This window comes from Lagopus muta, chromosome 1 (assembly GCF_023343835.1).
Source record: "Lagopus muta isolate bLagMut1 chromosome 1, bLagMut1 primary, whole genome shotgun sequence".
Taxonomy (NCBI): domain Eukaryota; kingdom Metazoa; phylum Chordata; class Aves; order Galliformes; family Phasianidae; genus Lagopus; species Lagopus muta.
The window spans coordinates 72,303,454-72,363,437 of record NC_064433.1 but is presented as its reverse complement, the minus strand read 5'-3'; the positions used below and the strand labels follow the sequence as shown (position 1 = coordinate 72,363,437).

General features: G+C 37.3%; 2 long non-coding RNA genes across 2 annotated transcripts; both read left to right on the top strand.

Moving 5' to 3' along the window:
* Nucleotides 1-32,507: 32,507 nt before the first annotated feature.
* LOC125688382 (uncharacterized) lies at nucleotides 32,508-35,771 on the top strand. The gene is made up of 3 exons (XR_007374701.1): nucleotides 32,508-32,625; nucleotides 32,847-32,949; nucleotides 34,112-35,771. It is a non-coding gene; the product is annotated as an uncharacterized LOC125688382 (long non-coding RNA).
* Nucleotides 35,772-43,630: 7,859 nt separating this feature from the next.
* LOC125688381 (uncharacterized) lies at nucleotides 43,631-59,702 on the top strand. The gene is made up of 3 exons (XR_007374700.1): nucleotides 43,631-43,723; nucleotides 57,004-57,090; nucleotides 59,424-59,702. It is a non-coding gene; the product is annotated as an uncharacterized LOC125688381 (long non-coding RNA).
* The last annotated feature ends 282 nt before the right edge of the window (nucleotides 59,703-59,984 follow it).

Sequence of the window (59,984 nt, the reverse complement as noted above, 5' to 3'; positions counted from 1 at the left end):
TAAATTTGTTCAATATCGGAAGGGCTGAACAGGCAGTTAAGGTCAGTAAAGTTTTTTTAAGTATTATGGCAGATACAAGATAGACAGAGGAGGTTTGTGCAAGAAAGCCCTGGAATGAATCTGACATTTAGTGTAATTTCATTCTCCATTCCATAAATGTTTGCCAGAGAATGGGATAGCATACCAAAGGAAAGATTATGCTTGGAAGAAATATGCATCTGTTTTGTCAACTGTTTTTGTAAGCAGATACTATTGTCCACTACCAAAGACAAGATACTAAGTCTAACATTTTAATGTTAAAACTACAGAGTTGTGTGGAATATGATGTTTTCTTTGTCTTTTTTTTTTTTTTTTTTCTGTTTTCCAGCTAACTGTAACAAAGTTTCTTCCCTTCCCTTCCCTTCCCTTCCCTTCCCTTCCCTTCCCTTCCCTTCCCTTCCCTTCCCTTCCCTTCCCTTCCCTTCCCTTCCCTTCCCTTCCCTTCCCTTCCCTTCCCTTCCCTTCCCTTCCCTTCCCTTCCCTTCCCTTCCCTTCCCTTCCCTTCCCTTCCCTTCCCTTCCCTTCCCTTCCCTTCCCTTCCCTTCCCTTCCTTTTTTTTTTTTCCCCAAAATTTTGCAAATTAACAAAAAAACTCAATAAAGGTACTTTTCATCTTCTATCCTGTCTTTGCTGAGCATTTTTTTTTTACCACCTTCAGGAAAGGCCTACACTGGAGATTGATTTTTGAACAATTAAACCATAAAAGTAAATTTTCAAGTCAGATTGACACAGCTTCAATTAAAGGAGCAGGAATGAAAACTGAGAATTATATACAATGCAATATGCTTCCTTTTCAAAAATTTTTTTGATGCTAGCTATTCTTTCCAGACTTCCAGTAAAAAATACAACATTCTTTTATTTCAGATTTACACTTGACCAAAGTTAAGATTAAACAGGTTATGACAGGATGCCAAATCAATCAGAAATCTGAGGAAGACTTGTCTGTATATTGTCCTTAAAGAAAGAATTCCCAGAAAACACTAGAAGGAATTTAAAAATTCAAGCAGGAATTTCTGAGAACCTAAATATGTAGGGATCTTCTTTCAGTGTAGGGAAAAAAGATCTTCAGGTTAAAATGAATAAAAATAAAGGATTTTGACAGGAATTTTTCCCAACTACTGTGCAAGGTGACGATTACTGTAGGCTTACTCACACCACAGCATCATTTTGATGAGCCGGCACCTATTTCTTGGTATGCAGCAACTCTTCACAGATTTCTCTGGGTCCCTCTCTCTCCATTGACTCAGAGGCCTGATTCTATGTCTGTTTATGCAGTCTATTTTCTTCTCAACAGAGTTCCTGCTGGCAGTTCTCTGCCAAATCTCCATGCTTGTATCTTTTTGAATGCACTCGGGGAAGACTAATCTTCCCCTTTCTCACTTGTTCAGCAGCCAAATCAAGGCAAAGAAGCAATTCTCCTTTCTATTGCCCAAACTTTCCACTTTACAGTTGACTTCCCTGCAGTTAGAAATAATAAGTAGCCAAAAAAATGAAACAGAAACTATATCAGGATAGAAAAATCATCCTTATTTGTTATTTTTTCAAAATAGTAGGCTCTATATATAGTCCACTTTTGTGACCCCCCATTACATCCTTCATCTTCTGACCAGTGTATGATGTTTCAAATATTCCAGTATTTTCATGATATCTCCTGGTAGCTATTTTATATAATGGGAAATTCTTCAAGTGAGGAAACTATACTAGCGTCCATGACACCTTTCAAATGACAGACAAAAACCTGCAATGGCATGTCATAGCATATTACTTTCCTGCATCTAAGCCCTAAAGCCCACCTCATTCTCTTTTAAGAGTGAATCATCAGAGATCTAATCTTCAGGTTTTAAAATATACTGTTATGCTATGTGACTGTTTTTCTTCTTCTGTGCATAAGAGAAATATAACATTGCACAAAGAGCTGTTGATCACTCAGTTGGGAAGGAACAGTAATTGCCTTTGATCACCATGGCTGGGGCTCCTTACTCTTGGAGAGTGAACGTTGCCAGATGTGCTTGACCTGGACAATAAATAGAAAAATTGAGGAGGGGCTCCTGAATGTAAACCAGTTAGTACAGCAAAGGAGGAAGCAGTTAGCCTGGCCTCTATTTTAAGCCAACTGTGTGTGATTTCAGGGCTACCAAGAGATTTAGCTTAAGTGCTGTCTTCCGTACATCAAAGATGTGAACCCTGCCTGGATGATATAGAGAGCAATTGCCTGCAATATGATACATGCATCCACTTCAGACATGCCAGGAAACCCATCTGTTTACTTAACTTTTAACGAAAACAGTTGGGAGAAAGAGCTTCTATTTGACTGAGGTGGTATTTTATTTATTTATTTGCTCATATTTATAAAATTAAATACAAATGATGTGAAGAATAACACTCTTCTGGTAATAGAAGTTATCAAAATAGAAGTTTTTCAAAGAGCTGTGCATAGCAAGAGTAACAAGAGTGACACCAACAAGAACTCACAGCAATTCATGACCCACCTCTATTTCTCCTTAGAAATGAACTGCAAATGAACTGCAAACAAATCTTTAAAAACCAGAATTTCTCCTTCTTCTGTACCCTTCTTTCTCTGAAGATGTCTTTTTCCTGGAGTCACAGGCTAAACTTTCCAGAGCGGCCAGAATGCTCATAAACATGTTACTGGAAGACTAGAAGCAGGAACACACAACACCTCTCCAAGCAGAGGACAACATATGAGAGAACTGTTTGCCACAGGCTGTATCTGATCTCAAGTCATTTGGTAGTTCAGAAGATGGAGGGGATGTGCAGGGTACTGTGGATGCAGAATACATTTCTGCCAGGGCTTCCTTCAGTACAGAGCACTTGCTAGAGAAGTGTGTACATGCAGTGCTGTTTTATCTCACACTTTCTTTCTCAATATTCTATGTGCCACAGCCTCTCGTTGTGGCTTTAGTCAATTAATGCTGCATCTCATCTGTCTTTGGACATTGACAGAAAAACCCTCTGGAAGTAAGCTACAACAATTTGTGATGATACTTCTCCCATGTATGATCCTTCCCAGTATGTTGCTGCCGCATATTACCTCAATTAGCAATCCATTATACTACAGAAGAAGGGAGGTTTGCAACAATTTTTTTGAACCATAAAATGGATAGTGTGAGTCACTGGATTTAATGATCTATCCCACCATTCCATCTACTTGGCTGCAGACTCTACTGGTTCACCAGAGTGTGCTAAAGCCATCAGTGTTTATAAGTCTGTGCCTTGAATAGTCAAGTGGTGGCAGCTGGCTATTGCTCTGAATGGAAAACAACAATAATACAAACTTCAATGGAACAACCTACATTTTTCTAATCAGAACAGTTTTGAGTACTTTGAGAGGAGACTATTTTCAAATAGAAGCTTTCAGAAATTCATAGGAAGTACCCTTCCTTTCATTTATGTAAAGTGTTATTATTTTTATGTATTAAAGAAATCAACTTAGATACTTCTACTTTTCTTCTACTAGATTCTATGTCAAGAAAGAAGGTTTAGTGAGGAGAAAAAAATCTGGGCTTAGCTAATTCAGAAACAAGGCTCAAGGCAGCCCAGAAGTTGAATGTCCTTTCTAAAAACCCTGATCTTAAGGACAGTGGCATCCTCTGAGACTGCCTGGTCTACTGCTTGTGTTGTGGCAGAAGAAACAAACAGAGTAAAGATGAGATGGCCCTCTGAGATTTGGGTTTCTTGCTGTCTCTTTCATGAGCAATGAATGGGATGACCACACAGACTTGGAATATCTTGTGATGCTTGAATCCACTGCTGACTTTCAAGTAGGCAGAACTCAGGATTATATGGGATTCACTGGTGATGTTAGGGAGTCAGTTACTGAGGCTTCAAGGTAAACTAGGAGTTTTTATTGCTTACACAGAGGGGAAAAAAATTAACAGCTGCTCTTTACTCTCACTGGTGGCACATACAAGAGTCCTAAGAAACTCCTGGAAAAGCTTGGGTGTCCAGATCTGCTGTGTTGAGACCCTTTAAGTATGAGTTTAATTTTCCGGAACAGTAGTGAAACTCCTGTTCAACACGCACACCTGAGATGAACATATACCCCAAGGTAATTTCGCATTGACCTGGGTGGCCTCAACTACCTGAAAGGAAAAATCTACTGAGAGAAGACATACAAAGTTGAATCAATGGATGTTAGCTGATATAATAATATAATGTCTCCAAATACAAATATGCTATGTTCCAGAGTTTGTGGCTTTCTGTTCTGTTTACTCCTTGAGTTTTTTGAACCTAACTCTCAGAACTCTATAACTAAGGCTTTAAGGATTTATTGAAACTTAAAAAAAATAAAAATAAAAATAAAAATAAAAATAAAAATAAAAATAAAAATAAAAATAAAAATAAAGATAAAAATAAAAATAAAAATAAAAATAAAAATAAAAAAAAGGGGCTTTCTTCCGCACTACACAAGGAGTAATGGGAACAGATATTTACTATGCAAAGGGCATTTGTTCCTGTCTTCTGTGCCTACCATGTGAATCACTGAAGCTGTACGTCTTTTCTGTGATGGAAGAAGCAAACGAGTATCCCCAAAGACAAAGTCTAGCTGCTTCTCCTACTGAAGTGTACTGCCAAATCAAAATCAAAATTTAGAGATTTAGAGTCTGAGATTTAGCGAGGAGAGGAGAGGAGAGGAGAGGAGAGGAGAGGAGAGGAGAGGAGAGGAGAGGAGAGGAGAGGAGAGGAGAGGAGGGGAGGGGAGAGGAGGAGAGGGGAGGGGATGGGAGGGGAGGGGAGGGGATGGGAGGGGAGGGGAAAATGACTACTGCAGATTCAGAAAGGATGAAGCAACCTTAATTCTGTGAAAGAAATATGATCCTAAGGTGGAATAGTGATGTTGTTCTATGTTTCCTCTTGTGATTGCTCTGGCTGTTCCTCATATATGATGACATTAACACCATACGAGAGATAGTTTTCATTTTTTTTCTGACAACTCCAGTATTGTTGAGAACTGGTGAAAAGTACTTTATAGTAGAAGAATTAAGTTCTTTATTTCCATACACCAAAACTAAAGATAAAACAAATCTTTATAATTTCATTTTGTGGCTATGGTGCTGTTTTCCACTTTGCTGCCTTGGACAAATTACTTGGATATTGCCTCTGTTTCCCTACTATAAGTTCCTTTTTGTCTGCTTCATTGCCTCCCCTGAGAGGGTATCAGCAACACTCTGAAGATCACATATGGACTTCAAATGACTGAGTAATCAATGAAGACCTTCACACCATCCTTCCATGAAAGTAGAAGATATTATCCTTTTCTCAGCACAGAGAGAATTATGAAGTATTTGATGTAGTTGTGAAGATGGAAGACTTCATTGAATTGCTTTGTCCTGTATAATTATAATAGGTACTCTAAGGGAAGTGGGAAGGGAAGATTTCTGTCTCCACTGCTGTCATGGTCTGGTACCTTTCATTAGCAGCAAATAACATTTTTCAACCACTATAAAGAGTAAAAGTCAAAGTTGATAAACATTACAAAATATATTATGAAAGAAAGCCAGCTTTTGAAACAAAGTACAAAAGAAATCCAACTCCCTTTGAAGAAGACATCGTCATAAAGAGAAAAAAGAATAAGAAAAATGGAGAAAACTACATCAAATAATTAATGACTAAAAGAAAATACAACCCTAGATCTGAGTCAAAAGGAACCTGCATGCTGAAAACTATACATATTAAAAGGAGAACTACAACAAAATCAAACAATAATTTTGCAGTCTTCTCCACAGGCACAGAGCTTGTTCTGACCACAGTGCTCTGTGCCTGGTGAGAATGCAGAGTGTGTTAGAACAATGAAGGTCTTTGAAGATTAATAGTTTATAAAGTCAGAAGGGATTTGTTGAACTTTCCACTGAAAACAAGTTTTGGATCCTCAGCCAATATCAGACCACAAAATGTCACTCAATATCAAGCCTAAAGTATGAAGACATAGTTTTATAAATTTTTAGTTTTGTCCTTATTTTAATGAACTATAGCTTTCTCAAAGGAAAATAGATATCTAACTATAAGAAATTTGCAATAACGAGGACTACTACTTATGGAGTAAATCATAACGTTTAATAAAGGAATTGCAAGGCTAGCCTTATTCTTCTTTTCCCAAATGTAAATGGAAAGGACGATTTATTTATTTATTTTTAATCAGAAATATTAGACACTCAGAAGAAAATCGAAGTTGCAGATAGCCATAATATTTGCAGACCAGATTTATTGTATTGAAGAGCACATTATATTGGAAGACAGTTATTTAAAGAGCTTCTTTTCCCCAAAGCAGATTCACCTCAGTAACTAAAGAGCTTAGTGTAATATTGACTGAATCTCTGGATAGCTTAGAGATAGCTAAGAATTAATGTCTGCAGTGAGAGTAACAAGAAATAGTGAATCTTTGCATTACTCTTTCATGTTGCCATGAGGAACCTCCTAATACCCCAGAACAAAGTGATGGAATTACATACTTGTTCTAAGCTCGCAAGGTCTTAGAAGAAAGTTTGCTCAGCATAAATCTCATGGAATCATGGAGTTGTTTGAGCTTGAAAAGGTTGCCTAGTCCAGCTCCCCTGCAATGAACAGCGACATTCACAGCTAGATCAAGTTTCTCACGCCCTCCTCCAACCTGACCTTGAATTTCTCCAAGAAAGGGGCATCAATCAAATCTCTAGGAAACTTGTTCCAGTGCTCAACTATCCTTATTGTAAAAATAAAAAATTCCTTATATCCAATCTAAATCTCTCCTCTTTTAGTTTGAAACCATTTTCCCCGTCATATCAGAACAGACCCTACTAAAGAGTCTGTCCCCTTCTTTCTTACAGCCCTTCTTTAGAAACTGAAAGGCCACAAGCAGGTCCTACTGGAGTCTTCTCCATGGTGAACAGTCCCAGTTCTCTCAATCTGTTCTCATAGGGGAAGTGTTCCAGGTCTCTGATTATCTTCATGGCCCTTCTCTGGATGCACTCCAACAAGTCTATGTCTTTCCTGTGCTGAGAAGTCCACGTCTAGACACAGTACTCTGTATGAGATCTCATCAGCACAAAGTAGAGAGTCAGGATCATCTCCCTTTAACGTCTGACCATTATTTTTTTCATGCAGATCAAGATAAGATTGGCTTTCTGGGCTGCAAGGACTGGCTTATGTTATCATTCACCAGTAAGCCCAAGTCCTAAGACAGGAAAAAACCGAACAGCTTATTTAGCATGACCAATCACTGTTTCCCCGGGGAAGACCAGCAGAAGTCTGTCACAATATGCTGAGAAAAATAATCAACATAGACATAATGCATATTTGAGCAACAGTTCCTCCCATTTATGCACTTCCCTTGTCCCACTAGAGGCATGGGCTTTAGGGTACTAACAATACTGAATAATGGGTGGAGATGGTCATGGTTAAACTGTGCAGGGATTTACAGATTGGTAGGTTACATAATGGCTGAAAACAAGACATAATTGAAAGTTGGGTACTCTGGATGATGAGCAGAATGTATGAGTGTGGCAGACTCCCTTCTTTGAGTGAGATGCTGACATTCAGAATTAGTAAGAGTCCCTAGTGCTCTCACCTTTGTCACCAGTGAAAGGCACACAGTGGAGTCACTTTTTCTGCAGTGTTTCTGTGACTTCCTGTTCTCTGAACCACCTGAATTCAGAAACAGAATTTTTTGTTATCTGGCACACGTATTGTTATTTCCGAGCTTTCATTTCTAAGAACTTTCTGACTGCTGCAGCATCTTGACGTGTTCCACACAGCCTCTACACTGTGCACAGATCCCTGAGTAACCTGACATGCTGTCACAATTGAAAATAAGAAATTTTGCTTTAATTAAAACACTGGAGTGAATTTGTTCGATAATTAGCAGTTAGATTTGTCAGAAAGGTGGTATATTCTACTATATATGTTCAGAAAGGGACCACAAGCTAAAAGCTAATGCTATCCACTTTGTGAGTATGAAATAAATTGATTGAGCATTGACATAGATCATGCTAGAATTTATATTTGAGGCTTCTTACATATTTTTTTACTTAAGAAGTAATACCCGTATGGTTTTTACTTCAAAAATGGTTGGCAAACTCCCTATATAACTGCACACATAAGCCAACGTGATGGGAAGTGCTAGGAGGATACTTTATTTTAAGGTACTAAAATCTGGGATTAAGCAAAGATTTATGGCTTTCTTTAAACTTAGAACTGAGGGTTTTTTTTAATAGGAGTATTTTTGGATAGGCTAATTGAAGTTAAAATTGACCGATTTAATTTGCAAAATCTTTTGCCACGCCTTTCATGATGAAACATACTTTTTCTTTTTCCCACTGAGGTATATTTTCCATTACTGTTATGCTAGTATAACATTAGAAAAGGAGTTGCTGTCTCAAACATCACTGAAAGGCTATTTCTTTTTGGGTAGCTATTGCAATTATATAATTAAAATGCTCTTCCTTCACCTTTTTCTCTGTCCAAACAGTAAAGAAAAAAATTCCAAGAAAATCTCAAAAGCTTGCCTTTCTTCCAGTCTCCATAGGTAAATTAAGAAAAGAGCTACATTTCAAGCCGTACTGTTTTAGGACAATTTTGCTTATCAGTATTGTGTTTATCTTATAATCTTTCTTGAAGATACCTATGAGCCTGTGGTTAAAACAGATAGAGATTTCTTTATAGAGTTTCACATATCCTTACGTTACTGACTCAGATTTTTATTTTCTTTTTCTGGGGGTTTGGTTCCTACTTGCATTTTTGAAAACAGTGTGCATAAATGTTGTGAAACAGATGTAGGATGAAGGAAAAATCAGACAGGCAGTCACACAACAGCAAAGTATTTCTATCTATTTGCAAGCAAGAGAAATCTGTCTGAAGGCTTCTTTGCAGGTAGCTCATTTGAAAAAGATGACTTTCTAGTTATTCAGGGGAGAATTAATTCAACACTTCCATGTTTTTTCTGGTTTTGATAATTTTCTTGAAATCTAGAACCTACTTTGGACATTTTAGCTGAATACCGTTTATATAATGGTTTTCCTGCTGAGAAAGCTCAAAGATCTTCTCCCTATTGATTTGTTAATATTATTAACAGTTCTGAGGAACTGTAGCAAGTCAACCAGGTTCATACGAAGCAACTTAGTAATCTTGGAATTTTAATATGCTATAACTCGTACAAGGTCTATTGGTTAGGGAAACAAATGGTCTGAGGTGAACCTGGTCTTGTAGTTAAACAGGAAAAGCGATCTTCCCTTCTCTAAACAGATGGGAGGATGGTCTTTGGAACAGACAAGAGATCAAACAGAGAATGGCTCAATTTAAAGACTTCTAAATAAAACAGAAAGTATGGTCGTGGTGAGAAATGCTTTCTGGTTCCACGGGTACATCTTCACAAGAAATTCCCTGTGTTTTGCTTAGCAAAACATCCATTCAAAGAAAATAAAATTAAAATTCAGTGGTGGCTTCACTGTGCTAAGAATTATTCCCACAGCTGAAGAGGTGAGAAACTTTTAGAACATAACAAAATGGCATACTTTTATAGAGTTAAAGTAATCCATGATCATCTTGACATGCCAGATAACGCTCTTGCTAAAATCCCAACTCCATATCAGGTAATTATAAGAAGCTGCTCTCTTTTGATTCAAGCCTCAGTGAGCTGTCTCAGCTGCTAGGCATTTGTATGACTTCCATTTATACAATGTATTAATGCCTTGCCAATTTTTCTGTCATCACTCTGAAGAAAGAATTTATCATTCCTATTCTGTAGCCAGGAGAAAGGGAAAACCTCTTAAAAGAGAACTGGACCAAACTTTGGGTAGGAACTTTCAGAAGTATCTAGCTTTGAAAATTAGATAGATAGTCGGGCCCTCTTGGAACTGGTTCTAGAATTGTATGAGAATGATCGATATTAGAAACTATGCTTGAAATAAAATTACTACAGTTGTAGAGGAAGTTTTTAACATGACAAAGCAAAGAAGACAAGAACTCTTCCATGACCCTACTCACTTAGGCCATTATTCTCTGATGACATTATATCTAACAGAAAAGCAGAGCATTTAGATAGATAGTGCATCTGCCTATCTACATCTGCCCATGTCTGTAACCTGGATTTATAATATCTCATTCAGAAACCCATGAATCTAATACATCACTGCCATACCTTATGAATCTGACATTGTTTGACAAGGAGTTAATAAAACCCAATAAACTCCAATAAATTTGCTTTTGTTATTGTTTCAAGTTTTCTTCTCCAGATTTTAATGCAATCTGGAGATATGTCAGCCTCTTTTATTCGTTCCACTTAAAGACTAAAAAATATCTAGGATTAGTGGGACACTCCCAGCTAGGTCAGAGCATGTTATTATGCGTCAAAGTCTGAAGCAGCAAGAAGTAATTGCTGAGCTTTGACAGCATCTTCTCTGTGCTCTGGGCGGTTGAGGGTGTGTATACATGTATTTTTTTTTTGTGCATGTCTGTCGTAACTTGCTTCAGGGATTCAACCAACCATTTGTCTGCAGCCTAACTTAATAATAACTAAAACAGCTGAAGAAGGGGGCTGAAGCATAAAGGTAAGGCTGTACAGAGCCTGGAAAGTATAAAACTAGAAGAGAGTGATAGTATTCAATTCAGAAGGGAAAACTGGTGAGGAATTACAGTATTCCTGTCACTAAAGGGACATTTGCAGACTGCTGTAGAAGGAAGTATTGGAATATGAAGTGTATGAAGTCAGTTTAAACAAGTAGCTTGATTCTTTGTATAGCTTTATTATAATTATGGAGAGCTGTATTGAAACTTCTTTCTCATGGTCAAGCTATTCTGTTGCAGTTGTGCAATTGCTACATCATCCATCATTTTGTTTCATCATCCAGCCTTTACCCATGGCATATTTGCCAGTCAGTCCACGCTATGGAAAAACATGGGTTAGCATGCAACTCTTACCCTGCACAAAAAAGGCTCTGTGGTTTAGATGTTTTCAAACATACATGAGACATGGATTAAGTATCTTTTGTTATTGCTGTTGCACTTGTCTGAGTCTCACACAAGAGCCTTGTAATTCCTCTATCTGTGTTGCAGGCCTTTTTCCATTGAGCAGCAATGCTGCTCTTGGCCCTTTTATAGCTGTTCTGACAAAACCCAGTAACAGTTCCAGGGGACAAGCAGGAAGCATGTGCTTCCTATTTCATGAACATATCCCAGTGAGTATCTTCATGGTCTGTGTGTCCTACATATTTGTTGATTACTGTCTACAGCGTCAAAATAAACCAGGATTTTCTGGGAAAGCTTAAAAATCTCTGTGAATACAAAAGTGTAGTTCAGTGGATCTGACCTAGTATTTTGTCTTGACCAGTAGCCAAATTGCATGGCAAAGAATGGATGTAGCACAAATTCAGTCACACTTTCTCAGAACACTTTCCTTGTCTATCTGATTTGTGATGCAGGATCTTCCTTAGGCTAGAGGCAGAGGGGAATGCAGAAGCTCACAGCTGCCAGAAGTGGCAGTGGCACACCACAGCTCCTCAGGCACTCCAATGGAGGTAAGAGAAAACAGATGTCTTCCACTACAGCATGCAAAATAATTAAAATCTGGGGAAGTAAATGAAGGTAAAAGATGTGAGAAATGGTTGAGACTATTTGCGTATCTTATTTTCACCACTAAATATTTAAAATTTTAGCGTAATCATAAGCATAATAAATTCTTTTTTTCCTGTAGCTATTCTGGATTTGATATCTTTCCTGCATCTTCACACATGAGAGCAAATGTACTCAGATATTTTAATCATACAGATATTATGTGTCATTCTTCCTGCCTAAACGGTGCTTTATCTGCATCATATTTTTCCCTCAATTTGTCGATGTTACAGAAAAGTAAGAAGTTTCTACTAAGTCTTTTGCAAATAACACAGTGTTTCGGATCAAAAGCAAAACAGAGTTACTCAGTGGAATTACAAAATGAAACCTTGCACAGGTTCAAGACTTCTCTAACTGTAAACACTTGACTTCGGAAGTAAAAAATGCAGTTATGAAAAAATTCAAATTTAGGTGCTATCAAGATTTCTTGAATGACCCAAGGCAAAACTTTAGCTCTGACTGATGATTTATGTGAGAAAAGCCTTTTGTGTCCAAAGCTGCATTTATCGCATGTTTATATTCATATAGAGAAAAAGTTAAAGTATGAAGCAAAGCTCTCATAAATTAATGGAAATATCCACACAAACCTTTTTCCATCTAACATAGATCTGTAGAATTGTTTCCTTTCTGTGCTAGTTGACTGCATCTTGAGCTCAGAATTTCAGCCACCTGTGGCTAGAAAAAAGCAGAAGAAACTGGGAAATTCTTAACTGCCCCTTAATATTGTCTAGTCTACAGTTTGTTTAGGCAGTTTGTTCTAGTTGTCAGATATCTGCAGCAACTTAAATTAAGACTGTGTAGAGACTTTATTTTTCTGTGCTCATGTATTTGTCATTTTGAGAAGTGGCAGGTGAGTACTGGTGAGAAGAACTAGGTATTCTACGGATATGCTTGATGAGGGGAAATTCTCCTTAGAAGTGTATTGCAGCAACCTGAAACTGAGAATACTTGAGTTGAAACCAGGACTAAGATGATGGTAATCCATCCTAGTTCAGCAGTCAGTAGTTTTCAGGATCTGGCTGATGCAAAACATGGGGCAAAAGTTTTGTCAAAGTGGGCAGCAGAAAAACTAGTCTAGAGTGCTGAGTCAGATTTAATTTAATTTAATTTAACCCACTACTTTTCTTAAAACACTTTAATATTGCAATAGCTGAAATCAGTAAAAGTAAAAATCAAACTTATTATTTGTTTCTATCTATATTGGCTCATTCAACCTCCCTTCATACTCAGTCACTTCCTAGGTACTTTACAACAGCCACAAATAGATGCAGATGGCAGGTTTAAAGAGAGCAAGGAGAATGACTTCCTATTTCTACTGTTACAAGAACACTTTGAGTCCTACCATTCAGTAAGTAAAATAATATCTAGCAGGATCTTATGTTTCCCAACAAGCAGTCGCAGAAACTTGGATATACATAAACAATCACTCCTGCTCTATATGGCGTGGCTTAACTTGATAGAACACTTCAAGATTAGACTGTCTGCCCGGCCAAACTCTCTGTGAGCATCTGGTGGCTGGCTCTCTCCCCAGCTCTTAAGGTTGCAAAGCTCAATAACAGTCAGTCATCACCTTGCACATCTTTTTTTCTGTCTTGCAATTCATGGACATAAATATCAAGATAAAATAATGGCTGCATCAGTCTCACTGAATAGTACTCACTGAAAAGGAGTTTTTGTTTACTTAACTTTTTTCTCAGAAAGAAAAAATAAGGAATTAGGAAACATTACATTGAGTAACTGAGGTTTCTTCATCTGCTGTCTTGGCCAGAAATTATGCCCTAAAGCTGCATTTACAATCTATTCAGCCCTTCAATTAAAGCTATGTAAGGACTTTATTTTTCTCTGCTCATGTCAGCTTGAGAAGAGGCAGGTGAGTACTGGTGAGAAGGAGAAATAGATATTCTCCTTTTGTTTAATTTAGAAATTGAACACAACACTACCTTGCAGTGTGTTTTATTTCCATAAAATGGTTTGCTGAGACACAGAAAATACAGAGACAATATTATTAAAGTATTCTGTATTATAGACAAAGAATTATTAACTATTATTTCTAAGCTGGGATACATGCAGTTAATCTTCCGTAGTGCAGGTGATTTATTGGTTCCTCCCTCATTCCTAGCTGAATGAGTAAACTATTTTGCTATTAAAATGTAAGGGAAAGCCCTCCAAATCTCCTGCACTATTAAAAGCTCTCACTCAGTGATACTGAAAATACCTCGGATTCCTCTTTATACATATAGAGCTCTTTAAATCAAAACTCAGATATTCAGTAATGGGTTCTTCATTACAAACACTAAATCATTTTGTCTGCACTGCATCATTTCTTACATTGTACTAATTAAACTCTAAGAGTCATAGAATCACAGAATCACCAAGGTTGGAAAAGACCTTCAAGATCATCCAGTCCAACCGTTCACCTATCACCCATAGTTCTCACTACACCATGTCCCTCAACACAAAATCCAAACGTTCCTTGAACACCTCCAGGGTCGGTGACTCCACCACCTCCCTGGGCAGCCCATGCCAGTGCTTGACCACTCTTTCAGAAAAGCAGTATTTCCTAACATCCAGCCTGAATCTCTCCTGGCGCAGCTTGAAGCCATTCCCTCTAGCTCTATCACCAGTTACATGAGAGAAGAGGCCGACCCCCAGCTCACTACAACCTCCCTTCAGGTAATTACAGAGAGCAGTAAGGTCTCTCCTGAGTCTCCTCTTCTCCAGACTGAACATTCCCAGCTCCTTCAGCCGCTCCTCATAAGCCCTATTCTCCAGACCCCTCACCAGCTTTGTCGCCCTTCTTTGAACCCACTCCAGGGCCTCAGTGTCTTTCTTGCAGTGAGGGGCCCAAAACTGGACACAGTACTCGAGATACGGCCTCACCAGAGCTGAGTACAGGGGGACAATCACTGCCCTGTTCCTGCTGGCAACACCATTCATGATGCAAGCCAGGATGCCATTGGCCTTGTTGGCTACCCAGGCACACTGCTGGCTCATGTTCAGCCAAGCATCAGTCAATACCCCCAGGTCCATTTCCTCTATGTGGTCTTCCAGATACTCTGCCCCAGGCCTGTAGTGTTGCCTGGGGTTGTTGTAGCCAAAGTGCAGGACCCGGCATTTGGCCTTGTTGAAACTCATCCCATTGGCTTCAGCCCATCCTGTCCAGATCCCTCTGTAGGACCTTGCTACCCCCAGGCAGATCGACACTTCCAGCCAACTTGGTGTCATCCACAAACTTACTGAGGGAGCATTCAATGCCCTCATCCAGGTCATCAGTAAAGATATTGAAGAGGACAGGCCCCAGCACCAACCCCTGGGGAACGCGACAGGTCGCCAGCTGGATTTAACTCCATTCACTACCACTCTCTGGGTCTGGCCTTCCAGCCAGTCCCTTATCCAGCCAAGAGCATAGCTGTCTTGCTTAAGCATTCTTTGAACTTAACTAGCAGAAAATGGGAGGAATTGTCTTGATGGGCAATCATTTGTTTGACACATTCAAAGTCACACTCAGGGATTAAAGAGATACTGTGAACCTTACACTTCAAATAGGAAATAACCATGTAATACCAGTTGGAAACATATCTCTGAGACACAACTGTGCTGTGTGAATGGGGAAACAGCAAATAAGTGTATTACCTTCATCATCCCAGCAGCAGTGTCACATGACACGGCTCTCTGGGGATTCAGTACACTAGAACAATTTGCAAAGACCTCTTTAGAGGTAGTCATTGATTTTGCTTCTTTTATTTCTGTGACAGGGAATCAAGGAAGGAGAATAAGGAGGTGGAAATAGCCATAAAATGTGATTTATCATAGAATTTTAGAATTATAAAATATCCTGAGTTGGAAGGGACCCACAAGGATCACTGGGTCCAACAACTGTTTAAGTAAAATTAAATTATTCTTTAGGAAAATGCCTAATTTATTATAAGTTCTGTGATATACTAATGCATCTTTTTATAATTCAAGGGTCATGACACACTGCACAGCACAATGTAATCTTTTAAGACTGCTTCCACAATTTAGCAACTCAAAAAATAAATTACTATACATCCTACTGGTAAAACCTTTGTCTCTGTGTATGTTAAAATGTCTGATCTGCCACTGGCACAGATGAAGAGGGTTTGATAGCATCCGCAGAAAGGAGAACACTAATTTTTTCATGCATATCACCACAGGTATTTTTGCCTATCTGTGTGTCCTGTGCTTAAACTCATAGTATTGCATACATTTGTAGCTGGAGATGCTGTTGCTGTAGCAATGGTTCTCCAACCTTCAGCTCACTGTCAAATTCAGAAACAGAGCATCAGCATGAGGTTCTATAGAGCTACTGTATATCAGAAAAACAGTCTTGAGACACCCCAAAGGGCAGTTTTATAGAGGAACATGGATAATTACTTAGGATATTTAAGTGTAACTTCAAATATTTACTTCTCTTGAGAAAACATTTAAAGTGGCAGTACTTTATACAATTCCTGCAAATGCAAACACACACACAGCTTAAAGTTGTTTGCCAAATTTCTGTGAGTTTGGGAGAGTTTTGCTTCTGATCCACATGACAAGATTTTCTTTCCATTTTAGATGGAAATGAGTGTACCCTATAGCTATCTTTGTTCAATTGATTTTGATTCACTTCACTGATTTTACCTTGTCTTATCATGAGAGGGCATGTGATAAAGTCATAAAGATCACTCCAAATAAATGTGATGCATCTGTAATTCTGAGTATGTGTACATGTGCACACAGCCCTTTGCTCCAGACAAAACTCACTGCTCCTTACAAGCCAAACCAGTACTCATTGCACTGTCTTCTCACACATTCCAAGAACTCAGTTTGACATGTTATCAATTCAGTTTCAGTTTTGAAAAACAACAACAACAAAAAACAAACTCAAAACCATTGTATTACACACTTTAGTGATGAGTGTCTGCTGAGACAGGGCAGCTGATGAGGAAGAATATCACAACCCTTCTATTATGCTCCTTCCTCCCTAGGAAGATCTATTTTTTTCTGTGACTTGGTCTATGAGGAAAGATTTAGGGAGTGTGAGACATGGAAAGTTACATCTCTAATTATCCAGAGGTCAGCCAAATTGTGTGCTTCCATTCCCACCTCTACACCCACTATGCTGTCCTACTGCTGACCTTGAAATGGAAAGACCACCCTCCTTCGAAATGAGATTAAATCCTCAAAACTTGCTCATCCTGGGGCCTCTCCCAAGTGCTCATGCTGCCAAACACGCCTAATTCAGCAGTAGCTTCATAACTTGGTGAGCTTCTACTCTCTTGTGATCTCGATTGAGGTCATTGCATTCATTTCCATTTACTAAGTTGTCTTGCATTTAAATCCATGTTGTCCCAGAGGCAAATGTACGTCTGGGTTTTTCCCACTATGTATGTGCTGCCCTCCTTGCACAGATGAGGGTTCTCTGGAAGCCTTCTCTCATGTTGTTATGCTTTGAATTACAACTTTTTACAAATTTCTCCAGTCTAAAGTTCACTTTTTTCCATTCTCTCATGCTCTCCCCCCATCTGTGTTTTTTTACTCCATTGCCATCCTCTACCCCTCCAATCTATCTCTGTGTTATTTTTGGCTTGTTCAAGTGCTGCTTAGGAGCTAAGTTAATTTAGGTGCTTGTCAGCTTGCCTGTCAAGTTCTATCAAGTGTAAAAAGAATGGCAAATTAATAAACTCAAAATTACATCTGGCACAAAGCAGACTTTTATTCTATGTTGTTTATCTGGCAGCAAGTGAAAAAAATACCAATAAAAAGGAAGAAGTACAATCTTTCACACACGCACATGCATACATGCATGTATACATACTTTAAAAGGAAAGCAAATGGCTCAGGTTTACTGTCAGGTAGCCAGCACAGAATTAACTGGTGGTCTCAGGCCAGACCACATGGGGCAGATGTCCACATTACAGAAACCACAAGTAACATTTGCAGGCTTCTTGACAACTGCAGTACAAGGACTCTCTTCCACTCAGGAAGGACAGTTGTTGAGAATTTGAGAACAGGATAGAAAGGAGAATTGAACAAGCGTGTCCAGCTGCGAATAAACTACTAATAAAAGACACATCCTTCACAGAAAGCAGACTGACCAGGACAGTGAATTGGCCATGTCCTCACAAAAGTATGTTATAGATTCATGAAATCTGGAGTGAGTGCTATTGTACTAGAAAGAAAAACATCAACGAAGCTATAAAATAGAGCTGCTAGTATCCTGGGAATTTTGTTGAGCTTCCTTCCAAAAGTTAAGCTTCACCAATATATTTAGGTAGCTCAGAAGAACAGAATATATTGGACCTAAATGTAGGAAAGTTCTGTTCCTAGTTCCGTTTGAAATTTAGAATTTGTTAGGAATAAGTTAGCTTTGGAAAAGTCAAGAAATTTATCATTTCTTGAAGGAAAAAAACACAATTATGTGAATAAGAGAAGGGGAAAACCTTTTATTTTTTATCATTATTATTATTATTTTTATTTTGTAATTTCACTGTGTTTCACAGCACATCCCTTTCTTTCCACTCTAAGAAAACCTAAGTCTTGCCACTCAGGCTTCTTCAGGGCATGGTACTTTTCAGGCTTGAAGAAGCTTTTCCTCAACAAAGGTGATATCAATCTTTCTTTGTTAGCACCTTGTTTTCCTACTTTTGCTCCTGGAATTGAATGGAAAGTTGTATCTTCCCTTACAGCTTTCAACCAAGTCCCCAAAATTACCTTAGCTGAATGTATCCCTCCATCCTAAGGAAAAAACCTATGCATTCAGATGAACAAAAAACTTCATTATATTTTTATTGCTGCATTTTGTCTCCCTTTCAGCATCTTTCTAGTTATCTGCAGTAATCCTAGGCAAATTAGTTAAAAGTCATGCTGTTGTGGTTTAAGCCAGGGTGTGACTCAGCACCACGTACTCTTTTGCTCACTCCCTGATTCCCAGTGGGATGGAGAAGGAAACAATAATAAAAAAAGAAGTAGAACTTGTGGATTGATATAAAACCATTTACTAAAATAGAGAAAAAGGATAATAATTATGACCAATATATATCTCTATATTTAAAGAAATACATATATACTCTTTATATAAAGAAATATAGGTATATAACAAGTATTGCACAAGGAATGTCTCACTGCCCCCTGACCAATGCCCATCTAGACCCTAAGCAGTGGGAGAAAGAGAGATGAACTCCCCCCCCTTTCATTACTCCAAATTCTTGATGGCATAAGGTATGGAATATTCCTTTTACCAGTTTAAGTCAATGGTCCTAATTCTGTTCCCTTCCAGTCCTTTGGGCCCTTTGCTGTGAATGGCCTTGGCTCTATACAACACTGATTAAAAGGCAATTATAAAAATTGGTGTGTTATCAACATTGTTTTTCTCTAAACAAACAAAAAAAATAGCATCATACCAGACACTCTGAAGAAAACAATTCCATCCCAGCTGAAACTAAGACACACAGACTTGCAAATAAGTGAGAACATCTTAGTGATATCACATCTGATGCATTCAGCTTTTAAGGACTAAACTGCTGAACTGGATCCAAATTCTCAATGTCTGGTGGACTTGAATCCAAGACCAGCATTTAACACTGAGTAGTTACTGAAAAATTAAGATCCTGGTGTGAGACAGGAGTATATCTCAAAAGTATGATATTAGTAGAGGGTGGCAAAACATATACAATTAATTCAAAAATCAAACATGTCTTTTAGCACTGTTGAATAACATGTTTGATTATGTATTTTATTTGTGTATTTGAGTATTTATAACTACATAAATCAAGTATATATAATTATTATATAATTACATATTTTGTTTACTAATGTGACTGGGAATTTCCCATAAATTCAGTGCTATGCTTCTGAAGTCACAAGTTTGATAAACATGTGAAAATTTCAACTCCCTCTGGAAGTTTATACATAATGTGCTTGATTTAGACACCAGAGAGACTCACTGGAAATATTACCATTGCATTTAGTGGCAATGGACAGTTGAATACAAAACAGAAAGAATACATTTTAGGTCTGTGTATATCAAGCTCTTACTTCTTATTAATATAATCATCAATATCTAGAATCTATCAAGAGCAAAGTGGCCAGCAGTAATCCCAACAGTAAACCACAATCTAAGAAAAACTATATTTAAGAAAAGGTAGTATATTTATGCTTTTATTTTTGTTATTTGTTTATTATGTGATTATTTTTGTCTAATAGGGTTAAGCAGGAGCTGAAAAGGCCTAAAAATGTCATGGGAGTAATAAGGAGTAGGCCAGGTGGAAGAAATTATTGTCACATTTGAGCAAAAAAATCAAGATAGTGGGGATGTTTAATGTGAGAATGTAGAGCATGAAGAATATTCATGAGAAACTAGACTTCATCAGTCTTGCAGTTCATGGACCAACACTTATTGTCAAGCTGTTGGGCCCCAGTTCATCACTGTTTTATGGTGGGTTCTTGGCTTTATGCAACTGAATGACAGTAGTGGAATTGATGGGACTACTTCACTGCTTAAAAACTTGTAACTTTCAAAACTTATAACTTGTAACTTATAACTTTCAAAAGAACATTGTTAGATTATGGCCATAAATTACCACAGCAATGAGATGCAACCTATTCTACAGATAAAAGATAGTAGTTCAACATGTGTAAACAGGAACAGTATGTTGCTTTGAATTCCACTCTGATTCATTTTCAGAAGCAAACCTCATCCCTGTGGAGCAATTTAGTTTCCAGTTGGCCTGCTTCTAATTAGTGTAAGAGAATGATGTACAGAAATGACACTGTAATAAAGATGATGGATGATCAATTAAGCGGCTGCAGAAAAGAAAGCTGACTTTTGAAGTTTGACTTAGTAGAAAACAAAGCAAAACAAACAGTAACAACTCACAAATAAACAAGAAAATAAAAATAAAATTCTGTGAATTCTGCACATAAAGTTTGGGGGACTAGATGTCTTCTAGAGCTGGTGTTTAGGTCAAAGGCTTAGCTTGAAATGTCTTCATCTTCTCTGGAATTTACATTTTGTAAGAGAACAGGGAAAAGGATGAAGACATTTTGAAAGAAGAAAATGACATTTTCTTTAGATAAAGCTTTAGACTGGAGTATTAGTAAGTCTGCAGCTTGTTTATGCTTATACGTGGATTTTACAGACCAAGCTGAGTCAGTCTAGTGTGAAAATGACTGGATGACTTTATATACCTACTTCACTTTTGTTTCAATTGCTATTTTCCTTCCGATTGCAACTGATAAAAAGCTTGCAAGTGTTTGCAACACTTTCCAAGCAAATAAGATCAACTAAACAACTGTAACCTGGAATATTTAACACAGCTTTCAGCTCTGCAGTGATCTTGAAAATAATTGCTTCATTTTAATCAGAGTTAGACTTTTGTTTAGAAGGTGGTCCAGTATGCTACTTCAAAAATTGGAGAGTGAAGTAGGAGAGAGGAAGAGATTGAAGTAGATAAGGACAAAAATATTTCTTAATCAGTCAAATAATAAATGTTTCCCTAAATGGGAAACGAGCTACCACAGAAAAGAATAGATTGTTCCATAGTTTTCCATAATATAACCCAAAAAAACAATGGATCCCCTGCCCTGTGCTGTATCTATTCTCTGGCTACAGTATACTATAATACTTTAAGGACTTCACTGAGGTTCAAGGATTTTATATATGTTCATATATGGGCTTGATATTTTGTTCTGCAGTTGAACTGAAGATGAGGATAACCCTCTCTCCTGTTCTGTTGCTCTTTTTAAACCTTATCATTTTACTGAAATAACACAAGATCAATGTCATTACAAGCTCAGGATGCATTTAAGAAGCAAATCTTAATGCAAATCTCCCCACAGTCAAAGAGAGGACATACAATATGGACAAGAATTATAAAATTGTATTAATTATATCTCTGTCAAGAAAATGTTTTAGTCTTTGGTAATCATCAAAGCATAATCATTAAAAAAAAAAAAAATTTAAAAAAAAAACTTTGAATGACTCCATGCATCATTAATGAAAGTTTGGAGCCAAGATATCACAAGCATTTCATCATATCTAGAGATTGCTCTGGAATACAGAAATCAAAAAGAAGCAACTGATTGTTTAGTCTTTCAGTATGCAATTGCTTAGTGTTTGTTGTTGTCTTCTATGTCTTCTAATAAGACACGGAAACATGGACATTTCAACAAATAGGTCTGTCAGGAGTGGACTTTGCTATTAAACAACTTCATATGAAAATCACTGTAGGTGTGTATTTTCACCAACCAGCTTTAGGAGTATATGTGTTATGTTGCTAATTACCAATAAATCTGAAGAAGCTTGTATTTCATCAATGTAAGTTAATTTTGTAATTTTTACTTTTAGCCAGTTTCCTGTGCTGAGATGGAAGAAATGCTCTTTGATAATTCAAAAAAATATTCCTAGAACATTTCTTTTTCTTGAAAGAGACATTTTTGTCAAAAAAGTAAATTTAAACTGAAATTCTTTAATTTTGTAGACACTCATTACTAACTGTCACAACAGTGGACGAAGAATGGTGAAGAAATATACCTACTTTTTTAGGAAGGTTTTTTTTACACCCTTTTACAACTGCCTTGTTCTTCTGTCCAGTCTACTTTGAAGAAGACAATTGAAGTATTTTCCAGGGTAGCTATACAAAATTTGACTCTGCCCTCCTGAGAAAGTTTATTCCAGTAAACCCTCCAACCCAGTTCTGCGGAACCAAAAGGTATGAAAGCATCAGATAAACTCAAAAGCTGTTGAAACAAATATTTCAGTGATTCTTTAAGCTGTATCTTTAAATCTTTGTTGGGTTGTTAATTGTTGATACTTGCATGCGCTTGAGAACAGAATGGAACAAATTCCAATGGTTCAGTAAAATGTTTCTAATCCTAGGTTTCAACTCATTTTCCTTCAAAATATATTGCATGTGTCACTGGATAAGCTGTAGGCACACCATGACTTTGGAAAGCAAATAAGAGTTCCACGTTTTCTCATTATCATAAGAACATAAACTCTGCATCTCCTGTAATGTCAAAATAATGCAAGATTGTTTGTAACTATTAACAGCGCTCTTAAAGAAGTATTCCTATACTGCTACTATTAAAAATATAGTCTACTTGTTAAAATGTAAAGATTTCCACTCTAGTATAGAAAAACTGAAGGCAGGGGTAAAGCCACTGGTTTTCAGAGAGAAAAAATCTGACAATGGAGAGCTCAGCATGTATCAAATTCCTAACTGCCTGTCATGTGGTATTTAAGGTGTCAAGATCACTAGCAGCTGTTTAGGAATTGAACTACTTAGTAGCATGGAAAATGTTTAAGTATTTAAAGTATAATTATTTGGTTCACATTTTTTAAAGCCTTGATTGATGACTACTGGTAAAAATGTTATGCTCTCAAGAAGGGAGGTGGAAAGGGTCGTAACTTGGTCATCAACCTTTGATGCATCCCAAAAGAGGACATAAAATGGTCTCACACTAGGAATGATCTGTTGTTGTTGGCTATCCTAGTTCCCAGATGTGATTGAAATTGATTCATGCTTTTAGGAGTGAGAATAAAAACATAAATTATAAGTTCCCTAACTATTTGGTGTTTGCTTTTAAAAATTATGAACTATCATGATTTTTTAGTTTGAGATGACACTATTTAGTCTATTTGATAACTTTAAATATTTGTTCTCTCAGTGAGAAAAAATACCATGGAAAATATATTATTTTACATAGTTATACTTAAATACAAAGCAAAGTAAGACACAACTCTGTCATTCCAGACTCTCTGACACTCCCCATCTACAAGTAATCTGTGGGCAGCAGAGCAGCCAACAATCTAAAGCAGCAAAATATAATCCATCTTTTCCACTAAACCCCAAACTTCCCTAAAGTACTTTACTTTTCCTGTATCTACTATGGATAACAGAGAACCTTGTTTTTCACTACTATCTGGTTTCCTTTGGTGTCTTTAAAATTTAAAAAAAAAAAAAAATTAAAGTTCTGTATTAATATGTTATTGACAAAAGATACGAAATTGAGAGTGATAAATGGTTTCACCTGTCTACAGAATAGATGTGATCTTGACTTCTCTAGCAAGCTCAATTTTAGTTTTTGCATTTCAAAGTGATCATCTTAAATATCCTGAGTGTACCCTCCTTCTCTCATGATCTTCCACAATAACTCTTTTTACCGTTTCAATCTCTTTAGCAGATTTGTCCTGTAAAGGCAAAAACAGCTTTGTCACCATTGAGCCTAATACTCACATTATGACCTTGCTGCGCACATCGCAGAAGATAGTTTTAAATAAGAAGTTTGGTCATTCTTCTGATTCCTCTAGTCAAAGCCATCCATGATGGTGGGTAGAAAGACACTATTCATCTATCTATTCAGATGGAACCAGCTAGAAGCTGCTAATTAACTTATCAGAAACCAAACAAACCAGTCTTCAGACTGTCAGTAGCTTTTGACCAGTCTAAGTAGGTCAAGATTTAAAGCTGAAAAAGTTTCTTCTACTCCCATATGGAAGTCTTGCTTCACCATCTAGTCTATTTCTAAGCAATAGGATGGCTGTGGCTCTGTGGACTAGTGAAGTGACAGGGGTGAGAGTTTACCTGGGAGAAAAAACTGATTTATCTCAATAGAAGTTTTCAATAGAACTGATTTATCTCAATTAGAAGCTACTACAGACTAGAAGTCTTGTACCCAGTATCTCAGAAACCAGACGAATGAAAGAAGAAGCAAGAGTCTTCTTAGGGGTAACTACAAGACTAAAAGATGATGTATGTATTTTTCAGAAGGATGCTTACTCCCTGAAACATCCAGTTGTCTTTGTTGTCTCTGACAATAATTTATCTTTGGGTGGGGAACTAGAAGGAGTAAATAAAATGGTAAAAACCCCAATTCTAGATCTCACTGTCTTTTACGTGTCACCTTGCCTTTTGAGAGATCCTGCAGTACTCTGTGTTGCATAACTTCTGATGAAGTCACTTTGTCCAGTCTATATGATGAACTGCAGCAGTAATCCATTTCTGGATAGATCAATTTTAATATTAGATACATTGACATTAATATGGAGGAAACCATCAAATTTTCAAAGACCTCTTTCTATTTATTTATCAGTATTTGAGAACTGAGCTCAGTGTGACTATCTACACTACATAATACTAGTTCAGAATATTCAAAACGACCTCTCTTCTTTTAAAATTGAGTGAAATCTTGTTAGGAAAATTACAGTTACCATGGGAATGCACTGCTCATTTTGATAAAAAGATTCTATAAATTATACTTAGTACTTGAAATACTATATTTTAATCAAAAGAATGAACACTCAGATGGATTTACTGAGTCTTTTAGTAACATTCCTGGGCATTAATGTTAGCAGTAAAGTACAGTGTGTTGGAGTTTGCCTTGGAGGCCAAATGATGACATATATTTAGCTGGTTTGTCAGATCTGAAGAGATCAGGAAGGATGTAAAACAAACTACTTTTCATTTTTCATTTGAATCACAGAAAAAAAGCAATATAAAGTTTGTTGCAGTATAATCCAGCAGGCAGTAAAGAACTACATAGCAATTCTCTCATTTGCCATCCGTCCCAGTAAGGATGTGGGAGAGAATCAGAAAGAAAGTTGAATGCATGTGTTGAGAAAAAAACTATTTACTAAGACAGAAAAGGAAGAGAATAATAATAGTAATAACAGTCATTACATACAAATATATACATATCTACATGTGGGATGCTCTGAAAATATTGCATCCTATTATGTTGGCCTGTGACCAACATAAGGTGGATGCTGGTGGTATGGCAGTAGAAGTTGAACCTTCCCACCAACGTGCCATTTGCTGCTGTATGATGGCAGCAGAGTGGCGCTCAAACAAAATAGATTCTGACATAGAAGTGTATGTGAAGAAAAAGTTATGTCATTGAATTGCTCCACGTGAAAGAAGTTGCTCCCATTGGCATTCATCAACACTTGCTAAATGTTTATAGAGACTAAACAGTTGTTAGCACAGTGAGGAGATGAGTTGTGGCATTTCAGCAGTGGTAATAGAAACATGAAAAACGAATCACATTCTGGGCAGCCATGAAGATTTTTGTGACTGTGGCATGCAGACTGTTGTTCATTGCATAACTAATGGTGCTGACTACATTGAAAGATAGTGTTTCGTAGCTGAGAATTTGCTCTATCAAATAGTGTTATTGTGCTCTTTGTATCTGTTGTGGTTTCCATGGAAATATATATTTCCATGGAAACTATATTTTCAAAGCAAGAGATGCATAAGGCAATTGCTCACCACCCCTGACCAATGCCCAGTCAGTCAGTCAAAGACAGTCTTTGAGCAGCAGCCACCCCCCAGCCAGCTCCCCTCAGTTTTATAAATGTTTTTTTAGGTCAGCTGTTCTGGTTCTGTCCTTCCTCAGCTCCTTGTGATCCCCCCACTCCCCTTGCTGGCAGGACAGTATAAGAAGCCAAGAAACTGAAAAGTCCTTGGCTCTGTACTGCATTGCTCAGCATCAACTGAAACATTGGTGTGTTATCAACATTATTTTTTTCTCAAAGCCAAAACATAGCATCACACCAGACACTACCAAGAAAAGCAACTCTGAAACCAGGACAATTATGTATGCATTAAATTCATCTTTCACTATCTATGCACTAAAACATCTTTCATTGACCACCTCATCTGCCCAGAAACAATTGCCTCTTTCTGTGCGGGGAAGGGGAACAATTATTTTTTTCTATGCTAGTTGTTCATGATAGTACAAGTGCTGAGAGAACAGTAACTTTGAGATTCAGGTTAGCCATGTGTTTTCCCAAAAAAACAATTGCATTCTCAGGGCTTTCAAGATTTTTTTTTTTAATTCATTGATGTGCATTGGATATTTGAAAGGACGGAAGGGGAGCAGGAAGACTTTATTTGGGTTAGATTTACTGCTGGACTCCATTTGGATATGTTGCCTTTTAGTCTTGCTTCTTTCACTGTTGACATGCTCAAATGAGAGTTTCCTTTGAGGGCTATTTCTTGTTTTGCAGACTTGTGTGCAACATGTAGGAGAATCACAGAGAAGACAAAAAGCTTACAGCATAAAGTGAAAGAAGCTGCAGAGGTAGTCAGGAAAGTACAGGCTGGAGTGAGTGGTTGGAAAATCTTGCTTGAGTCACTCATCAATGAAACCTGGCCAATCTGAATTCTACCAATCAGTACCTCTACACTGACCTCCTCTCCTCTGTACTAATCCATTTGTTACCCCCATGCCTTCCTGCTATGCTATTTCACCACTGGAAAACAAACAAAACAAAGCAGCAAGAATCGATAGCGAAATGAGCAATCTCTCTATGTCTCTGTGTCTGCAAGCATTCATTTTGCTCCCTGGGCAAAGCCAGGTGAAGAATGATCCAACAGCCCAAAAAATATCCCAGGAAGGAAGAGTCACAGCAAGAGACAGCAATATGAAAACTGATTGCGTGTCTGTGCATTGTCACAACTGTGTTTTCTAGCAGGAAACGATGAGCTCAAACGTGTCCACAAACAGGAGCGCAAAGATACAGCCTGGCAACAATAAACACAAGGAACTCCACTTCATAGCAAGACTACCAGTAACTTCTGCAGGATTAGGATAATCCTTCAAACAGAAAGGAGAAAATTGTAGACAATGGTATCTAAAATTACAGTTGTTTTCAGTCCTTTTTAACTTTCCTATCACTTTTCTGTAGCTTGCCTATTCAAAGAATACAAAGACCTTAAAATATCAGCTGCAAGTAATTTCTTCATATTAAAAACAAATAGAAATTCTGAAATTAATCCCATAGCAGCACAAGGCTATGAACTAAGATCTAGTTCAAAGAAGGATATCTATCTACTAATACAGACAGTTCAGCCAAAATAAATCTTTATTTTCAACAGATGCCACGTGTGGCTTAAATATTCACACACACCCCTGTTAGAATAAATTTTAGAAATGTTCTCCACTCAACAAAACAAATGTAACTTTTGTGAGTTGATCTTAAGAAAAGACTATCATTTTTCTTCCCCAGTTTTATGTTACCCTTTGGCCTTTCAGGGATTAATGTTTTCAGCAAAGGTGGAAACCTCTACTAGATAAACTTTAGTGCCCAGATGAATGCAAAACATGGTATACATCAGCTACACAGTGCCAGCTGACATTTGGAGGTACAGATGAGTAAAGTAATGTGACAGGACCAGACTAATGATTTTGGTGTGTTAACACTTTTTATTTGATTTTTGTTATTGTTTTGACTTCAAAAGCACCTTAATAGAATGCACAGTGGACAGAGGTTTGATGGAGGAGATAGTTACCTGAAAAATGTAGTGCCCTACTGAATAATCAGAATAATAAGAGTAGGAGAAAACTTAGCCAAATATTGAAGCCCTTCTGCAGTCCCGGATTTATAGATGATTCACTTACAGCCTCAATCTTTGGCACTTGTGCTCTTGGGGTAATCTTAAGCAAGACTGAGAGCAGTTCCTTACAGGCCATCATGGCTACATGAAAATAAAAATAGTAAAAATAAACAAAGCACATCCACACACACACACAAAACAAAACGAAACAAAACAAAACAAAACAAAACAAAAAACACACCCCAACCTAGATAGCCTGAAGAAAAAGGCTTAAAACATTAAAAAACAGCTCTGAAGTATATTTTCTATAAATCTAAAGTTCAAAAGCAAGAAATTTTTCTTGCTGGACGGAGCAAAGGAGGAGAGAGCATGGGAAAATGTGTATTAAACTCATAAAAGAGAGAGTTGGAACAGAATTCAGTTATATTAAATAAAAGTATCCAAGACTTCCTGTTTATTTTAAGCTGCCCTACTAGTCCTGAACTTTCACTTCCAATGTAGCAACTGCTTGTTGCTTCTTGCTGTTTCACTGCAGATTTAAATGTGTTAGCACCTGTTTGCCATAGGAGGATGAAAAAGGAAATGAAGATCTCATTTAGACATAAAAGACATAAAGAAAGCTGAAAGTAAGATAAAAAATATATACCTGACTACTGTGAGGGGAGATATTAATTTCAGACATGATGTTTGGAGCTATACTGTTTGAACGACATGGGCTTTGTCACCAATTTTAATCATGTGTACAGAGATGAGAGGATAGATTTCAGAAAAAATCTTAAAAAGAACAACAGCAACAAAAAAAAAAAACAGCAATTTTGATTGACAGCTTTAGCATTGAATGAAAATCTCCAACTCTTCTTTGAGATGGGATGACTGGAAAAAATAAGTATTAATGGAAAACTTAGAATGAAGGACTTTAGGGAAAAGAGGTGGTTGTCATCAATCCAAAACGTCTATTGGGTACTTTGAAAATGCAAGTTTCAGAGTCCCCAAGCAAGACTTCCAAGCCTCTAGACTGGCCCAAGCCACATGAATGTTAGGGAAGTGTACAAAACCACTGCTTTCCTTTGGCTCATTCACCTAGAGTTGTTAGAGTTTCCTGACTAGAGAAAAAGAATCTGCTGCAGGGAATTCAGGACAAATAGTTGTCTGGGATCACTATGACTTTTTTTCCTTTTTTTTTTTTTTTCTTTTTGTTTTTTCCTAAAGCTGTAATGATGCCCAGTTCATCAAAAAATAACTGAAGTATTTTAATCAACAGCATTGGATTTCATTGAAGCACAATAGCCAACAGAAAAACACTGTATTTGTTAGAAATGCTTCACAATAATTAGATTCTTCCCCATGGTAATAACAAGGAAATTAGCATTTAAATAAACTTTTTGCTCATAAAATATCATCTATCAATCACTCTTCCTGTTTCGTACTTCTGCCTTGCAGAGTTATGAGTCCTCTTTCTCATAAATACGACACAGGGTAAGGAAAAGGAGAGAGAAGATAGGCTGCAAGGAAATAAAATTTCAAAATCTATGTTTTTACTGAATATACTTATTTGCTGCACTAATGCAGTATTTAGGAAGACAGAGCAGGAGTCTTGAGCATTTAACTTGTTCATAAATTACCATAAGCAAAGCAGTCCATTTTGCTAAACCCATTTTCTTCAATACAGTTCTTACAGCATTCATTCTTCCACTCATCCAAAGTTTAGTGAAAACAGAAAATAAAAGTCATTATCTATACTTTGAGATTGATTTTTTGTTTAGTTTTCTGTTTGTGATTCTTTTTCTGGATGGACAAATTGTCTGTATTTTTCCTATCTTCTATTTCTTGTCCACTCCAATCTACTCCATCACCAAAACTTTCATCCTTTTCTGTTTCTTTAACAATCTTCCTTTCCATCTCCCATGCCTTTTCACCTTTTCCTTGCCTTCCTGAGAGTACATGTCTCCTCCAGGTTGTGCTTCAGGCAGCTCAGAAAGTACTTGGGAATTATCCTCCCAGACCCTTTCCCACAAGGTGTTAAACCTAATACTTGGGCAGCACTTCAGTTTCAAATGTAAAATTCCGCGTCATTCTATCCACTTTTGCCAAAGTGACTGAAAGAAAAAATTTGTTCAGAAAATAAGAGGCAGCATATGATAGCATTTGATTTCTTACTGGGAAATGCACAAACTACATCTGAAACAGAAAGTTACAGAGATGTGGCATCATGTTCTCTGTGGAAATCTTATGTTTGCTGAAGGGGAAGTAAAGAAATTGCCAATAGCTCCCCACTGGCTATTGATACACAGTCACACTTTTCACCCTCACAGTCCCACCACACCTTACTTTAAATCCCAGATCAGATTATTTTTATTTTTATAAAAATAGCTTGTGATTTTATTGGGTCTGCAACTCAAAGAGATTTTGTTTCCACTAAAAATACATAGCTAAACACAAGTGGGTAGAGTTCAAAAGACTGAAGCAGATATATTTATTTGTAATTTATTAAAAATCTCTCAATACAGATAAATGTTCCTGACTTAATGCTTTTTTATTGTTTCACCTGCTATACAGCAGGAATTGCAAAAGGGTTATCTAATCTGGCTGGAGCTGCTTGAAGTATCTGAGGATCCTCTGAGGAAAAACAAACTAAGAAGCCACCCACAGTAATAACTCCCAGCTGCCTTCTGAAGGTTGAGGCTCCCCGTATGAGCTTTGGACTCTGGGACCCATACACGTCACAAGCAAGCTGCTTCCCTTGCGCACATACATTCGCTTGTGTGATCAGAGAAAGAAGCACAGATGCATTCTGCAAGAAGTCCTTATACAATGCTCTGCGAAACTGTCACTTGAAGCCCTTGCTACATTTCTACTCATGTTTGGTTTTGGATGTTATAACAAATTTTCTTGCTATTCCCCGTGCTGTGAACTTTCTTCTGGATCAGATCACTTGAAGGCCAGAGGAAGTAAATTCAAATATGGTAGATGAAACATCTGTGGTGTTCCCACTTGTTCCAGCAGTCACACACAACAAACAGTGCAATATATGCTGATTCCATCTGAGTAGTGGGCCTTATTTGGAGGTCTTTTCTAATTATCCTGTGTTATGTTCTTGTTTCTTTCTTACAAGCTCTCTTGTTAATCAGTTCTATGTTATTAAAAGATGCTTCCTTTGTGCCTTTTTTGCCTTTCTAAGATATTAGGAAACTCCATTTTTGCCCTTTCTACATTCTCTTCATTAGCAAAATCTTTGCTGTAGTTTTCCTAAAGCTGAAGTACTCAGAATGTGATATATTATGTACGGTAGCGGAGTCCTATTTTTAGTATGATATTAAAAGGCTCTGCACACAGCAGTTTTATTTTGTGAGCTCTGGCTGTGTAGAAGAAAGATTAATATTTCATTTCATAGTGACCTCTCTATCTGCCACACCAAAACCATCTAGATTTGTTGCCTGCTGGGCATGTATGAAGACTGTACACTATTTTCATTTCCTAGTTTCAAGTGCCAGCTGTCACCTATTAGATGATCTTGTGGCTTGCTGAATATTCCTGGCTTTGTCTGAAGAAGAATCTTCCCAATGGTGAAGAGTGTTTCTCTATTATAGCAAGGAAACTTCAGCAACCAAAGTCATTAGATCTCATTCCACTAAAAAATAAAAATCATCAGTGGAATTCCACGTTACATAGCTCATTCTAGCAAAGCAAGGTTTTTGGCTAACAGACAATAACTCTCTTTCTTTTGCACTGAACACTGAACCTATAAATTCTTACTTCAGACAAGTTAGTATCACAGAAAATTATTTCAAACTATGGTACACTTTTTTTTCTTCTAACACAATAAATTCTCCAATGAACTTCTGAACCTTTTAACTTTTTTCAACAAAATATCTGTGTTAGCAGGAAAAATAAAGTTTCTAAAAAAAGTCTTCCTCTAGGATGGCATTTTTCTCTTGCCAAATAAAACTAATCAAAACTTTTGTTTCTCTAGAAATTTAGCTTCCCAAGAAAAATACACCTGCAGCTATCAGAAGCCTTGCTTGAGCACGCAGACTTTCTTTTTCATGAACAACATTAGAGGGCACTTCTGCATTGAGGTCAGCTTCAGCCAAAGAAAGGGACAAGTCTGATCTTACTGCTTGAATTGTTTTTTAATTCAGTAACAACTTGAAATCTTTTTCAGCCTCATTATTCAGATCATTACGCAGGCAGCATCTTAAGTCTTGTTAAAGCTGCTCCTGGAACTGCTGTGGGGCAAGGTGGGCACATGTACTTTCTGCAGAGGTCAGCAGCCTGGATGGTGGGCCTGGAGCATGGGCTTCCCTCCCATCCCATCCCATATTCCTGCATCCCCTTACCCTGATGACCCTGCCCCTGTGCTCACCCAGGGGCTCACCCAGGGGCTCACCCAGGGCCGGGATGTTGGATTAAAGGGGGTTGTGAGAGCTTTATTGCAGGAAGACGCTATGGGTTTGACAGCTCTGTTGATTTTGAGTTTTTCTTCATTTAACGATCTTGCAATTTCAGCTGACAAAAACATGTGGTTATTATATAATCTCTGCTTTCTCTGAAAGAAAAACAAACAGCTTTCCAACCTGACTGATTACAGAAGGCAGCTTGAAAAGGAGATCTAAAACCTTAAATATCAGAAGGTCATTCGGAGGTAAAGTAAAAACTCGATATTTATTTGCTTATTTATTCTAGAAATGCCATGATTTTAAAACTAATTTTCTTATTTTGAGGGTTCTGTCTCACATTTTATGAAAGTTTCAGATTAGAAATGCTGACATAAGCAAACAAGAACTATCACTGTAATTAAATAGCTCTAGTTTATCCAAAAACCTTTATGAAGACATTTCAGTGTGTGATTTTCTTCTATTATAGAATCACAAAATATCCAGAGTTGGAAGAGTTCATCAAGTCCAAATCCTAATGACACGATCTCTTCAAAAGTTATGTAACATTATCAGCAGAGGAGGATCACCAGGTGTGTTTTCTTATTTTTTGTTCTCCAGGGCCTGGCCAATGCAGTTGAGCTCCTGATCCCAGAATACCACTGAAATGTGATTACAATTTATCCTGTGCCTTTCTCTCCACTAGGAGGCAGATTTTCACAACACGCTTTAAGAACAATCTTCAAAGTTTGATACTGTACAGATTAAGTAGGCAAAGCCTGCTTGCTTTTTTCAGATTACAGAGCTTTGATTTGAACCACCCCCTTCTCACTTATAACATCAGGGATAGGTTTTAGGAACCTCCAATCTTACCTTGGGGGTAAGGATGTGAAAAAAGAGCAACAGAGCGGCATTTTGAAAATATCAGTCAATCTGGACTAAGTTTTCCCATAGAAAACTCAAAGTTTTGACCTAAATTTATTTTGTTCAGTTCTATCCAAAACTACACAGTTTTTTTCCGAGAAATTATTTGTTCATCATTCAAGCCACACTTAATACTCAACCTTCTATCCAGCTCTGCAGGTACATCTAGTAATCAGGATCCCTCAAAGACTCCCAGATAGACTGTTTTCTTGTGTACTGTTTCATTTGCTGTAGGGGGCTGCATTTCACCTTGCATCACTTGTGCCACAACCATTCCATAAACAGAGTGCAACTTGCTGTAACAACTAGCTGGATCTGGGACTTTTCCTGAACAAATTATCTTGGTGTTTTTCACATTCACCCATACTTATGAGCACCAGAGTGACTGGCTTTGGACAAGCTCAGAAGTGAAGATCAGCTTTGTCATTGTGTTGTTCAGGCTGAGTGGCACAAGACATATGCTTCTGTGGGAGCACGAACATTTGTGTATCTGTTCATCTCTCCCTCCCATTCAGGAGTCTGTATGCTTCTTGTCTTGGCAGCTCATCTATTCAAGTTTCAGCTACCTGATTCATGCAGTAAAAAGCCTTCCCACAGAAAACATACTGGATGAACCACTTTGTTTTTCCTAGAGCAGTGCAAACAGTTATTGAAAGGGGAATTTTAGGCAGATTGTGCCTGGTAAGGAAAGCTCGCTAAATAAATATGCAATGTTAATTATTGTTTGCCTATTTCAAGTGAGCACTTCAAAGTGCTCTGCAAACCATTATTTAAACTGAAATTTAGTACCATGATGTAGTTAAATATTATTAACTCTGCTTTTTTTTGCAGGTGGGAAATTATAACAAGGAAGGTGAAATGTACTGCATTAAGTCTGACAGCAGCAGGCCTGAGAGCTGAACCTCTAAGCCTCATCTCACTAGCTCTTGTCCTATTAGACCTTTGTACTGTGAAAAGATGTGGTTACTTCAAGGAGTGTGGTGAGAGGAAGTGAAAATTTGAATGGCAGATCTAGAAACCATGTAAAGGGTCCCCCCCTTAACATAAGAGGAAACATCAGGAGAAGTGATTACCTGGGCTGTACCATAAACATGGCACTGTGTCCCATGTCCCACACTCTTTGGAGAAATTCTTGACTGACAGCAGCCACTGTGGTTAATTATAACTGTGGATCTAGTCTGTTGCTAACATCCTTAGTGAGAGATTTCATAAATTAGTCCAACCTTCAAGTCAGCTCTACGCTTCTGGAAAATTTTTTTGGTTTACCATTTCTCTGAAGTAGCTTTACCTGTTCAAGTGTCTCACACAGCTTTTGTCCTCCAGCATCATTAGACTCTCCTTGCTAGTAAGCAGCTGTATTAAAGTGTCTTGGCTGAACCGTGCACTGTTAGCCAGGAGCTGAGCCTCCCACACCACGTATGCTAGTCTAGAGTCACAGCTAGAGGAGGAGTTATCTGAAGTCAGAAGGTGACTCTTTGGAAGGAGGTGCTGACCATCATTTCCCAAAAATGGGACATAGGTATTATGGATGTTTCACCAGCTCCTCATATGATTAATGTTTCATTATCCGCTCTTGACTCCTGCTGGAGACACTATATCTCCTATTAGTCTTATTCTTCTATTCTCTTAGCTGGTCTTCTTCCTTTATTTAATCACCTTAGGCCTGTTTTCAATGGAAATTCTAAATGAATGAAAGAATAAGTGTGAAAAAAGGCTAAGAGTTCAGAACACCTGAGAAAAGGCTCACCTGAAGTAAATGGTGAAAGGAAGCAGAACTGTGCCATAGTGCTCATGTATCTGAGACTGGTCAGAAAAGAAACGAAGGGTGGAAGATGGGCTAACTGGGGAGGCAACTGACAAAGCATTCAAATTTGTATGGTTACATTTGGGAAGGACATTTGCAGAAAAGACAAGTGTAAGTGCAAAAACCAGGGGTTGACTTCCTTTTCCAGCAATCTAGCTTTTCCTCTCCTAGCATAGCTTACACAGTCTGGGAAGATACTACTTTTCACTGCTTTTAAAATACATCCAATCATTCTTATCGGTTGTACTTGACAGCCACTCCTGACCTACTTGGCATGAGCTTTGTGAGGTCAGTTCCTTTGTGTGGCAAGCCTGTGAGCAGCAGTGCAGATGGTTTTTAAGCAGGCTCAATTGGTGGCAGGACTATGCCCAGACACCTAGCAGGTGACCTGTTCCTGCATCTTGAGGGCTGGGCTACCTCAGCTCCCTGCCACCATAAGGCAAGGTGATTTTCCTTGCATGTAGAAGCTCTCTGGCTCTTAAATAATGCGCGACTGATTCTAAATGCCTTTCAAATTCTGCCCTATACTGTGTATGCATGCAGGTGAAGCTGTGCATTTTTTATACACTACATCGGTGTGTACAACCATTTACAAATGTCATTCATATATGTGTGTGGGTAGGATACATGGCAGATGTACAGTGGCAGTGAGCCACTAGATGGGGCTGCAGGAGGAAAAAGATAAAAGTGAGTCAGAGTATAGGCAATTCATCATGATCAAGACGAGTTGTGTGTTTAGTATCCTGGCCTGTGCGGAATCTTTACTGAAAAGATTGACCATAATAGCAGCGTGCAGCACCTGTAACCTCACCACGGGAAGGGAAGCAAACATGCTTTTCAAGCCAAGATGCAGAGTATTTTACCAGGAAAAAAAACATTGTATCCCTTCTATTGTAAACTATGGGTGAATGTGCTTATTATACATTCAGACCATGAGGCAGATGGTAACAAACCACATGCTTGTGGATTATCCCACTTTTTCCACATTTGCATTCTCAAAACCACTTTTGGTGCCCGTGGTTTAACCTCTGTTTCCCTAACTCCTGTTTATGAGTTGAGTGGTCACATGTCATCATGTGGAGTGGGAAAGTGTGTACCGGGAACAAGAAGGTAGAAGTAGTTCCATATGGTGGAAGATCTGACTATGTCGAAGTATTTAAAAAAATACAGAAAGAGGAAAAGGCAAGAGTAAACATTTCAAAGAGACTGAGAATCTAAGGCAATTTGACCTCTTACGAGGGAAACTTGTCTGTATGTGAAAGGGAAACTTCATAATTTTTTGGTGTTTGCATCAGACAGATTTACCTTCCACTGTTCTATGGAAAACTGAGTCTAAAACCTGAGAGATTTCAGTCAGGGTACAGGAGGCCTCTGAGTGAAACTGCCAACTTCTTCTGAAACTGCTGATTACAGCGAAAAAAATACAAACAAACTTTCCTTAGAGAACGTTGAGTCTGTCCATAACAGTGTTAAGAAGTGAAATGAGACTAAGTATGTTGTTCCAGTTTGATGAGACTATTCAACCTGCAAAGTCAGAACCCTTATGCTTTGGGGAAATGTGAACAAAACATAACACACATCCTTTATTCAAAATGAGTATCAGAGATGAAATCTGTTACAATATTATGTAACACATGAAATATCACAAAATTATGGAACAAAAAATGAGAAATGATCTTTCACATTCCAGGTTTGTATGAAAATATAACAGCATGGACAAAAACCCACTGTTGGCCCAATGTGGGTATAGAAGTTATTAATTCAGGTATTTTTGTCTATAAAGATTAAACAAAGAAGGATGAACTGGAATTTAACTCTAAAGAATACTTTTACAGTTTTACCTTCCATGGGTGTTGTGTTTAAGTATTTCATAAATGAAAGGATGTTTTACCCAATAAGACTGTGGTATTTATATATATTTAATTATACAGCATGAAGCAGTTTTGTAAGTCAAGATCTCTAGTTCCTTGAATTCTTTTGAAAATTAAGGGTCTCTGAGAGATTTCTAATAGGGTTCCCAAAATGGAATATATTTCTTGATGTTTAGATTTAAGTTTTGAGGGCCATCTTTGGAATCCTAAGCCAGTAACAAAAAAAATTTCATCGATTAGTTCAAACTGGCACTTATACTGTTTTTTTATTAGTGGTTCTTAGGATTGCAGACTTGAGAGTTTTCAGAAGTCAGGCTAAGAAACCTGCATATTGCTCAAAAGCACTTAGCTCTGCCTTCAGGAGAAGAAGATGATCTTTGACAATGTACCAGATAATGCGTAGAAGCGGGGTTGAAATTCCAGCTTCTCTTTGCCATTAGCAAATTTAAAGCCAGTTGTTTTAGGAATATATCCAGTACACATTTTATCAACAAATTAACTTACTCATAATCACAACTCAGGAAAAAAAAAGACATGTAATACGTCATCATTTCAGAAATGGAAGCAGAATGGAGAGGTCTGTAGAAGGGACAGTACAGAGTGACAGACACAGGACAGGACTACCCGGGTGGCAACACCAAGACTGCTTTACTCCCTTGAAAGAGGATTGGATTTCTCACAGAATGTCTGAAACTTTCCCTGAGTCAAGTTTAAACCTGCAAATTGTACAAAAACACTTTCTATCCAGCTAGACATCCTATCACAGACCTGTTCTTTATTCTGTAAAGCTGGTGGTGGGTGGTTTTCAGTTAACTTCCTCCCCACACACACTTACTGCTATTTTCTGCCAAGTTAGAGAGATGAAAAATCATATATACTTGCATTTACCAAGTGATCTCCAAAGCAACTTAATACTGGTTCAAGTCTTCCTTGTCTTATAAATCTGATTTGTTCTGTAGATTATTTACCTACCACTTCTAGTGTGTCTCCAATAAATTAAAATCTGCTGAAGTGGTAAAATATATGAAAGATATAGTGGATGGTCTGCAGGCTGTACAGTGGAACCATTATTCTAAGAGGAAGTAGGAAAGGCAATCATAAAATTTTGAAAAATTATGCAATAATTTTGTAGTTATTGCCCATCTGTACACATTACAGTGATCTACTTCACAGATATATAAATAGAACTGGCAAGTAAAAGATGTACTTTTTGCCTCCAGTCACGGCACCAGGCTTCAGCAAATGAAATTCAATTAAAGACTTTAGAAAAAGTATTGTAAGCATTGATCAACATATGGAATCTAATCAACTCTCTCTCCCTTCCCTTCACTCCTCCATGCTTGCACTCACCCCCATTTAGGACAATTTTGGAAGAAAGATGACAAAATTTAATTGCTTCATTTTCAAGGCAACTCTGATACACTGCATGACTTCATCCTCAGAAGGCAAAAAGTCCCATAAATCACACCTACTGAGTGTGCCCATTAGCGCTCCAGTCTGACAACTTTATGCCTAATACTCTCCAAACAAGGACCACACATAACTGAGACTTTAAAATTGCCTGTGACTCACAGTGGCTTTTATAACATGCACTCAGCTCAAAATGACTTAACTTACATGGTTTTTAATCATATTTAGGCATAGAATACCTTTCTCTAATTCCAGACAGCATGTATTAAAAAGACAAAAAAGCAAGGTACATTCAGCAGAGCTTTTTCCCTTGCAGTTCCCACAGAGAAAAATGTCAGTATAATGGAAAAGCAATTGTTTCATTTTGTAAAGGAAGTGGATCCTTGCTAGTGTGTTTTCCTAAAATTGGAAAAATGGTATTCTGTGTGTTACCATGGAGTGGGATAAAGGGCTAGGAAGTGATTTGTTTGGGGGTCAAATGTATATCTGCATAAATCCAAGGGAGCTGCTAAAGCTGCACTCTTTTCTTGGGAGTCTTAGTATTACAAAGACAAGTTCTGCCTCCAAAAATATTTACACTATCAGGCCCTTGAGCACTGCACTGTAATGATCCCATTTGTGTCAAATATGAACATATACATAATCACACTGACAAGATACGGTGGAGAGCTAGCACCAGCGAGGAGTGAACTCCAGCTCAAGAGCTGATTGATGATCTTCACAGAGTCAGATAAACAGCTGGTATTAAGTGATGTATATTCAAAAATATCCTAGACTTTCTGCCCCATGGAGACTGGAGACTTAGATGCAGAGGCTGCCACTGCAGGCTTCTGCACGAACAATGGACACAGAAGAAGCTTGGCACTGGATCCAAATATTTTCATGTGCTTTAGACCAGGGGTCCTATTGCTTCTCTCCAACAGTGTGACACGCATCACTACATTTTCTGAGAATCAGTTACTTCTTCACACAATAGCTTTTTTTCCCTGACTTCCCTACGGCTACAAATGCAATGGAGGGAGTAAATCTTACACACTGTCTAATAGACTTTCCTGTATTTAGAAGACAAAATCAAGGGGGTTTATATAATCAGGCTGACAGGCAAACTAACTGAAATTACAATGGTACATTAGAGTACATTCCTTAAGTATTGAAACTGCAGTGAAAAAAGTCCCCTCCACTAAAATAAGGGGGGCTAACTAAAATTCACAAAAGCTGAGAAGCACGGTAAGGAAAGCCTGTCCTTATTTCACCCCTGAGGAAAAGACAAGAACCAGTATATAGAGCAATGTAGAGACAACACTGGCTACTTTTTGGTGGGCCCTGTATGAACAGCAGGAATGTTAAGCCTCACAAACCAAACATGAGGTTTGTGAGCATATAATCTATCCTGCTCCCAGACAGGTTAGTCTCTACCTTACATGCTTCCAGGCATCACTTCTTTCTGCCCAGGACCTTCAGCAGCACAAGCCTCAGTCCTGGTTCTGCTTTTCAATATTACAATTAATATCACTCTGCTTACACTTGCCCTCACACACAGAGGTTTAATTACATCAACTATCCCAAAACAACAGAAAAAAATAAAGTGAGCAGAACAGCTCTGGATGCCTGGTTTCCTAAGGATTCATAGAATCACAAGATGGCTTTGAGTTGGATGAGACCTTTAAGATCATCTATTTCCAGCCCCTCTGCTAAAGGCAGGGACATCTCCCTCTAGACCAGGTTGTTCCAAGTCCCATCCAGCCTGGCCTTGAATGCTTCTAGGGAGGGGCATTCACAACCTCACTAGGCAACTTGTTCCAGTGTATCAGCACCCTTACAGGAAAGGATTTTTTCCTAATATCTAGTTTAAATCTACCCTCTTAAAGCCATTTCCCCTCATGCTGTCGCTACCTGCTCTTCTAAAAATTTCCTTCCCAGCTTTCCTGTAGGCCTGGATATGATAAGAAGTTGGAGAAGATCTGCCTAGTATAAATGAAGATCAGGTTCAAGACCACCTACAGAACCTGAAGGATCACAAGTCCATGAACTCAACAAGATCCATCCATGTGTTCTGAGAAACTTTGCAGTTTCTCAGGTACTGGAAATGCTATAAGGTCTCCTTGGAGCCTTCTCCTCTCCAGGCTGAAGAGCCCCAACTCTCTTAGCCTGCCCTCACAGAGGAGGTGCTCTATCCCTCTGGTCATTTTCATGGCCCTCCTCTGGATCTGCTCCAACAATTCCACATCCTTCCTGTGCTGGGGGCTCCAGAACTGGATGCAATACTCCGGGTGGGGTCTCATAAAAGCAGAGTAGAGGAGCAGAATCACCTCCCTTGACCTGCTGGTCACAATTTTCTTGATGCAACCCAGTATACGATTGGCCTTCTGGGCTGTAAGTGTACAGTGTATTGCTGGTTCACCTTGAACCTTTCATCAACCAATATCTCAAATCCCTCTCCTCATGGCTGTTCTGAAGCTATGCTCTACCCAACCTGTATTTGTACTTGGGATTGCCCCCACCCAGGTGCAGGAACTTGCACTTGGCCTTGTTAAACTTCAGGAGGTTGACACAACCTCTCGAGCCCATCCAGGTCCCTCTGAGAGCATCCCTTCCCTCTAGCTTGTCAACTGCACCACTCAGCTTGGTGTCCATGTGCAAACTTGCTGAGGAAGCACTTGATCCCACTGGCCATGTTGCCTACAAAAATCTTAAATAACACCAGCCCCAACACTAATCCTTGAGGAACACCACTTGTCATTGGTCTTCCCCAGTTGACTACAACTCTCTGAGTGTGACCATCCAGCCAATTCCTTATCCATCAAATAGCCCATCCATCAAATCCATTTATTTTCAATTTGGTGACCAGGATGTGATGTGGGACAGTGCTTTGTATAAGTCAAGTTGATGATGTCAATTGCTGTTCCTTTTTCCACTGACACAGTAACTTCATTATAAAAGGCTACCAACTTTGTCAGGAGTGACTTGGTGGAGCCATGTTGGTTACCACCAATCACCTCATCTTTATTTTCCATGTGCCTTAGTAGGGCCTTCAGGAGGATCTGCTCCATGATCTTGCCAGAAACAGAAGTGAGACCGACTGTTCTGTAGTTCCCTGGATCTTCTTTTTTTCCCTTTTTGAAAATGAGGGTTATGTTTCCCTTTTTCCTCTCAGTGGGAACTTCACCAGACTGCCATGGCCTTTCAAATATGATGAATAGCTCCTTTGCAAATTTACCCACCAGTTCTCTCAGAACCCATGGATGGATCTTGTTGAGTCCCACGGACTTGTGCTCCTTCAGGTTCTGTATGTGGTCTTGGACCTGATCTTCATTTATATTATGCAGATCTTCTTCTCCAAGTTCTTATCATATCTATCTGCAACTTGGGTGGTGCAGATAGAGCCATCGCCAATGAAGACTGATGCAAGGAAGTAATTGAACACCTCAGCCTCCTCCATATCCTTCATCACAAGGTCTCCATTTTCCTTCCAGAGAGGGCCCACATCCTCCCTGACCTTCTTTTTATCACTAATATACTTGTAGAATGTTTTCTTGTTCCCCCTTTATGTCCCTGACTAGATTTAATTCTATCTGGGTTTTAGCTTTCCTTACATGATCCCTGGCTGCTCAGACAACTCGTTTGTAATCCTTCCAAGTAATTCATTATCGAATCCACTCTCTATAGACTTTCTTTTTGCACAGTGTACAGTTTTATAGTTCATTGTTTCAAATGATCTAGACTCAAACATACACTTTAAATCATCATGAAAAATCAACATGTCTAAGCTGATTTTGACATCTTATCTACTCTCTAGCTACTACTTTTTAAAGGACTCTTAGTTCTAAGGTCAGTCAGCTTCTAAGCCTCAAAAGCTGATTAGCACTACTGGAATGTATTTTTTTCTATACTGCTATCTTCTGGAGGGGAAGCAACTTGCTATAAAAATGGGAACAGCTACAAAATCTTGGAGATTTTGAAGATGGGAAATAAAAGTTTCTTTGTAAATAAAGAAACAAACTAAATTTGAAAAGCAATGCTTCACATTCTTTATGGGTTGGCATGAGCCTACAGGCTGATGGTTTGGGACACTACAGCTATGAGTGCACCGCATGAAAGACAAACCAAATTTCTGATACTGCAGCATAATGGCTAGGGCTATTCAAATATTCTGCTTTTTTTTTTTTTTTTTTTTTTTTCTCAAATGAGTACATGTAAAATACTTTTTCCATCAATGCAAGAGAGGGTATTGTTTAGCTGTTAAACACCAGAGATGGGCAACCTTAGGACACATGGAATAAATAGTGAAGAAAATGGTATAGACATATCCCAAGTATAATCTGAACTACAGTCAGTTCTGCTACATCAAAGATATAAGCTAATTTCCGGGTTTAGAAAAAGAGAAAGGATTTATTCAATTTAGATAGTAACAAGCAATGAAGAGAAGAGTATAAGATATCATGGATGTTCTGAAAAGGGAAAATAGTCACATTCAGGGAAGTTAAAATTGTATGTATATGAGTAACTGTTACTATTACTATTGATACAATAGTTAATGGTAATATTTTAAAGTAGAAAAGGTGGATAATCAGTGAATTTTTACACATAAAGAAAATTCAAAACCCAGAAGAAAACGTTAAATCATCCTATATGCTGCTGTTAGGCATCACCAAATCCCCTTAAACTAAGACCAGACACTTGAGCTGAAATATTTCTGTTCCCAGGAGATCAGACTGACTAAGACAAGTGGAGAACAGGTGAGTCTGAATAGCCACCATTTCCTGAGGCCCCTGCAACAACAAAGAATCGAGTGCTGAAATTGTATAAAATAGCGTCTGAAAAATTAAGACACATGATAGGAATGCGTTGGTGGATACCTTCTCTTTAATATTTGGCCTTCAAAAATGTTCAAGTAAAGTGAGCCGGAACAAGATATGTATTATAAATTTGTTCTTTACTGAAAACTCTAAGATTATTAGGATTTAGGGAGAGTTTTCAATATAAACATATTCTATAGAGATTTGATGCTGACAATTTTTTGATTGTTTTATCCAGAACTTCTGGAAAATGAGAATTCATAATTTAGGAAGAATTTGCTTAACCATGCTTCCAGCTCCACTTCCTACCACTGTTCTTTGAGTACGCTTTTGTATGGGAACTGCTGAGTCACAGCATGAACAACTGATCACATGAGGCAAGCACTGGGTCATCTCCAGGACCACAGGTGAAGGCAATTCAGCTGTGTGACCTGAAGGGGTGGTTCTCTCTGAACTCATTTAAGGGCTGACTGCCACTAGGGAAAGATCTTTTTCTGGTGATCCCTCTTTTTTGGAGTTTTCCACTGAAGAATTCTTGAATCTGATAGACTCTTGGATCCGGGTGAGCAATTCTTCTTTGAATATCTCTTTTCCATCATGATAATTTTTCCAACTATAACACCCGTAAAATACCATTTGAACTATGCTATTCTTCCAACTGTGCATTTGTTGACTGTACGGTTTTCCTCTTCCATTAGCCTCAACTTCTATTTTTAACAATGCCACTTGGAGCTGCACACTTTAGTAATCCTTGTATGCAAACTAGGGAAGAAAGAATAAGAAAAGATTGGAAAAAGTAGAGAGGATTGGGAAAGATTCCAACCCCCTACCACAAGCAGGGAAACAAACAAAGAAAAACTCAAATTTTAGTCCAAAGTAATAAAAAAGAAAAAGAGATCATAAAGAATTATTACCTTTTTTATCACTGGAGAGGTCTAAGTTTTTCTCAAGTTGCAGTGACTCTACAAATATCACTAGTGGAGTTCTAGGCAGAAAGCTTATCCACACAAAGTGCTCACTGTAGCTGCTCTTCCTTATTGCCCCAAGTCAATGAGAGGTGTTGCTGCTATTGTTGTTTTAATAGAACTTCATAGTACAGGTGTGCCATGACACTATTTAAGATGGCACTAATATGATTAACTTAAGTCAGGAAGAACTGCCTTTTCTAGAGAATTTTACATAGTTAATCTTTGTATTTTATGCTAAATTTCACTGTAAAATGTTTATCTTGCTCTTAGTCTTGAGGAGGCTTGCCTTTTCCTGATTCTTTTTTTCCCATCTTTCATAGCTCTGGAGAAATATTGTTACTGTTTAAAACTCAGGACACATTAAAAAGGGCTTAACTTTTACCACTGAAGAAAACTTTATTGATAAAACTCAATGCTTTAGAGAGAATTGACATTCTTTATGCAGTAATTTAGAGATAGTAATAACTTCTTATATATAACTTACAATGCCACTCCGTCTCCCGAGATTCTCAACACGAATGCCTGCAGGGCAAATAATTTTATACGAAGGGCATTCAATATCATAAAGGAAACATCTATGATCAACAGGAAGATTGTTATAAACTTGAAGTTATTTGAAGGCCATTAAGTTAGTCACAGAGCTGAGACCAACTAGGGCTATAAGGAGAGACTCAGAAAACATGGTGTACTTAGTTTGGAGATAAGAATCTGGGTTTGGTGATGGGGAGACCTAATACCTTCCAATATCTGCAAGCTGGATGCGTAGCTGTAACCAGAGGGTCAACTCAAAATCTTTTCACTCACAAATTAAGGAAAGGGAAAAAACTATTCTGAGGCTGGAAAAAAAATCACTTTTTTTTTTTTTCTTATGTGGTTGAGTCAATGCATCATCTATGGAAATTAAAGGATTTGCACATAGTAGCTTCCCATCTCTTTGTCTCAGACAGGTTTTGTATTGCCAAGGTGGGAAATTCAAATTCTGGAAAATTAGCAAAGCACCCCCCTCCATCATCCTCTATGCCTTCTTTCACTGTCACAACTGGTGACTGTTTACAAGTTATCACTCTTCAGAACCTGGTATGAGGCACGGCTGCCTTCTACAGGCAAGGAGCAAAATGCTATAAGTGTCAGAGTCATATCAATGCAATTTATTATCTGTAAAACTGATGAAGGTTACTATTTTACCAGTTATTTTAAGCCCCTTACTACGGTATTCTGGTATTTTCATATCCTTTATCTTTCTTCTTCTTAAACAAACAATCTCAGTACTTAAGATGAATTTACTATGAAGACTGCCTTGAGGAGAACTGAATTGTTAGTGATAGGGCATCATCAGGAATCTGCATGAGTTTCATATGCAATATTGTAAATTTGTGATGTTTATCCTAGTGCTAAGACAAAGCTCAAAATGAGTACTTAAAGCTGTGCCCATGTAGACATAGCAAGAGTAAATGCATCTCAGAAAGAAAAGGACAGTTATGACAAAGTGTGTTGCATTTGCCATCAACAACAACCTGAGGTGAACTGGATCTGATTTACTGAATTTTTGTATGCCTTTAATCCAAGAAGGCAGATAAGCCTAAAAATGACAGATAAATGCCAGTTTATGGAAGTCTTTGCCTCCAATCATGTGAGCATGACATTTCACTTTGAGAACATTGCTTTAACCAAAGCAAATATTATTCCATACAAGCCTCTCAAAGGTTAGATAATGGTGAGTTTTGATTTATTGCTGACCAATTTCAAAATGCAGTTTGGGGAATGTCAGTGCTTTATAATTACTATCAATCTTCAAACAACAAACAAGGTTAGGAACTATCTAGTGAGCAAATAAATCTGATACTGTGTGAGGAACTGGCATGCCACTCCCTGCTATTGCTGATATCAGAGGCTAATAATCATGAGCTAGACTCCTAAGTCTCAGTCTTGCCTGAGTCCAAGTCCACTTTCAGAAATTCTTCTAGTATTATGTTTGGGGATCAAAGATAGTCCTTTTTCTAATTAAATTTTCAGAGTTTATCAAGCTTGATGAAAATTAAGTGCATATTAATATATTCATATGCAAAAAATAGAGCAGGTATTGATGGAAAATAATACTCTTGCCTTATTCATCTGAAACAGGGACTACAAGTATCTGACCCTCACAAAGGACAGTGCACTGTCTTCAGAGACTGAAGCTCTTCATACTGATCAAAGATTGCATTAAATAAGCAAAACAAATTCCTTATTTTTTCATCTTTTATTCCTTATTTCCTGGTAAATTTTATGTAATTCTGGGATTTTTTTTGTAACACATTGTGATTTGAACACTCAGTTTATTAGCAAGTTTTATGTTGATAGTCATTGTCAATGCAAGTTCAAGTTTGAAAGAAATCTTGGTAAACACAACTTGTGTGTAAAACAACATATATAGTTGGTCTTATGAATAAGGAGATCAAATATTCCATTTCATTTAAAACAACATAACTGCTTTAAAGTATGTCTTTGTTTAGATAGCAACAATTGATGTACTTTGATCTCACACCTCACAGAATCATAGAGCCATAAAATAGTTTGGAAGGGACCTTAAGAATCATCTAGTTCCAACCCCACTGCCATGGACAGGCTTGCCGAGCATCAGGATCAAACTGCCCAGGGCCCCATCAAATCTGGCTTTGAATGAATCCAGGGATGGGACATCCACAACTTCGCTGGGTGACCTGTTTCAGTGCCTCATCCCCTCAATGAGTGATAAATTTCTGCCAAATATCTAACCTAAATCTCCCCTCTTATAATGTAAAACCATTCCCCATTTTCCTATCACTATCAGGCTGTGTAAAAAGTCAGTTTCTCTCTTGTTTAAAAACTCCCTTTAAGTACTGAAAGGTCTTGATGAAATCTCCCTGGAATAGTGTCCATTCCTAGCTAAACAACCCCAACTCCCTCAACCTCAGTTCAACTTGCCTGCTCTCAAAGAATCAGCTCAGGAGCCAGCCTAATCGCAGCACATGTCTGTGAAGGATTAGAAAGAACAGTGGTAACTGAAAAGAAAGCATTTGTAGTAAATGTCTGTCAGAAGTGGAAAAGATCCAAATGCTTAGCAGACTGGTGGTCTCTTCTACTCAGTCATATCAGTGAGACTAAGTTCCACATCTGCCCTCCATAGGTAACAGACTTCTTAATTTACATTTTGCTTTAAGAGGAGGAAAAAAAAATATCTTTTCCCTCCTCATGCAAAACCATGATTTATCTGTCATGTCAGTAGCATCATATTCATATACCACCATGCCTAGTGTTTTCCATTGACATTGACAAAAGTACCTAGAAAAAATGAAATGAAAATTTCAGGAATTTCTGATTACACTTAGCAAATTGTGAAAGAATAGTGATAACTGCTATCAGTTTAGAGTTATGTGCTGCCTGGTCCTTCTATTTTACAAAAGAGCTTAGCCATAGAGCATACCTACTTCATTACTTTATTGGCCTGGTCCTGGCCATGGTCTTAATATTTCTGAGGATGTTATTCATAAATGTTCGTTTAATCAAGCTCAGGCACAGAATTTTACTATACAGGCCAAACTAATTGCCAGGATACATGAAATGCCAAACTCTAGAAGGTAAAGCTAAAATCTGCGTGTCCTGGCTTGGGGAGCCACTATGTTTCAAACTTGAAATAAAATTGAGTTTTTATGTTCCTTAAACAGTTGTTTTTTCCAGCCCAACAACTAGAATTCTGTGCTTCTCAAAAAAATTTACACTGCAAATAAGTATGTGTCCTTGATTTTTTTAATTCTGCCCCCCCCCCCCCCCCCCAAAAAAAAAACCAACCCAAAACAACAACAACAAAAAACAACTAAAACCCCTCTCACTTTAAAGGATTATGCTTTTTATTATTAATGTTTTTTATTCTAAAAGAGGAAGGACTAAAGATCTATTCCAAAATTATCATTGTCTAGTGTGCATGGTTACCATACCAAAACACAGGACTGTTTTCTGGGTGAAATTACCTTGGGTGCCAAGACCCACATAGAATGTATGCCAAGGACAGTGAAAATTTCTGTTTTCCCAGCCATCACAAAGAGGAATGGTACTCAACTGGGCAACTGGAAGGGTCCCTGTTGATTATACCCTTGTACTGAAAAAAAAAGACGTGAATGACTTTATTCTTTTCTGATGAAGGGAGAAGAGGAGGCTGAGGGGAGATCTTATTGTTCCCTTCAAATATCTCAAAGGTGACTGCAGTGAGAGTGGGATTGGTCTTTTCTCATTGGTGACAGGATGAGGGGAAATGGCCTCAAGTTGCGCCGGGGAGGTTTAGGTAGGATATCAGGAAAAACTTCTTTACAGAAAAGGTTGTTGAGCACTGAAATAGGCTCCCCAGGGAGATGGTTGAGTCACCAACCCTGGATGTGTTAAAAACCATTTGGATGTGGTGCTCAGGGACGTGATTTAGTGGAGGGTTGTTAGAGTTAGGGTAGTATGGTTAGGTTCTAATTGGACTTGATGACGTTAAGGACTTTTCCAACCTGAGTGATTCTATCATTCTATGATTTTTCTTAAGAAGACAGGAAATGTTACTCTTTGGCCATGGAAGTAAACATACATATTTGAGCTTACTATACAAATTGCAATAAACTCAAATAATCAATTACCCTATTTCTGTATTTCAAGATTCCTGAGGATATTTTACAAAATCTTCATCTCTGTTCTAATTCAAAGCATTTGTGAGCACATTCAATAAGCTATTACTCGAGTACTATATGAAATGCATGTATCTTTAAATATCTAATTAACAGCAGTGCACACTAGAAACTGCACATTTGTATCAAAAGTTGAAACATCATTGATTTTGACAACACGGTTGAAGATTTTTGGAAGGCAGTTCAAAATACAAATTATAGTAAGAAGAAAGCATTTTCTACGAGGATTCTCCTAAGAAAGCTCTAATATTCAGTAAAAGCATACAATGAATGAACTGAAATGCACTTTTGGAGCTAAATGACTAGCTATATGAAAGATAACTGTTATTCACTTAGTTCTATAAATCTAAATAAATTTATTATTAAAAAATGGGTAAATACGAAAAATACTGGCTTGAGATTGTGGATAAGTGTTCAGACTGTCAATATTTGTCCAAATTATCAGGAACTTTTGGGCATGAAAAGCTGGGTGGGAACTGCATGAACTCAGCAAAGCAAAATGGAAATCTCATGAGGAAAAAGCCAGAAGGATTGCCACGTGTGGTTTTTTGGCAATTTCTCAACCTAGAAGCACACAATAAATGAAAAACAGCAATAACCAATTCCAGATAGTGTTGAGGATTAACTGAAGTCCCAAGAACAAGGCATTTTCTGGGACCCTACACATAGAGAGGGCTTGTGGAATGCCATGCCTCCACCCAGCTGCTCATGAAATTGTACAGGCAGAATGCTGAGTCATGTTGATGGACAGATTTTATTGATTCCAAGCAAGATACAAAAGGATTTGGAGTATGCTGTTAGAGGAAATGAAACCTGCATCTCCAACAGAATATTCCCCCCATATAAGGGCTGGGAGAGATGTACTGTCTCAGCTATTATTACTATATAATATTGATAAAATTATTGAAAGAATAACTCAGAAAAGCTGAATGAAAGGCTGCATGCTGTCTTCAAGAAACCATTGTGCAACACACAAATTTGGAAGATTCTTGCTCAAGAGTAGCTGTTTTTGCTTCCATTTGTAGCTCCTTGAACCAGGACACACTAAGTACACAAATTCAGATCTAAGCTCCAAAAGAGTTGCCAATGTTTAAAATGCCCCTACAGTCTTTGTTTTATGTTGAGTGGAAATGCAAACTCAGCAGAAGGAGTAATATTTTACTTTGCTGGAGCGGATTGTGCTTTGCCAGCAAGTGACTGCATAATATAAAACATCACATTGTAGCCGTCACATAAAATGGTACACTGATGTCATGGCTACAAAGAAAGTGACAAACTGCTGCTGTTGGAAAGATACAGGCTTCCAAAACCACCTCTCAGAGACACCTGAGCAGAGGAAGCAAGGAACTTGATTACAAAATGTCCTTTTTTTTTATTTTTTTATTTTTATTTTTTTTTTGACAAGTAGCGATGTACTGAAGTTATGTCAGCTTTGATGAAGACTTTCAAAGGTTATGTAATATAATTTTTATCCAAAATAAGTAAGTGAGCAAGAACAGTCTGTATTTAGGAGACAAGTCCAAATTCAGGATTTATTTTCAGGCAAAGACTTAATGCCAGCTTTTCAGAGTCAATCAAGATCCTCCAAATTAGAAGTGAGTAGGGAATCAACTGGACTAATCTGTGACCAGTGTGAAGTAATTCTCTCCAGCAGACTACAGAGTCCTCCTCTAGATATACTAGATATACTATACTATTTCTATATTTACTTAGGTGTCACCAAGTAATAAAATAAGATAAAAAGTATATAATAATATAAAATAAAGATTTTCAATGTCTTCCAATATGAATCTACATCAAATGCCAGAAGGACCACCAATTTTTCAGAATCATTATTTGTCCGACTCTGCTGCTTCTGACAAGGATAGAAAGACGTAAATGTCTAAGTCCTACCCTGCCAGAGTTCAGGGCTGAACTGGTGACAACACAGCTAAGGGTGGACCCCTTTTCCAGATGAAACGTGGGAGCAGCTCCCATAAATCCTTGCTGTCGAACAGCGAAGAGAGTAAATTCTTTTCCCATGAAAGACATTTTTAAGCTGAAATACCAATGCCTGGACCATGCCAAAACTATTGCTTCAGTTTAGAAATCTTTTATTTCAAGCTCATATTTAGACATCCAGTGATTCTGCATAACAGTCTGAGGTGATTTCGTGTCGGTCTTCTATTCTCCGTACTGATTTGGGAAAAACAATGACACTGATGTTTTGTCCATCAGTATAACTAATACGTTGATTTATTTTTTATAATGCGTTGTAACAGCTAGTGTTATTTCAAACAAAGTTTTATTTATCATTTTGGAATTCAAGTAAGTCAGATTGAAGAATCTGTACCACACAGGACATCTCTTGTCCTATAGGCATCTAGCACTGATGTGCCTATGGTAGTACGCACAAGCACAGATGTGGCTGTTTCCAAGGAAAATGTAATGGATCTTTCTACCCCCCCACCAAGGTATGATGTTCTGTTTCCCTTGAGGTAAGACAGGTACATTTCCTTCAAATAAATCTAATTGAAGGGAAAAGGGTATTTCACCCCTTGGAATAAGTCTACCCACACAAATTCCACTGTGATTCAATAAAGAGATTCACATAGAGTAAAAATAATAGGGGAAAATAATAGAAATAACAACACTTTTGTTTTTTACACTGTATTACAGCCAATCACAGAAAAAACACAATGTGTTATAAGAGAAGTACGAGTTACAGGGATTTAGTACTTCAGCCAGTAGCATATGTAGTTATTTATACATGAAGATGGATATAATAATTCCTTTGATAGGCTCAAAGTAAAATTATTTCAAATATTATAAACTTTCAATGGGAAAAGAATCAGGTAAACTGGATTTGGAGAGTAACAGCCAGAGATGAAAGGAGTTTACGAAGTGACAAACAAAAAGAAGATTACTTATGGAAAATGTAGGGAAGATGAATCCAAAGAAGAGACAAAGGGAACAAAAGTGTGGAAGATACAACTTAAAAATAAATTTAAGAAGGAAGCAGAATAAGGAGATGCAAAAAGTCAAATTAAAAAAAAACAAAAAACAAAAAACAAAAAAACCCAGAAAAAACACAAAGAAAATAGATCAGTGTTTTTATCATCCTAATGGTCAGAGCTAATTATCTTGATGTTAGGACTCCTCATCTTAATTTTACATGAGTCAGATGTTTGTCTTTTGTATTTTGTATTTGCCTGTATACAGCACTGTATACAGCACTGGCTTAGTGGCATTTCATGATTTGGAAGACACTTGAAAATCTCCAAATTCAGCTGAAGCTGAAGGTGAAGCCTTCTCTCTGCCAGAGTCACCCTGCAACATAGACAAACCTGATCAAAAAACAGTGAGGGATAAGTGTACTACATTAATTTGCTTGCTCAATCTCTCTAACCTAGGTGAGAAGGGGAAAGTAGGTGAGGAAATGCTCGGGACTAGGATAAATTATACTTTTTCTGTCATTCAAGTACACTATGATCTGAAATCAAAGGAGTATTTTTCATTTTCACCCTCTTCCCCAAATGGATAGGCATTTTAGTTTTAAGTGTTCTGTAAGCTGTTGATTTGTCAAAAAAATGAGCCTTTTCATACAAAGTTTAGGAAGAGAAGATTTCTCAGACTAATGGTAAAGTTTCTGGACAGGACTAACTTCATGCTATGGCACAGTATCTTTTTGTTTAGATGAATGATGTGGATAGATGGCAGGCTTATCCTCTGATGGGGAATTAACTTCTTATCCTCAAACAAGCAGACTGAGAAAGATCCTGCCCATTCAGGATTATGATGATCAAGACATCTGCCATGCAGAAGCTTTTAGAGTGTAATCAGTATTTCATCTGAAATCTACTTCCTGCTAGATTACTTTATCCCCTTGACATCTAAGTTTTTGTGCTCTCACATGTAAATAAAAAATAAAAATAAAAAAGTTGATTTTGTCCCTCTTAGGAATACTTAGGAAATCTCAAGCATATTTCCAGGACAGAAATACCACTTTCTACTTAGTACTTACATTTACTCCTTTCATTATTTTTTCTCACTTTGTTCTGAAACTGGAATATTTCCATTTCCATGGATATGACATGTATTGGTATGACCTTTCCAGACATGATGACCAAGGCTGATTTGCCCTTCTTCATTGTCAGTTGCTGCACCTGGGTGAGTTTTGTACTTCTGCTAAGTGCCAAGTCAAAGCTGAAAAACACTGTTATTTCTTCCTCAAGTAGAATAGAGTCAATTATTAGCTCTGCAGAGTAACAAGAAATCAACAAAATTTCTTACAATTATAAGTAGTAATAATTTCACCATTTGAGAAAGCTTTTAGAGCCATGACAGTCCAAATGCAAGATTTCTGGTGCGAATTCAACAGGTATTCACAGTTTGTTTAAATTAAAATCTCTAAAAGTTTTGACACCACTAGGTCTGGGGCATGAGAAAAGCTAAATTACTCGTGTTTTCAAAATATAGGAAGATCATATGAATTTCAGGTTGTCATGGAAGCAGATTGTTGTGCCAGTGGTACTGATGTGGTTGCAGATAATTAATCTAAATAACCCTGGTATATTGTTAAAATATTATGTTACCTATGAGGCTTAGAGTGCATAAGATTGACAATTTTGCTCACACTGGGCTGTGTTATTTGATAGCAAAACATATTTCGCTAGTAAACTGGACACAATAATTTGATTGTGTCACTTGATAGCATTTTAGCAGCTGTGCTCATCCCATCTTATAATCCTTCATCTGGACAAACTGAGCTCTATGTGCTGAGGCAAAATACTCGATTAGTATTTATTTAATATTTAATTTAATAGTTTAATTAATTATTTAGTTTAATAGTTTTATTTAATATTATTTATATATTTTCCCAATAAATATACAGTACTTACAACCTAATTTGTCTTCTTAACTAGGTTGGCAGAATGAGGAGGAAAACAAATTTTCCAAGTTCTGAATACTGACACGAAAAGCCTGACAATCAAAATCCTTCTTTCTACAATATGAAAAATATCTTTTTTATATTTAAATAATAGTGGGCTAATGACACGAACAAAAAAAGCCACCAAATTCCCAGCTTTGTCAAACAACTTGCTTAATGCAACTGTGCCTGAAGATCTCATTCTTTTCCTTTTTCTCCCTGTTGCATAATATTGCATTTCAAATGCTGACATGTCACTCATTCCAATTTTTGTTTTCTTTATGCAGAATTATAGCATAAATGCTACGTGAAATGAATAGATTTAAGATAAAAGAATTTAAGCTACTTCTTCCTTACTTCATTTTCTTCCTTCTCTTTAGAGTGGAGGATCCAGTAATAAAAATGCAAGCTTGGGATTCAGATCTCATTCCTGATACTTAAGACGTTAGACTAAAGAAAGAAGCACCTACTGATTTTAGTAGAGTATTTTAGCTTCTGAGTCTCAGTTTGTTTTTCACTGCTTTCTAAAGAGTTTTGAACAGCAAATATGACTGTGCTTTCTGATGCATTCTGTAGTTTGAACTGAGATTATCACACTCATCTCTCCATCCAAGGATACTTATGACTATTTGCTGTTTGTTTTTTTTACCACATAAGCAGATCAAAGCCCCGCCTGGTGAGTACCAAGATAACTTATTCCTTCTGATGGCCACGGTACAATTGTCAATTGTAACCTTCTAGCCTGCAAAATAACAAAATTGATCTATGTCTTAATGAGAGGAGGATTAGCCTTGTCTTCAAGAGTCTGCCAATCCTTTCATGCATTTTAACAAACTCCTGAAAGAGTTCTGATGGATTGTAAATAATACGGTCTCAGAAATGGACTTACTTAGGACTCTGTATTAGAATTTTCATTATTTACACACTACAGGTTTTATGGCTTTATGGTAAACTCTTGTTAAAAAGGCTTCAGGGTTTGAAATCAAATTAGAATATGGGAAATTAAGAGTATTAGAAAGATTTTACTACAAGCCTTTTCTATGACAGAAAGGTTCTATCTGCTACTCACTGTTCGGTTCTAAATTCTACAGTTGACAACTGGCTGCTTTTTAAGAGAAAATATTGATAAGAACAAAGCATATTTTTGACTGTACTCTGGAATAAATATTGAATGTCTTGCTTTTGTCTATGCTTGCACTGAAATAATCTTGTGTTGCTTGTAGAATTAGGCAAAATTGAGAAATAATGATGAAAAACCCTGAAATGCATCCAGGAAATAAACAGTGAAGCAATACTCACATTATTTTCATTTTTATCTTTCTTGGGAAAGTAGCACACAATATTGTAGTCTATCATTTCTGTGTATTTTATTTGAGGAAAGGACACTAAGTCTCTAGAATGTAGTGTTTTATAGCCATTTCTCGCATGCTTTTTCTACAGAAACATTTGGTGTCAGAGTATGAAGATCTGTCTTCAGAATCTGACCCTTATTTGGGCTTTCTACCTCCCTGTTCCCCAAACTCTCAAAGCTCTAATACATAATGCAGCTCTTCAAGGAATATTTTCAGTGATAATCTACCATTATAGATTGTTTACAGGAAGAGGAAAAAAATGTATGTTTTAAAATCTTAAGCCTAAATTTTGACATAAACGAAGCCTCATTTACAGAAGGAAAGTAGTTATTGTGACATAAATTATTGTATGACACCATAATAACATAAAATGGACATCGTTCTGAAATGAAATACACTGTATCCCAGAAATAGAATAATTATGTGAAAGAAAGACTTCTAAGCCAGAGTAGCTCAGAAAAAAAAAAACAAAAAACAAAAAAAAAAACCCACTTTTTTCTGCTGTTGTTATTCCAGCCAGTATCCTATGAAGATAAAAACTTCCGTAAGAAAGAACAATGTCTTTAGTATGCAGTATATCAAAGATCTTTATTTCAGACTTGGACTGATGCCTTGTTGTGTTACAACAGTGTGACTGTGAAGCCTGAGTCTGAATGGTCTAAAAGCTATAAAACAGATTGACAAAAATCTCTGAAGTGAAACCTCTCTGGGGTATGAACTTTGTAATTGTTTAATGTTGCACAGTAGTGGGGAACATAGGCATTCAGATCAGAATAAAAGAGTGGTAATCTAGATCTGAAATAAGTAATATTTATGCAGATAAAAGGATTTGTGTTGGGAGTGGTTATGCCCATTTTTGTTCTTTCACATGAACATCACTGTGAAAAAAACTTGCTGCTAGGAATGTTCTCAATAAATTTTAAGACACTGCAAGATAGTATTCATAAGCAGTAAACTCTTAATTCAGAGATGCCAAATGAATTCAGGATGAATTCAAATTTCTCATTTGGCGTAGAACTTCTCTAGGCTATGTAATGTCATGTGACATACGCACACAGATAAAACTGAACAACACAGATTGTGTTTTGTCAGGGAGGAACTATCTAACCATTTATGGTTGTGGCTTTATAGGCTAACAAAGCATCAAATGAATGGACGAACATTCAGAGTTTCTCATGGATGTACCATAAACATTAAGAGAGAATAAACTATGAGACATTGTTCACAAAAGAATAATAAAACAGTTAACAGAAATAATTTGTTTAAGAAGAAAAAAGTAGTTCTGTGCCGAGGGAAACAAAGAAAGCCCTGTTTCCTGCAGCCTTGTGTCACAGTTGAATTCTTTGCTGTTTCAGAAGGGAGGAGTTCACTTTTATCTACTGCTAGTCTCTGCCTATGCTCAGAATAAGATTTCTTAGTGAAATTGAAAGAGCACTGGCAAAGTAATGGGGGAAAAAAAATTCATGCTTTTGACGCTGGACTATAATGCAACCATGAATAGTGCAAAATGTAGGAGAGACCTTGTTTAGGTGACATTCTTTCTATGGAAGCTTACGGCCAATGTAGACGTTAGTTGCCTTGCATTTGCTTGATTCAGTATTCATTTGTGCTGACACACAGTAATACATGAACCCCCCACATATTAGTTAAATTTCTTTTTGAGAAGTACAAATCATTCTGAGGAGCTGAACCAAGGTGTAAAAAAATGTGCATTTTAGATAAATTTATGAAGCTGAACTCTGAGCTGGCATGACCTCAAGCCTGGGAATTAGATATTACTGCTTTGGGGAGTCAGAAAGTGTTCATTCTCTGTTGGGTATTTCTAAGCATGTTCCAGGCAATAGAGTCTGTCATAATTATTCATTAGGTTGGTTGCTTCTTGGGAGGGCAGTTAATCCCTCCATATTCTCTTTCTTCCTCTCACCATCCTGTAGAGCTCTCTTCAGCCAGCTGGAATGTTCTGCTTAGGTGTTACCAGAGGAAAAGTCGTGGTATTCGCATACTTTTCTGTAAAAGCACAGGTAAGAGCAAGCATGATTTAAAGGTTGCAGTGCTACAGTTCTTGAGTGGGAGAGATGTGATGGAGTTTTTTTTTTCGCCTGGAGGTGATTAGAATATTTTCTACCACCTACCAGAGTCATGCTGGCTATCCTTGCCAGACAGGTTCCATTTTCTTTAATATTTGTTTCCATGGTATTTATAAGGCCATCAGAGGCCTGCTAGCTAGCTAGAAAGAAAACTTAAATCACTGTGAATACTCTTAATTCTGGAAATAAATCAAAAGCAGATTTCAGAAAAGAAAAAAAATAATGGCCGGAGTAACTACTGCCAGGTTCCTGAAGTTGCCCAGGCCTCAATGTCTTTAGTATTTCAGTGTATATTTTAACCACTGGAGGCTCAGCTTTTCAGTTAAAGATCAAAACAACAGCTTCAAATATTTAGCCTGCTTGTAACCAAAATCTTTGCTCATCTCTGGTAGCAAATATTGTAAGGGTCTATATGAGACTTCAATCTCTGTTCCTTCAAAGGATTCACTGATGTCTTAAGTAGCATAACATACAAAGCATATTCCTCCTTTGTAGGGACTCAGGGATTCCAGGTTCATTATGAACTTTCCACTCTCCTTGCAAACTGGTCCACTATGCACATGAAATAAGTCAGTGTTGAATGAAAAGCAGTAGATAGTCTATAGTCTATATTTAATACTCATCATCAAGAGAAAATATTATCTATATAAATGATTACACATTGTCTATTTACTGTAGTTAATGAGGCAGGGAGATTAATGTGTGCCTTGTCACACTTTAAGAAAAACAAGCCTTTTTAGGACCCATATTAATGTGATTATACCATGGAAGATAATAAAATGTAAACAATAGAAGTCAGAGTATAGACCAGATAGACAAACTTTCTTTTAGTTCAGTTTTTCAAGAGCTTGCTAAAGTTTCTTAATTTTCTATAGAAAATACTGAACATATATATAGAAAACTACTGAAAAAAAAGAAATTTTGCTTTTGAAAACTGGATTCTAGAAAGCAGAATACTCTGATCATTACAGTATGCAATTCAGTGCAAATTTCCTTGTTTAGTTATAGCATTCTTTTATTTTCCATGTCATCTTTATTTACCAAATTTTTCAGAAAGATAGATAATTTGTCTAGAAAAAAAAAAAAATTGCGTACAAACTGAAACACGTACAGCATCCACAGTGTGACTTTAAGTGTAACAACTCAGCAAGGTCACGGATATACTTTACTTACATTTTAGACCAATTCCCTGCATTAAAAAAGTCTTCTATGATCTCAACAGATCTTAGATGCATCTTCTTAGCAAAAGTGATGGTTAAATTAAATTTTTACATCAATGTGAATAAGAAAAACAAGCATTAAATGGACGCTTATTTTCTATAGTAGTTTACATTTATATTCTGTCTAGTTATTTATATTTATATTTATATTTATATTTATATTTATATTTATATTTATATTTATATTTATATCTTGATGTTGCCTACAGAGTTTAGGTTCCAAATATTTCATCCTCATTGTTTAAAACCCACAAGTCTCATTTATATAGCAGGTGCAGAAAGGAATTTTAATGCACTGACTACTTTATCCTCTTTTACTTTCATTTCTGAAATATAAAATCAAATAATATAATTTTCATTTCCATCATAGCCTCTTGAATTTTATGGTTTAAATCACATATCTTTTAAAACTGCTTAATATTGTAACTTAAAGCTATATATTACTATTCAGTTGGTACAGTAGCTGAGTACATTCAATGCATTAAAATATTTGCTGATTATTTATAACTTAGTAGTCTAACCTAATGAGAAGCCTCAGGGAAACAGAGATGTTTTCTTTGGGGAAGAAAATAAGAATCAGTTCAAGGTTAAGTCTAGTGATGTTAGTTAGTTCTAGTGATGGTCCCAATATGTGTACATAAAATTTCTGATTGTCAACAGCATTATATATAGTTTGCACCGAAAATAAAGCCTCCTATTTACGTCCACAAAAACTGCAACAGATACAAAGAGCACAATGATGCTATTAGACAGAACAAATTTTTATCTATAAAACACTATTTTTCAACATAGTCACCACCATTAGCTACACATCTTCCCCAGAAATGAACAAGATCCTGCATAATACACTCATAAAAATCCATATCTGAGGAGGTGACCCACTGTTACTATTGACACTGGTAAAATCCAGCACCCATTGTCTCACTGTGCTCACATCCACTGTCTGGTCTCTATAAACTTCAAGTGTTAATGAATGTCAGTGGGTAAAATTTTTACTGCATGGAGCAATTTGATAACACACCTTTGTTTCATATACTTCCATGTCAGATGCCATTTTGTCAGATGGCCCCTCTGCTATCATCTCACATAGCAACAAAATGTAACAGAATACCGGCATGAAGATTCAACCTCCACTGTCATACCAACATCTGCCTCTGGGACATTGCGAAGCGATGGAAATCACTAACTGAGTCTATGAGATTCCAAGTAAATAACAGTGGTGCTCCAGCCTTTTTAGCATCCTGGTTAGTGGCAGAGCTCATAGACTCTTGTCATATCTAGTGAAATATTGTGAATTTTACAAGGAAGTGTATGAAATGTGCTTTTGTTTTGGAGTTTTCTCTTTGCAAATCACTCTTGTAAAAATCAGTAAACAACAAAGCAAACAGAAACATTTGTAATATTTGCATCTGTCTTGCGTCTACTACTGCTTTTCCCTCTTATAAGAATACTTTCCCCCTAATTTCTTCCATCTTTCCAAGAGAGCTGAATAGTTTTAAAATACAAGATAAAAAGGGGGTGGGAGGTGGGGGTGGAGGGGAAAGAAATAGCTGGACAACAAATCTACAAGGTCTGCTCCAAAAATAATGCCTTCTATTTCATTATGTT